General features: G+C 40.7%; 1 protein-coding gene across 4 annotated transcripts; it reads right to left on the minus strand.

Annotated features, from left to right (window-relative positions):
- Positions 1-704: 704 nt before the first annotated feature.
- SLC9A6 (solute carrier family 9 member A6) lies at positions 705-57,802 on the minus strand. Of its 4 annotated transcripts, XM_077888202.1 has the most exons (18): positions 57,723-57,802; positions 57,364-57,588; positions 47,918-48,117; positions 46,457-46,534; positions 46,090-46,166; positions 45,665-45,777; positions 43,026-43,131; positions 38,025-38,171; positions 35,662-35,762; positions 34,980-35,068; positions 31,531-31,644; positions 27,021-27,132; positions 25,956-26,109; positions 21,773-21,862; positions 20,555-20,585; positions 18,175-18,254; positions 10,132-10,237; positions 705-3,472 (listed from the first exon to the last, which is right to left on the minus strand). In XM_077888202.1, exons 2-18 carry the CDS (start codon positions 57,530-57,532, stop codon positions 3,200-3,202), a joined length of 2,040 nt encoding a protein of 679 aa, XP_077744328.1. In that variant the 5' UTR covers positions 57,533-57,588; positions 57,723-57,802; the 3' UTR covers positions 705-3,199. The 4 variants fall into 4 exon arrangements, with proteins under 4 accessions (XP_077744328.1, XP_077744326.1, XP_077744329.1 ...); XM_077888200.1 differs by lacking the exon at positions 57,723-57,802 and having other exon boundaries at positions 57,364-57,709; XM_077888203.1 differs by lacking the exons at positions 57,364-57,588; positions 57,723-57,802 and adding an exon at positions 56,307-56,328.
- Positions 57,803-65,006: the final 7,204 nt, after the last annotated feature.

Consider the following 65,006-nt stretch of genomic DNA (forward strand, 5'->3'; position numbering starts at 1 on the left):
CCACCAACCATGCCAGCCAGGCATCCCTACACTTCATCTCTTTACACTCCTGTGCTGAGTCAGGTTAACGAATGTACTTACTCAAATTGAACGTTGGGTTTTATTTGTGAATTAGAAAACATGGTTTGTTCCAGAAAGGAGATGTGTGTCCACCCACTACCTATGTCTCTCACTGGATCATAAACAAGCAAGCTGGCAACAAAACACAGTACTAATTTGGCTGGTGCCTTTGCTAGACAAAGCTGCTGTCAGCAAACCCTAACCTATGAAACTGCTCTTGTACGGAGAGACCTATCTTTAACTCAGAAAAAGGGCTATTTGCATGAGCCTGCTTTCAATCAAACTTGGGGATGGTCTTTCTACCTAACTGGACACAGAATCTACTCTCACCATATCATGGAACTAACATTTTCAAGACATTATCCACTACCAAGCTAACAGGCTACAAATCAGTGTGACAGAATTTGACTGCTTTGAGTGTCATTTCTTAAATGGTCCAATTGTGACCACAAGCAAATACGTCCAGTCTTACACAAAAGTCCCCCAGATTAGCAACCCCATACCTTATGTTCTGGTAGTTTTGTTTGTTCTTTTTTAAAATATCAGTCTTCCCTGCTTTCCCAGTAGGTGTATAGGTAGAAAAACAAATGAAGTCAGCACTCTTTACTACTCACTAGAATAAACTGTGACTCAAATACGGTGAGTGGTTATTTGCAAGGCTATAATTTTTTTAATGACAGATTTTTCCTAAAAGAAACCACTATAACATCTGTCCAAGTACTCCAGGGGAAAACAAAAAATACATATAGATTAAGTCTATTTCTTTAACAGCACATTGCCAAACACGGACAACGAGGATAAAATGCCAAGGAACCTTACAAAATAACTTTAAAAGATGCAGTGTTTGTCATTCAAACGTGTACGGTTCACAGAGAAAAGAACAGCAAGTCCAAGAGCAGCTCTACTTGTGCGTGATGGTAACTCAGACTGTCCTTCATTCAAGTTGACTCAGGTGTTGAAAACCAATGGGTATATGAGCACAGTTTGTTGTTTCTTCTTTGCTTAGAGATGTGCACACAGATTAGAGTAGAGGAGAATCTTCCAGATGCTGACATAAGCACAGCAGCCTTGGTTCTCCTTTGATAGAGTACGAAGGCAGATTTAGTTGACTCAAGCTGTATCGGTTTCCCTAAGAAAAAGTCTTATGCATGCTGAAAGAGACAAGTTACTGAATTTGTCATGCTAAGTATTTACAGCCATTTTCATAAAGTGAGCTCAGTAACCTGACAGAATAAAAAGGTAGTTGTTAATTTCTTGTATGACCTTTTACAACTTGAATAACTTCGTGGGTGAATGACGCTGAAGCTCAAAGCCCCTCAAACACACATTAACAAGAAATTAGAGACAGCAAGAAGAGGCACACGTCATATAAAATGCACACTTCACAGGGTTCCTGCATAGCAGGAAAGTCGCTACCACTACATAACAAATGGCTATGCCAACAGTTAGAGCTGCCACTCAAGGGTACAATAGTAGAATTCCCTTAAAATCTCAAGGAGTGTTTGCAACAGTACAAGTACCTTGGGGGAGAATAAGTACATACTTTGTTTGGAAAAACAGCTTTTGCTGGGAAACTTGAACATCATGTGAACAAATCAGTTTTTGAATTGGGTAAGATTTAAGGCATTGCTACTCGGACCTGAGTGGGGAAAGACCCACAAAAGTTCAAATCTGTTTTCCAAAACATTAACAGGTTGGGATCAGCATCAGAAAGTAGCCCCCTTCTAAGCATTCAATGCACCTGGAGGCATTTTCAGTGTTACAAAATAGAATCTACTGTCATTCTCTGACTAGGAAATGGGAAGTTGCTACGTATTCTTCCTTGAAAACTGTAAAAGAAAAAAAAAACCACACGCACACTCACCCACCCACCCGCCCAGACACACACATACACACACCCCTACACGGCAGCTTAAGTATTTCATATTAAAAAGTAACATGGAAATGAAGACAACTCCAGCCAGTACACATAAAAGAATGACTGCCCTTATGATAAGCTCTCTGTAGTGGTGCACTTCTCTACGGACTGACTTCGATGTAGTGTGGAACAATCATGGAGTCATAAATTAACTTTAAACATCAGCTACAGACTAACGAATGACAATTAGACACAGTAAATTCAAAAATTTTACATTTTGCTCCTGTTCAGCTGCTAAAGAGCAGCGATTTAAATTGATATAAAAACATCTGACCACAAAGCTTGCTATACAGATAAAGTATATAATCAAAAAGTAAGCAGCAACTGAGTTTCTTATTTAAACTTATCTGGTATTGACTATTTATACGTTTGGGAAGAGAGATCTCCGAAGCACTTCCCCCCTTTCTCTTTACTCAGCTCCTGTGCTCTGCCCCAGTCCCTGCTAGTGGAAACCATGTGCCCTGCACTATGTATACCTGTATTCTGGCTAACCTGGCTGGATGATGTGACTCCTTCTTCCTATGGTCTTGGTCTGGGAGAAAAGAACAAAGTCTTGGATGTCATTTGTACCCCTTCTTTTCTAAACACCAGTGTGCTATAGTCAATGAATCTGTTCCTTCACAGTGAGGGATGGGAAAAGAGCACCCCCCCCAACCACTTCACTCCCAACTCCAACGGGATATGATTTGATTGCCATCAACCTCTAATGCCACAACAGGCCACCAGAGGAAAAGGAAAGGCAAAGGTCATGACCAAGGCAGCAGCAATAAACACAAGTTTCCCAACAAAGGATATTCTTTCTCCCTGGGCTTCCCCAGAGATAGCACTCCCTCTTTCCTCTCCCTCCCCTCCCACAAAACAAAATTAATTCACGGCACAAGAACTTGGTACTCTAGTTAAGTATCAGGTAAGTGTAAAGAGTAAATCTGTCACTTCTTATACTTTAACTGAGACATAAAGCTAACAGAACACACAACATCACTGTGAAAATAACTTTTTTCTAAAACAGATCCAATCTACATAGTGCAGCCAATGAAATGTAAAAGAATAGTTTGTTCACAATCTGCCTTGTACAGATATTTATATTCTCTCAATGCCATATAAAGAGCATTTATATAGCTTAAACATTCAGAGACATGCACTGGGACTTTTTAGGTAGTACAAATTTCTTCACAATCACATGTGCAAATTTTACAAATCACTAAGGGAGTATTAGTAAGCTTAGGCTGGACTGTGTCTCGTATTATCTAACAAATTTAATGGGGGTTCGGAATCATCCATAGGAAGAACCAGGCGTGTTCCCCGAATGACCAGTTCATGGTCCCCAAATGCAAGCTCCCGATCCAAGGCATCTTCGGAACTGTTTCCCATAAACCTTCTAGGGGCACCAGATGCTCCTGATTCGGTGTTCACAGTAGAATCCCCATATGTCAAACTAATATCACCATCATTGAGAATAAGATCGGAGTCATCGTCTTTCAATTGCTCCTGGTTCTAAATGCAAATAAAATAAGTCTTAAGAATTGCTATGCGACTCAACAAACATTTTCAATAGAAGAATTTGCAAGGATTCCCTATTAAAAACCCTTTAGGGCTAGCCTGCTGCCCTCAGGATAAAGCCTATAGCCCTCACCTTAGCTTAAAGATATTGCGTGAGTCTGGCCCTCCCCTCCCCACCCCCAGCCCCCTGCACCTGCCTCACCCACTCCAGCCTCCACATTGTATGCCTGCCGTCTGAACTGCTGAAAGGTGCCCAAATCACTCATGCTTCCTCTTACCTCCTGTCTCCCCTGCCCTCCTTCCTGGGAGTAGAGCCTGTTTATCACTGAGGTCTTGGTTAAAGGAAGTCCCTTCCTGCTGGACGTCTTCTATGATCTAGCAAAGCTGGCTTCAGTGTGCCTCCTGTGTTCTCTCCCGGCATCCTGTGCTGACTCCTGGCCCTACAGTGCCCTTTATCCCTGTACCACAACTGCAGGTGCACTGGTCTGCTCTCACATCTCACACTACTAGCCTCTGAGCCCCTTTGCTGTAGTCCAAACACCTAACAGGTAGGGGCACACAGAAAGTATCCTCCAAATGTAAGTCTGATGGATTATTGAGTGGATTTATGTAAGTGAAGCTATTACTTCTATATGAACAATGCCTAGAGATATAATATCCCCCAAATATGCTGAACCCTCACCATATACTTGTGTTCCAGCTCAATAAGCTTTTGGTTCTAATGGAGACTTTGTGGCCAAAAGAGTAGAATTAAGTAAAGTTCTACAAAAGGGGGAAAAATCAAGCATATGTAATGCCAATTTGGTAAATAAAAGAATGTTATGCGTGCAGAGAAAAGTTTGGAAAGGTAATCAACAAAACGATGATCATTAATTCTGCATAATAAAATTGCTAGTGATTTATCTTATGTTTCCACACTGTTTGAAATTTTATTATAATAAGTACATATGACTTTTAAAAATCCAAAAGTCATTGTTTTCTAATATAAAGTGAAACAATCATTCTAAACACTCCTATGGATCTGGCAAAAAAAGCTTCTGTGACTAATACTCCTTCAGAGAAGTAGAGTTGATACAAACTTTGACATCCAGCTCTTCTAAGCTATGTTTGGAAATCTTAAATTTGTCTAAGATAGACTAAGGAGACTGATACAAATTTAAAACAGTTTTAATTTGTTATTGCTCGAAATTTGCCTAAATACTCAAAGCCATGTGAATTAAAAATGAAACAAACTCATTCCACCAACCAACCAGAATGCCCTCTTGCCTGGTGCAGTATAACGTGAAAGCTCACTAGGGTCTGTCCCCTTCCTGAGTAATACTCACAACAAAGCTCTGGGGTGCCTTTACCCATAAACATGGTTTGTAATGACAAAAAAAGGAAAAGAAACAACCTAAAGGTCTAGCTGCAGGAGACTGATTAAATCAATGCTGGTCCAGCCACACTATTCAGCCATGGATAAAGAGAAGGTAATGGTCTTCAGGTACTCATAGAAAGGTAGCCATGCTATGTCATCAAGTGAAAAAAAAAAACAAGTAGCAGGACAATGCAATTGTGATCTCATTTATATAAAACTGTAACTAAGCTATATAGACATGTATGTTTGTGCAGATAAAATATATCAGGAAGGACACACAATAAATCCTTCATAAAGACTACCTCTGGGGGGGATGTAGTTGGGAGAAGGAGCAAACTTTGATTTTTCACTTTGTTCCATACTGTTTGAATATCTGGCCACAAGTATGGTAACTTTTATAACTAAAAAAGTAGGTAATTAAATGAAAAATAACATTAAAAATTAAGTTTTATGGTTGTTATGGGTTAGATGATATCTCCCCAAAAGATGTTGAAATCCCAACCACCAGTACCTGTGAATGCAATCTTACATGGAAATAGGGTCTTTGCAGATGATCAGGTTAAGATGAAGTCATTAGCATGGGCCCTGATCCAATATGACTGTTGAGTGTCCTTTAAAAAAGGGAAATTTGCCCCCCACCCACACAATGTCATGTGAAGATAAAGACAAAAGCTGAGGAGAGGCCTGGAGCAGATTCTTCCTCATAGCTCTCAGCAGGAACCACCCCTGCCCACACTTTGACTTCAGACTTCGAGCCTCCAGAACTATGAGACAACACATCTCTGTTGAGCCATTCAGTCTGTGGCACTTCATTATGGCAGTCCTAGGAAATGAATACAACAATGTTGTATTTTGCTATATTCCACAGGACCCACAGTTATTGTGGAACTCCTGGCTTCTGGTGACAGTGAGTGGGTCTCTGGAATCCAAGAGCCAAGCCTCGCTGACTGAACTGACAAAGCTGGCTGCACTCTACACAGAGTCTCGTCTAACAGGGCACAGAGGAAACGGAAACTGCTGGAGAGGGGAGCCTGGGCAATGTGGCAGGGAGACAAGACAACATAGGTGCTCCCCTCACCCTGGTATGATCTGTCAGAAAGGTACATGGACTCAATGTACCACAAAGCTATAGGGCACCCTGCCCTGTGGGTGCCACCTCCATTAAGACTCCTTTTCCTGTCCATCCTCTGTGGGCTCTGCTCTAACATACCACAGAGGACGTTGTAGAAAACTACATGCTGCATGACTACACTGCTTTGCCACTGCCTTGCTGCTCTATTCAAGTGGTTGCATCAGACTAGTCCAGGTGGTGGGCTTTGTTCATGTGGGTACTATATTTGATGCCACAGATTATTTCTGAAGGGTTGGGTTGGAAGAAAAGTTTTTTTTTAAAAAAAGAACCTGAAAAATAAGAAGTTCATGTTTTAAAATAAAGGCTGGTTAGCCAGGAGTTGGTTCCTTGAAAAAATTCATAAGATAGATAAATCATTAGCCAGCCTTAAAAAAGAAGAGAGAAAAGACTCAAATTAATAAAATAATGAATGAGAAAGGAGAGAACACCACCAATACCAATGAAATGCAAACGATTTAAAAAACTTATTATGAGCAACTATACGCCAATAAATTAGGCAATATAGAAGAAACGGACCATTTCTGGAAAACCACAAACTACCAAACTGGAACAGGAAGAAATAGAAAACCTGAACAGGCCAATAACCAGGGAGGAAATTGAAGCAGTCATCAAAAACCTCCCAAGACACAGAAGTCCAGGGCCAGATGGCTTCCCAGGGGAATTCTATAAAACGTTTAAAGAAGAAACCATACCTATTATACTAAAGCTTTCGGAAAGATACAAAGAGATGCAATACTTCCAAACTCATTCTATGAGTCCAGCATCACCTTAATTCCAAAACCAGACAAAGACCCCACCAAAAAGGAGAATTATAGATCAATCTCCCTGATGAACACAGATGGAAAAATTCTCAACAATATACTAGTTAATAGGATCCAACAGTACATTAAGAAGATTAGTCAGGGGATCCCTGGGTGACTCAGCAGTTTAGCGCCTGCCTTTGGTCCAGGGCACAATCCTGGATTCCCGGGATAGAGTCCCACGTCAGGATCCCGGCATGGAGCCTGCTTCTCCTTCCTCCTGGTCTCTGCCTCTCTCTCTCTCTCTCTCTCTCTCTCTCTCATAAACAAACAAACAAACAAACAAATAAATAAATAAATCTTTAAAAAAATGATTCAAAAAAAGAAGATTATTCACCATGACCAAGTGGGATTTATCCCTGGGATGCAAGGCTGGTTCAACACTCGTAAAGCAATCAATGTGATTGATCATATCAACAAAAGAAAACACAAGAAGCATATGATCCTCTAATAGATGTAGAGAAAGCATTTGACAAAATACAGCATCCATTCCTGATCAAAACTCTTCAGAGTGTAGGGATAGAGGGAACATTCCTCAACGTCTTAAAAGCCATCTACAAAAAGCCCACAGCAAATATCATTCTCAATGGGGAAACACTGGGAGCCTTTCCCCTAAGATCAGGAACATGATAGGGATGCCCACTTTCATAACGCTATTCAACATAGAATTAGAAGTCCTAGCCTCAGCAATCAGGCAACAAAAAGAAATAAAAGGTATTCAAATTGGCAATGAAGAAGTCAAACTCTCCCTCTTCGCCGATGACATGATACTCTACATAGAAAACCCAAAAGATTCCACCCCATGATTGCTAGAACTCATACAGCAATTCGGCAGTGTGGCAGGATACAAAATCAATGCCCAGAAATTGGTTGCATTTCTATACACTAACAATGAGACTGAAGAAAGAGAAATTAAGGAGTCAATCCCATTTACAATTGCACCCAAAAGCATAAGATACCTAGGAATAAACTGAACCAAAGATGTAAAAACCTATATCCTAAAAACTACAGAACACTTCTGAAAGAAATTGAGGAAGACACAAAGAGATGGAAAAATATTCCATGCTCATGGATTGGAAGAATTAATATTGTGAAAATGTCAATGTTACCCAGGGCAATTTACACATTTAATGCAATCCCTATCAAAATACCATGGACTTTCTTCAGAGAGTTGGAACAAAATCATCTTAAGATTTGTGTGGAATCAGAAAAGACCCCAAATAGCCAGGGGAATATTAAAAAAGAAAACCATAGCTGGGGGCATCACAATGCCAGATTGCAGGTTGTACTACAAAGCTGTGGTCATCAAGACAGTGTGGTACTGGCACAAAAACAGACATATAGATCCATGGAACAGAATAGAGAATCCAGAAGTGGGCCCTCAACTCTATGGTCAACTAATATTCGACAAAGCAGGAAAGACCATCCACTGGAAAAAGGACAGTCTCTTCAATAAATGGTGCTGGGAAAATTGGACCTCCACGTGCAGAAGAATGAAACTAGACCATTCTCTTATTACACCATACACAAAGATAAACAACTCAAAATGGATGAAAGGTCTAAATGTGAGACAAGAGTCCATCAAAATCCTAGAGGAGAACAAAGGCAACACCCTTTTTGAACTTGGCCACAGCAACTTCTTGCAAGACACATCCATGAAGGCAAGAGAAACAAAAGCAAAAATGAATTATTGGGACTTCATCAAGATAACAAGCTTCTGCACAGCAAAATAAACAGTCAACAAAACTAAAAGACAACCTACACAATGGTAGAAGATATTTGCAAATGACGTATCAGATAAAGGGCTAGTATTCAAAATCTATAAAGAATGTATTCACCTTCACAGCAAAGAGACAAACAATCCAATCATGAAATGGGCAAAAGATAGCACAGAAATTTCACAGAGGAAGACATAGACATGGCCACAAGCACATAAGAGAATGCTCCACATCACTGGTCATCAGGGAAATACAAATCAAAACCACAATGAGATACCACCTCACACCAGTGAGAATGGGGAAAATTAACAAGGCAGGAAACAACAAATGTTGGAGAGGATGTGGAGAAAGGGGAACCTTCTTGCACTGTTGGTGGGAATGTGAACTGGTACAGCCACTCTGGAAAACTATGTGGAGGTTCCTCAAAGAGTTAAAAATAGATCTGCCCTATGACCCAGCAATTGCACTGCTGGGGATTTACCCCAAAGATACAGATGCAGTGAAATGCTGGGACACCTGCACCCCAGTGTTTCTAGCAGCAATGTCCACAATAGCCAAACTGTGGAGGGAGCCTCAGTGTCCATCGAAAGATGAATGGATAAAGAAGATGTGGTTTATGTATACAATGGAATATTACTCAGCCATTAGAAACAACAAATACCCACTATTTGCTTCGACGTGGATGGAACTGGAGGGTATTGTGCTGAGTGAAATAAGTCAATCGGAAAAGGACAAACATTATATGGTCTCATTCATTTGGGGAATATAAAAATTAGTGAAAGGGAATAAAGGGAAAGGACAGAAAATGAGTGAAAATATCAGTGAGGGTGACAAAACATGAGAGACACCTAACTCCGGTAAACGAACAAGGGGTAGTGGAAGGGGAGGTGGGCGGGGTGTTGGGGTGACTGGGTGACGGGCACCGAGGAGGGCACTTGACAGGATGAGCACTGGGTGTTACGCTAAATGTTGGCAAATGAACTCCAATAAAAAATTTTAAAAAATTAAAAATAAATAAAGTTGTACATTTGAAATAAAAAAAAAGGCTGGTTAGCATTTGTCATTTCTTTCTGTGTCGCAATGCTTGCCGAATCACCAATCACATGTTAATAGCTAAGGAAAAAAAATACTGTCTAGGTTCTAGCTAGACATGCTCATGCTGCCTAGCAATGTGGAACACTGGTAGATAAACTCTCCCGGATGTCCAAAAGTTGGCAGGTTTGAAGTAAAGGACCATCTGTTGCACTTTAGGGGTATAAAAAAATTGTTTTATTAATCCTTTCAACATGACTGTGACCACTCTAATTAGTAGATGAAAACATAACACATTCAGTACCAAGCTTTGGCCACATACTGCAAATAAACGAAAACCACTGTGAAAATAGAATTATTTACTGAAATCACTGACAGATGAGGTAATACCCTAGATCTGTTTTCAAATGATGTTTCAGAGACTGTGAATTGCATCTATAGATTTCTCTATGTATCTGTATGTACTTTCTGGCTGGGCAAAATAGGCTTATATTCCCTCTTATGGGTTTTATCACCTTAAAGGCAAGCAAAGCAAAAACAAACCAGTGATGCAGCCACAGAGCAGATAAATTTAACTTCATGAAGTACTTAGGTTTTCGATAAAACCAACTTACTTCATAAGCTTGGGGGCTGGTCAGGCATCTGGCGATGGGCCCACAGCAGGCAGGGAGTGTTGTAGTGAGAGGAGGTCCACTGTGCGTCAATAGAGGCTTCAGATAGCTGTGCTGGTTAAGGAATAGCCACATACCTGTCTTCGCAAACGCAAAAAAACAAGTCACATGATCACTACCACCACCCTCAAGGTGTACCCACCACTTCAAAGGACAGCAAAGGGCTTTCACATATGTTGCCTTATTTCATCACCACATTATGCCAGTGAGACAGGAAAGGGAGATTTTGTTATGATCTCTGTTTCATAGAAATGGAAACCAAGGTTCAGGGAAAGGAATGATCTGCTTAAAAGTCACACAATGAAGCAAGTGAAGGACCCACACACAAACCCAGATTGGTTGGATTCTAAGTCCTCTGCCATGTCCACTACATCATATTGCCTTTCTGATTTTACTAAAACCAAAGGGAAGACAGAATCACTCTCAATTTAGCACTGAAGGAGAGAATGGTAGAAAGTAAAGAGTGCTAAGAGTTAGAAAAAAGATGAAATTTTCCAGTTGCAGAATTTAGTAGCAAAAATGTTTTTAATCATTTATTGTGAATTCAGCTGGCCTCTTGAAGGAGTTGAAACTTTGTATCAAAGGAAATTTAATTCCAAAAAAGTTGAAAAAAATATGTATCATGAATTCCTCTATCATAGACCCTTATTTCCGTATTCATTTATTCACCAAAAAATAAAAAGTCATGATAATATATATGATACCAGGAAGAAAACAAGAGGGAATCAAGAAAAAGTAGAGACAATGGGAGAAAAACACATATAAATATTCTTCACTATTTATTTATTTATTTATTTATTTATTTATTTATCTATTTATGATAGTCACACACACACACACACACAGAGAGAGAGCGAGAGAGAGAGAGAGAGAGGCAGAGACATAGGCAGAGGGAGAAGCAGGCTCCATGCACCGGGAACCCGACATGGGACTCGATCCCGGGTCTCCAGGATCGCGCCCTGGGCCAAAGGCAGGCGCCAAACCGCTGCGCCACCCAGGGATCCCTATTCTTCACTTTCTAAAGTCACAACCTAAGGCTGTCCTCAATTAAAAATTAGGAATAGTCTTGGGACACCTAGGTGACTCAGTTGGTTAAGTGTCTGACTCTTGGTTTCAGCTCAGGTCATGATTTCAGGGTTGTGCGACTGAGTCCTAGGCTGGGTTCCACACTTGGTGCAGAGTCTGCCTGAGATTCTTCTCTGCTTCTCCCTCTGCTCCTCCCCCAACCTGTGTGTGCACAAGCTCTCTCTCTCTCTCAAATAGTCTTTTAAACATGAGAACTAGGGGATCCCTGGGTAGCTCAGCGGTTTAGCATCTGTCTTCGGCTCAGGGCATGATCCTGGAGTCCTAGGATCGAGTCCCACATCAGGCTCCCTGCCCACCTCCCCACCGTGTGTGTGTCTCTCTCATGAATAAATAAAATCTTAAAAATATATAAAAAATAAAAATAAAAAGGAGAACTAGTCCTATATCTATTAAAGAAGTAAAAATCCTTCTCAGACAAAATACTCCAGGCCCAAGTGACTTCACTGGTACAGTCTTCCCAGCACTTAAGGAAGAAAATATCAATTCTCCAGAAGATCAAAAAAGAGAAAAATTCTTCCCCACTCACTTCACTAAACCAGCATTATCTTGTTATAGATGCTTGACAAGGACACTACAACAATGACAAAAAAACCCACAAACCAGTATCACTCATGAAAACAGACACAAAAATCAGACACAAAAATGTCAGTAAACTAAATCCAGTGACACACACAAGGGATGTGTATCACAACCAAGTGGGTATTTGTTCCAGCCATGCAAGACTGGTTTAGTATTCAATGAAAATAAGCACAATGACAGATTAAAGGAGAACAAATTAAATACATGATCATCTCAACTGATGCAGAAAGAGCATCTAATAATATTCAATGCCTGTTCATGATAAAACTCTCGGCAGACTAGAAATAGAAGGGGATATCCTTTTTTTTAATAAAGATTTTATTTATGAGAGAGAGAGAGAGAGAGAGAAGGCAGAGACACAGGCAGAGGGAGAAGCAGGCGCCATGCAGGGAGCCCGACATGGGACTTGATCCCGGTCTCCAGGATCAGGCCCTGGGCTGAAGGCGGTGCTAAACCGCTGAGCCACCCGGGCTGCCCAGAAGGGGTATCCTTAACTTGACAAAGGCTATCTCAAAACGCAATAGCTAACATCATACTTAATGGTGATTTATTAAAAATTTTTCTCCCGAGGTCAAGAATAGGACAAAAATTTCCATTATCATCACTTATATTCAACACTGTACTGGAGAGGTCCGGCCAGTGTAATAAGACATAAAAAATGTAAAGTGTTACAAAAGAAAAAAGAACACATTATTTTTCATTTGATTTTATGAACAGTAAATAAGAAAGAATCTACAAAGTATTTTATAATAATAAGTAAACTTTAGATTGTTGGATACAAGGTCAATATATAAAAACCCCATTGTAGATCTATATATTAAGAGCAAACAAGTAGAAGATAAAATAAATACCTTTTGCAATAGCATCAAATACTTAGGGATAGTAAATATTATAAAGATGCGCAAGACTTGTCACTGGAAACTATAAAACATTAATGAGAGACATTAAAGAAGATCTAAATAAATGGAAGGATCTACTGTGTTCACAGACTAGAAGACTCAATATTTTTAAGATGTCAGTTCTCTCCAAATTCATCTGTTGATTTAATAGAAACCTGAGAGAATTGCCAGCAGGTCTTTTTGGTGAGTGGATGAGTGAGTCAGTGAGTGAGTGAGTGTATGGAAGTGGCAAGCTGTTTTTATAATTCAGATGAAAATGCAATGAACCTAAAATAAACAAGGCAATACTAAGGAATAATATACCTGTAGAATTTCCCATATTGGATAGCAAGATTTATTACAAAGTACAATCATTAACAGAATGTGGTATTGATGTGGGAAAAAAAAGTCAAAGGGAAAAGAAAGTCCAGAAACTGACTTCTACTCATATGGCCAAGTGATTTACAACAAAGGTTCCACTGCAATTTAGTGGGTTAAGGATAGCCTTTTCAATAAGTGGTGCTGGGTCAATTGCTTACTCATATGGGAAAAAAGTAGGTCTTGACCCATACCTCACACCATACACAAAAACTAATTTGTGGTGGGTCAAAGACTTAAATATGATAGCTAAGACAATCACATTTTTAGAAGAAAACACAGGACCTTGGGATATAAAAGATTTATCAAGACACAAAAGCACCAAAAGAAAAGTAAGCCTCATTAAAATGAAGAATTTCTGTTCCTCACAAGACAGGATCAAGAAAAAGAAAAGGTGAGCTACAGACTAGGAGAAGATATTCTTTTTAAAATTAATTAATTAATTAAAAAATTTTAAATTGGAGTTCAATTTGCCAACATATAGCATAACATCCAGTGCTCATCCTGCCAAGTGCACCCCTCAGTGCCCATCACCCAGTCATCCCAACCCCCCGCCCACCTCCCCTTCCACTACCCCTTGTTCATTTCCCAGAGTTAGGTGTCTCTCATGTTTTGTCACCCTCACTGATATTTTCACTCATTTTCTGTCCTTTCCCTTTATTCCCTTTCACTAATTTTTATATTCCCCAAATGAATGAGACCATATAATGTTTGTCCTTTTCCAATTGACTTATTTCACTCAGCATATCACCCTCCAGGTCCATCCACGTCGAAGCAAATGGTGGGTATTTGTCGTTTCTAATGGCTGAGTAATATTCCATTGTATACATAGACCACATAGAAGATATTCATAGTACATATAACCAACAGAGAACCCAATTCTGAAACATAAAAAGAACTACAAGTCAGTAAGAAAAAGATAAGACAATTCAATTAAATAATGGGCAAAAGAACTACTAAATAAACACACATCAAAAAAAAAAAAAAGAAGTCCAAATAGCCAATAAACATATGAAGGGATGCATGATCTCATTGGCCATGACAGAAATGCAAATTATACCACATGCGGTATCACTACACACCCATGGAAATGGCTAAAATTTAAAAGGTTAATTAAACATCAAGTTTCGGTGGAGATGTGGAACAAGTGGGACTCCCTTGAGTTGCTAGTGGGCATGTAAATTGGTTATGACCCTTGTGGAAAACTGGTTGACGATATCTATTAAAGCTGAACAATATACTTGCCTTAGATTTTTCTCCTAGGCACGTACCCAAGAGGAATGAGTGCTGATGGTCAGCAAGAGATGCATACAAGGATGTTTAACTTTGTTTGTAATATCTTTTGCCCATTTCATGATTGGATTGTTTGTTTCTTTGGTGTTGAGTTTAATAAGTTCTTTATAGATCTTGGAAACTAGCCCATTATCTGATACATCATTTGCAAATACATGAAGAGAAATCTCACAGAGGAAGACATAGACATTGGCAACATGCACATCAGAAAATGCTCTGCATCACTTGCCATCAGGGAAATACAAATCAAAACCACAATGAGATACCACCTCACACCAGTGAGAATGGGGAAAATTAACAAGGCAGGAAACCACAAATGTTGGAGAGGATGTGGAGAAAAGGGAACCCTCTTGCACTGTTGGTGGGAATGTGAAATGGTGCAGCCATTTCCAGCCACTCTGGAAAACTGTGTGGAGGTTCCTCAAAGAGTTAAAAATAGACCTGCCCTACGACCCAGCAATTGCACTGTTGGGGATTTACCCCAAAGATACAGATGCAATGAAACGCTGGGACACCTGCACCCCGATGTTTATAGCAGCAATGTCCACAATAGCCAAACTGTGGAAGGAGCCTCGGTGTCCATCGAAAGATGAATGGATAAAGAAGATGTGGTTTATGTATACAATGGAATATTACTCAGCCATTAGAAATGACAAATACCCACCATTTGCTTCAATGTGGATGGAACTGGAGGGTATTATGCTGAATGATGTAAGTCAATAGGAGAAGGACAAACATTATATGTTCTCATTCATTTGGGGAATATAAATAATAGTGAAAGGGAATAGAAGGGAAGGGAGAAGAAATGTGTGGGAAATATCAGAAAGGGAGACAGAATATAAAGACTCCTAACTCTGGGATCCCTGGGTGGCGCAGTGGTTTGGCGCCTGCCTTTGGCCCAGGGCGCGATCCGGGAGACCCGGGATCGAATCCCACATCGGGCTCCCGGTGCATGGAGCCCGCTTCTCCCTCTGCCTGTGTCTCTGCCTCTCTCTCTCTCTCTCTCTCTCTCTCTCCCGCTTCTCCCTCTGCCTGTGTCTCTGCCTCTCTCTCTCTCTCTCTCTCTCTGTGACTATCATAAATAAATAAAAATTAAAAAAAAAAAAGACTCCTAACTCTGGGAAACGAACTAGGGGTGGTGGAAGGGGAGGAGGGTGGGGGGTGGGGGTGAATGGGTGATGGGCACTGGTGGGGGGCACTTGACAGGATGAGCACTGGGTGTTATTCTGTATGTTGGTAAATTGAACACCAATAAAAAATAAATTTATTAAAAAAAAACAAACAAAACTTTGTTCGTAATAGCCAAAAGCTGGAAACAACCTAAATGTTCATCCACAGAGTGGTTGGGAAAAAAACCCAAAGAAATCTGTAGTATAATCACACTATGGAACGCCATACAGGAATGAAGAAGAAGGAATTACTGCTACAAGCAACAATATGGATAAATTACATGTTGCTAAGTGAAAAAAGCAAGAGATAAAATAATACATAATATATGATTCCATTTATATGAAGATCAAAGCCAGGTAAAACCAATCCATGTTGCTAGAAATCAGAATAAGCAGTTGCCCTTTATGGGGAAGGGGGTGGCAGGGAAGGCACTACTGACTGTAAGGGAACACAGGGAAGCTTCTGGGATGCTGGGAATGTTCTATGTATCTTCACATGAGTAGCAACCACATAGGTATATACACATAGGTCGCAAGCTTAAGATCTGGGTATATTATTTAAGTTATATCTCAATTATAACAATCTGACTACACAAAGGACTTGAAATCTAGAATGATGAATGATTAATTCTACTAGGGCACTAGGTATTAAAATTACTGGGTCTTGGGGTGCCTGGGTGGCTCAATCAGTTAAGCATCCCATCTTGCTTTCAGCTCAGGTCATGATCTCAAGGTCAAGAGACTGAGCCTCATGTCGGGTGTGGAGTCTGCTTAGAATTCTCTCTCCTCCTCTCCATTTGCCCCTCCCTGCCCCAGCTCTCAATCTCTCTCTCTTCTCTCTCTCTCACTAAAAAAAAAAACAAAAACAAAAAAACAAAAAAAAATTACTGAGTCTTAGTCTAGTAGTACTTAACAGTGTAGTACTGAGTCAAATCTTAGTGTTTACTTCTATAAGATTATACAGAAAAAATAAGCTATTATTCTACTCTTTCTCTGCATTAGGATTATTTATTTGTTTTGTACATACATTATGCAGAAAATGTACAAAACATTTTATGCAACAAACATTAGACAATTTTTGTTAAATCAGAGGGAAGAAAAAGCTCCAAGAGATACGGGAGTGGCTTATAACCCAAAATGCTGATAATGGAGCCAAAATTAATGACATAATCATTAAACAATTTTAAAGACGCAGGATCTCTCTCCCTATTGGGAGTCTTAATACCACACACATGCTTGCATTCTTATTTCCATATAGTAATTTAATCTTGAGTACTTGCAAAAAGTGACTATAAAAGTCTCGCAAAGGGAATATAGTAAATAGTAGCTTCTAATGATAAGTGCCATGTGCATTTTTCTTAAATATATAAGGCTTCCATCAGAAAGTAAATAGCAAGGGAAACATTTTTTACATGGTTGTCCCAAATTCTCTTTGGTAGAACATGAATCACTTTTTGATTCATTTACTAATAAGCCTCAGCCTGAAAGAACTACATGTTACCTTTTTCCAGTTCAATTTTCAGCTAAGAAGTTGATTTCAGGGTCCCTGAGTGGCTCAGTTAAGCATCTGCCTTTGGCTCAGGTCATGATCCCAAGATCCTGGGATCGAGTTCTGCATTGGGCTCTTTGCTCAGTGGGGAGTCTGCTTCTCCTTTTATCCTTCCCCTCTGCTCATGCTCTCTTTCTCTCTCTCATGTTCGCTCTCTCTCTCAAATAAGTTAAAAATCTTTTTTTTAAAGATTTATTTATTTGTTCATGAGAGAGACAGACTGAGAGAGAGAGAGGCAGAGACACAGGCAGAGGGAGAAGTAGGCTCCTCACAGGGAGCCCGATGTGGGACTCGATCTCTGATCCTGGGATCAGGACCTGAGCCGAAGGCAGGGACCCAACTGCTGAGCCACCCAGGTGTCCCTAGTAAAAATCTTTAAAAAAAAAAAAAGAAATTCATTTTAATAAATAGTAAGGGATAAAATGTTTTTTAAAAGGCATACCTTAAACAGGTCATAGAACATAACACGACCCAAAGTAGCATTATGAAGAAGACAGTTACAACAGGAGAAGAAAGAGATTTGGTGAACAATGAAACACTGGCACCCTGAGTAGAGAGGCAAATCTTCCAGCCTCCTGAAAGCTTAGGGAAAATAGGCCCATCACTGGCTACTGTGATCTCTAATATGACTCTATTTTCATCTCATCCTTGAGCTCTTCCCTAAGGCAGCCTTTCCTCTTTTACCCTAGCAAGTGCACTGACAAGGACCAGCAAGTATCTTTTGCAAGATTCACTAAATCAGGTAAAAGACAATGACTGCTCAATAAATAGGACAAAAAATGGAAGAAAAGTCTACCATAAGGGCTCCTGAGGCTCTTCACACAGCCACGTTTTGCATGAACTGGTCTCTGGTGGCTTCATGGGTTTTTCAGGGGAATTGGTTTGTGTGGATTGCTTTTAATAACCTTCTCCAGCCACCACACTGAAGGGGAAAGGGAAGACCCAAGGTAGGTTTTGTATTCCACTTCAGGAAGGGAAGAGTCAGAAGAGCTGTTCCATTAAGTTGAAACTGGCCATGTTCACACTACCATGTTTTCCCCTCAGTTAAGGATACTTATGGTCAAAGTTGTACCATATCCGGAAAAGCCAGGCACTCTCTGCTTTGGTGGTTCTTCTCTCATTTTCAGGAATACCCTGCAAACAGATAATAAAGAAATCAATACATATACCAAGACAAAAAAACAATTTAGAATCATTTCTTTGTAGACTTGGAAATAGGGCCTACTTCATACAAGATACTCTCTATCATGGGTAAGATTAGAAACTTAATAGCTTGTATATTGCAGCTTTGGAATACAAAACTGAAATGTTTTTCCAAACACCTCTATTACTCAGGCTGCCTGCTGATTTATGAGTCTATTGTCATTTAGAAAAATCAATGTGGAATAATTAATCCTTAAATCTGAAAGACTTATACCCACAATGTGAACTGCATCTTAAGTAGAAAACATCACATTGACATCCTATCCCTATCTTTGGGAGTTGATATGGGTTCCAAAAGTAACTGGCATTTGCAAAGATGCTACTATGTTCTTAAAACACTAGGAAAATGAAAGCTAGCAAAAAAAAAAAAATTCCATGGTAAGCCTGACTGGCTAGAACTGAAAACTAACATAGCAAGCAGGCCTCTTCTAAAATAGTTTCCAAAAACAAACTGGGTCCATATTTGTAATGTGGCACAGTCAGCAATGGGAGTTAGGTGATCTGGTTCACCTCAGCTCTGACATGAACTAGTTGGACAAGTCCCTTCCCCCCTCTGAGCCTGGATTTCTTTGTGTATGCAGTGCAAGGTGTAAAGAATCTCAAAGGCCCCTTCTAGTGTGGATGTTCCACGGTTCTATGCTTTCTGAGAACACAGAGTTTATATACTGGATTTTGGTTCTTTCCTATCCTTCCTAATCTTCAATATCAATTAATCAATCTTCCTCTCAAAAAAAAAATCAATCTTCCTCTCAACATGTATCAAAACATATACAATATAAGAATGTTTGAGAATGCTGTACGGGCCTAGGAGACCTGAAAAACACCTGTACTTCCTTCCTTTCACACTGGTAAACAAAGGTTTGTGTATCTGTGTTTTGAAGAGCAACTGATCTATAAATCTCACGATTCCCTCACCGCAAAACACTTATACACCTAAACCCCATATGCTCCATTACTTACTATCACATTCCTCTCTGCTTCCCAGGGGACACTTGAAATATTGCCTACACAATATAACAAAGCAAGACACCCATAGGGTTTGGAAAGCAAGGGAAAAACGGTATTTTTTTTCTGTATCTTACAGCTAGTACTCACCTACCTGGGTTTCTCCGTTCCCCTTTCTCCTCTGTGGTGACAGAGGTGACATAGCAGGCGGAGACTTATGTGGATCATGACCAAGCATTTGTCTGGTGAATTGTATGATACTTTATTCTTGTTTGGACACAAGGGTGGAGGCACTGAAGAACTACTACCTCTTAGAAACTAGCCCAGCATCTCGGCATCATGGGGATTTATCCAGTCTGGTTTGCACAAGTATTTCTAGCCCATGAAACTATACTTGTCCAGTTCTGACCCACAAAAGAGGCAAGTACTTACTGTATTACATATACACTCATCACTCAACAGCTAACAAAATTAGCATTTAGGAAATGAATCTGAGAAATGATTTTCTTTTTTGAACTACACCCTGAAGACAAATAGACCACAGCTTGTTTCAGACAAGAAAAAGAATATGTTTTGGAAGAGAGGCTTTCCATCTTTAAAAACATAATTTTTGTGATTTCCTATCTAATGTCTAGGATAGTGTCATGTATTCAGTGGTGCTCAGAAGCCATTAAAAAGCAGATGGAAAACAGCAGAAAAGGTGGCCAGTCTAGAGAAGTGACCTACCGGGCTCAGGTTCAGAGGAACAAATGAGAAAAGGGTACCTCGAATTAAGCAAGGGCAAGGTAGAGGCAGGGGGAAAGTACAAAAAAGTACATTCTCCTGAACAGCCAGGGAAGACTGGTTAAAGATTTCAAAGCTTCTAGGAGGTTCTCAAGGGCAGCTGCTGGTCATCCAATTTGAAAGTTACACAGGAAGAGCAGCTGGAGTGGGACTGACATCAGAGACAAGCCTTCATGCGCAAACCAGAGTGGAAAAAGGCTCCATGTGCCAGAGCAGTCGCTTGAAAACCCAGGAGTGCTTAAGGGACTGTTCCCCTCCACAGCCAAAGCTCAGGCTGGCCCACAGATAGGAGAGCCGTCACCCCTGATAACCACATGTTGTCTAAAATTTGGTTTTGTCTCTATGGAGCAGTGAGAAAAGCCAGTAATGATGTCAGTTAAAAGCTGGTACGAACAGGACAGGATCTAAAATAATAGTGGCATGAAGTCTACGGGAGGCCATTTTCTTTCTGAACAGCTGCACGTTTGATGGAAATGCTAGAGACAACACAAATGCATATTTACCAAATGTTCTTGGTCGGAATCAACACCAACCCTAAAGGAGAAACACAAAAGGCAAATGAGATCTTGAGGCCAAAATGAGGTCTATTCACATATGTGCCTATTTGGGCCGCTACTTTCCCTGATACACAAGCTCTGGAATGGTTAACATTTTCTTGCTTCTCTCTGGTTGCTGATGTCCATTTTGGCTCCTGTTACTTTCCTTAGCAACAGCCCGGATCCCGAGGCAGGCATGGTCTACTAACAATTCTCCTCCTGCAATCCCACTTATCAGTTTCAGAAAAATAACATTCTCTTCCCTAAATGGCAGGGCACTGGAAGCAGAGATGGGGAAAGCAACACTGCCCTAGTTGCTGAATAGGAACCAATGGGTAGTTCCAAAAGCAAGGCTGGCATAGTGCAGTTCCAGGAGAGAGCTACGTGTTTTCGGACCTCTCAGCTCTCATGGCAACATTCTGTTATGATGACTGAAGAGAGGGCCCATTTACAGTCCCCCCTACCGCCGCCCCGCCCCATAGGCTAATGGACAGATATTAGCCTGGGTTCTTCATAATTCTCTTTTATCTGCTTAAAATTCCTGCTTCCCGTATCCCAGGGAACAGCTTCATTATGAAGTTTTGACTCCACTCTCTCAACACCGGCACCCACTACTCTGTCTGTTCTTTCTCTAAACCATTTCTCACATCTTCTCTCATTTCCATTCCAACAGCTCAAGCTCAAGGCCTCGTTGTGACTCATGAGGTCTGTTGCAATTGGTAGTAAGGCTGTCCAGCTGCCAGGCTGTCCTCTGCAGTTAGCTGTCTAAAGCATAGAACTCACTGGGTCGTTCCCCCGGCAAAAGACTCTCAGAGTGGCTTACAACCCAGAGGGTCAGGTCTAAAGCCCTTTGGGTGGCACTGAAGGCTCTCTACAGCCTAGCGAGCCCTGCCACCCCAAGCTACGTTCCACTCTCATTCCTCTCATTCTCTTCTACATACCCTATATTAGACATATATTTATACCACCTACTCCTCTTCCCAAACTCGTCCTCTCCCAAGCCTCCATGCCTTTGCCCTCTATCTGAAATCCACTGTCCCCTATGTTTTCCTTATTCCTTTGGTGAGTTCCAAATAAACCATTCTATGACCCCTGCAGGTGGAACCATTCTTTCCTCTGGGCTTCAACAGCACTTTCTATATTCCTCTATTACAATACTTAACACAGTAGAGTGTAATTATTTACCTGTCAGTCTCCCCAAATAGACTGTGAGCTCCTTGAGGGTAAAGGCCATGTCTCAATTCATCTCTGTAGCCCCAGAGTCTAGCACAGTACCTGATACACAATAGGTGCTCAAATGTTTATCGATTAAGGTCACTACTACAGATAACACAGAAAAAATAGCAGTGTAAGAAGCTGTAGCAGTAGCATCCCAGAATGCGAATACACCATAGGGAGGAAACTGATGCAAGACCTCATCTGGAAGGCAAGTGAGTCATGGTCAAGTACTTGAAAACAGATGGCCACGACCAGATTCATAATTCAAAGAAAGGCTCGTCTTGTCCTTGTTAAATGGCCAGAAGCTGTTTAATACCTTCTCAGCCACATTAAACTCTAGGCATATTTGTGCATCTAAAGTGACATCTAGTGGTCTTGGAGATAGCACATTTGTAATACTAAGATGGAATGTTACTGGAAGCCAGTTCAGTGTAATAAACATTTATAGAGCATTTATTATCTGCCAGGCACTGTGCTAGGCACAGGGCATAGACACAAATGAGACACAGCGCCTGCCCTCAAGGAGCTCACAGACTAGTTGGGGGTATAGACATAACTAGAGCACTATCCCCAAGGGCTTTGCAATCGGAGAGGGCTGGGCTCCATGTCTGGCCTCAGCTCCTTTCTAGCTAGGTGAACTTAGGTTACATAGCCTGAAGAACCCTGATTTTATCACCTGGAAAACGGGGACAATATCCACCCATAAAGTTGATAAAAGGATTAAATGAGAAAATGTATCTAAAGATTTTAGAAGTGTCTGATGCCTCAGCTCACACTCCCTGAACAGTAGCCCTTCTGGCACTGCTATGATTACAAGGCTGGCTGAGATAAGTGCTCTAACAGGCATACCCATGTAAAGCAAAGGGAGGAGGGGGTCTGACAGAACAGGGCAAAGGGAGGAAGGGGCATCTGAGCTGTGCTGTTTCCTGGGAGTGAAGGGGAAGTCCCGGCAGAGGAAACAGTATGAGCAAAGGCTCAGAGACCAAGAAGTGCCAAGTCTATGTGGGAAATGACAGGGAGCCAAGTGTGACTGTCACAAACCATGTGAGAAGATGCAGGGAGAGCTGGCTAGCTGGCTCTAGCTCACTGAGGATCCTTTGTCCGCACAACAGCTGGAGCGATCCTTTCACACTGTCAAATAGATCATGTCACTCCTTTCCTTTAAAGTCCTACAAGATTTCCGATTGGATTTTAAAATTCAAACTCCTTACCATGTCCTTCAAGGCCAGATAGCAGGGTTCCCCAAACTACGGCCCACAGGCCATGTCCAGTATGCCTCCTGTTTTGTTGGAACACAGCCACGCCAACTGATTTACGTGTTGTCTATGGCTGCTTTCATGCGAGAGTTGAGTAGCTGAGACAGATACCATATGGCCTGCAAAGCCTAGAATATTTACTATCTGGCCCTTTACAGGACACATTTGCCAACCCCTGCCCCTATAGGATCTTGCCTACCTCATCTCCTACCTACCCTGCAATCACCATATTCCAGCTATGTGGGCTTTTTTCTGTTCACTAAACAGGCAAAGTATGCTCTTGCCTCAGACCCTTGCACTTCTTTCCTGTACTGCTTGGACCACTCTTCTTCCTGCTCACTGTTTAACTCACCATATCTTGTCATTCAGGTAGACTGGGCTCAAATGGAACCTCAAAGAGACCTTACCTGACCTCTGTGCATAAAATTCACTCTATCCCTGGTCACTATCACAGTATCGTGTTTGTTATCATAGCACTTAATATCACCTAAATTGTTTTCATCCATTTGTTTACTAGCTTACTGTCTTCTTCCAGTAAAATGTAGACTTCATGAGACCAGAGACCTTTCCTATTTTATTGCTACCACTGTATCCCTCCAAAGCAGGGTCTTTTAGCTTTTGCATTACTGATATTTTGGCCCAGACAATTCTTTGTTGCGGGGGTGCTATCCTGTGCCCTATAGGATGTCTAGAGGCATCCTTGGCCTCTGCTAACTAGATGCTGGGAGTAGCCTCCACTCTTTGATTGTGACAATCAAAAATGTCTCCAGACATTGCCAAATTGCACTCCTCCACTGAGAACCACTAAGAGCCTAAAACAGTGCCTGGCACATGGCTGGTGATCATTTGGCATTAATCAAACAAATAAATAAAAGGCACGTTGGAAGTGCTGTGCTTAAGAGCTTTACAAACATTAGCTCACTGAATCCTCACAACAACCCTGGAGGAGGCAGGTACTATCACACAGGTTACAAATGAGGAACATGAGGCATAAAAAGAGTCAAGAACTTGCCCAAGAACACAGAATTGGAGAATGAAGGAGCAAGAACTCAAAGTCAAACTTCAGTCTGTATGAATTTTAAACTTTAAGGACTTCTCAGCATCATCAAAATTGTCCTAGACAAATCTGGAGTGGGGAGGAGGAGAGAAAAGAAACTTAAAATCCAGCCTCTGCTCACAGAGGCCAAAAAACCCCCCAAACAACCACAACAAGAACTAACCTAAGGCAATGCGTATAATTGTCAAGCTATGCTCCAGGACAGGCAAGATGGGGCCAAAGGGCTTGCAAGTGTGCTGAGGTAGATTCAATTCTAGGTGGGGTTTTTAGTTTAGTTGGGGGGGATAGGCATGGGTATTTTGTGTGGAGGGCTGCCAAGAAAGAGAATGGAGTCCATGGAAACACTGAGACTCTACTGAAGACCATTATTTTTCATCCAATATCTTATATTTAATTTGTTCTCAGTAGAATAAGAATCTTCATTTACAAGCTCTTAAGGGAAGAAATGAGTTTAATCCTTCCAAAAGTTAACACCCTCCTTTCTTGAGGCAGCATAGTCTATGAGAAATGAGGTGAGACTGGAGGCTGCTCTGTCTGCTACTTAATTCTCTGTATGACCTTGAACAACTTAGAAACTTTTAAAGCCACTATTTCCTCATTTGTAAAATGGAGCTATTGTGATTAGATAAATATGTGACATGCACTTAGCACAATGCCCAGCATATAGTAGGTGCTCAACAAATGCCAGGTCCTCCCTGAAGTAATGATCAGAATTATAAGAACATTATTTTTGATTATACACAATAATAGCACAGAAATGTTAAGAAAGGAGTTTGAACAGTAAAAAGAAATAAAGACAATAACAACATACAAAGTGTGATTTAGGGCCAGCTGGTCTTTAGAATGTTTAAAAGAAAGTTATAATACAATGAAAAAATGGAGAACAAATTCTATAAAATGTGAAATACTGTTTTCTGTAATGAACTCTACACATTCTATAGGCTCAGGAGAAGGTCTATGAAGTTTCAGCCAAACACAGAACTAAAATCTACAAAAGCTTTAGCAACACAGGCTGCTGTATCCATGGAAACAATACAGAACTCTTGAGAGGCCGGAGCTTTCCAATTGAATACATTAACTAGTATGCATTTAACACTAAGTCCTCCAAATCTTGGGTTTGGATAATCAGGTTAGAAACAATGCTGATCATAAAGTTGAAAAAGAAGCATAATGTTTAGTACTGATTAGGGTTGGGATAAACTGGACTTTTTCATATGCTGTAGATGAGAAAAAACATTTTTGATCTGATTGGGTGATATGGATCAAAAGCCTTAATATATGCATTATCCTTTGACCAAGCAATGCCACTCCTAGGAATGGATCCTAAGGAAATAATCAAACAAGTGCACAATAGTGTGTGCTTTTATGAATGTTCACACTGTTAATGGTAACATTAATAGCAAAATTCTCAAATGGTAATGGTAACAGAAAAATCCTAGAAACAATGCAAAAATACAAAGATAGGGATTTGGTTAAATAAATTATGTATGCAGCCATGAATTTCTAATGCAAATATATTTCCTAGCATACATGTCCATGCTATATTACGTTTAAAAATTGCTTTACAAGAATACCTGCGGTGCTGTCCCTTTTTGTTAAAAATACATATAACACATAGCAAGAGATCTGGAAGGGCAACCCTCAAAGTGTAAACAATGGTTTTTAACTTTCTTTTGCACATTTCCCATTTTCTTTGTACTACAGGTTACATAATTTTTAAAAAGAAAAAATAAAACATTATACATTTGCCAAAGCTTAAACTTTTCTCATAATTGAAAGAAAAAAAACCCCTAAATTAGAGTTTAATATTAAAATGAGGTCCCCAGACATGACCTACCTTATATGCAAGCACGACAGCATGGCAGTGGTGCCACCACCAAATACCCACACAGTAAAAAACACAATCAGAAGTGTGGTGCTGAACATCATTTGCCGTGCGTAAGTGGCAGTATCTCGAATGGCCAAAGCAAATGCCATTGCGCCACGGAGGCCTGCAAGGGCATGAAAGAGGCATTTCTTCAATAACTCATTACCAATGCAAGCTTTGGAAATTCAGAAAAATAAGGCACAGTCTTAAGAACTTAGAAGCATCTGAACAAATATGGAATCTATATTAACATACAAAAGTATGTATAGGTACAGAGAATTAGAGGATACTGACATGTGCTGGCCTTTAGAAATATTTTAAAATTTATTTTTATATTTACATCCAGTAAAATCCACTTTTTTCACATTCAGTCCCGTGAGTTTTAACAATGCACAGGTGCATGTCCATTAGCACAACCAAAGCACAGAGCAGTGTCACCACCCCTAACTTCCCCCTCACCAAATCCTTGGTGCTATATCTTTTTAGCCCAACCTCTCTGTCACCCTGCCAAAGCCCAGGTAGCCATTGAGCTGTTCTCCACCACTGTGCTTTTATCTTTTTGAGGATATAATCCTTGGAGACTGGCTTCATTCACTCAGGGTGATGCCTCTGAGGTGCATCCATGTTGTTGTACATATCACTAGTTTGACATTTTAGTGCTAAGGAACACCCCATGGCCTCATAGATGTCCTATGATTTGCCTATTCATTCACCCACTGGGCTGTTTCCAGGTTTTGGCAATTATGACTATAACTGCCATAAAAACTCACATATAGATTTTTGTGTGAAAATGCAGGAATCTTTATCTTCTCCACTACATGTGACATATTTCTGAATCAGGAATTTGAAACCAGAAAAAAATTCTCACATAACGGAACAGGACACTATAAAAAGAATTTTCCATTGGAGGTTGCAACTTCAAGGTTTAAGGGAGTCTTATATTATTAGCATATCATTTCTGTTTAAAATCAAGCTAGCATATGTGTTGTGAGTGGTTTCTTGGAGTGGGCCAAGAGAGGGAAAATTACAACTTACCAGCAAACATCATCATGTGCTGAAAATTTGATCCAATCTTACTTCTTCTACCCAAATTAAGTAAGAGGGACAAGGGGTAAATATTAGCAGCTCTTCCCAAGAAAATAGCAATCTGAAATTAAAATGTTAAGGCCGATTTCTTTTTACTATTAATATTATCTAGGCTACACATTCAAGATGGTGAGAGACTATCTTCAGGAGCTTAGTCTCTGGGGTACCTGGGTAACTCAGTCAGTTAAGCATCTCTTGATTTTTGGCTCAGGGCATCTCAAGGTCATGAGATTGAGCCCTGTGCTTGTCCTTCCCCCCACCACCATGCATGCGCACTCTCTCTCAAATAAATAAATAAAATCTTAAAAAAAAAGAAATTCAGTCTCTAACAGTCTTTTGCTTCTGGTAACAGTGCTATCTGATGGAACTTTCTGTGATGACAACAATGTTCTATATCTGCACTAACATGGTGAGTGCCTGAAATGTGGCTAGAGTAGCAAGGAAATAAACTTTCAATTTTATTTCATTTAAATTAACTTAAATTTAAATAATTACACACAGTTAATTACTACCAAATTGGACAGTGCAGCTCTAACATATGCGAAATGCATTAGATGAATAGAAACACATTTAAAAGCTGATCTTCTTTGGTATAATGGTAAGATTATTAATATCATAGGTTAAGCCATCTTAATTTAAGTCTGTGTTGGTGGGAGGGAAAGTTATACAGACTAAACTTGCCCTTGCTTCCTCAGAACAAAGAAAAGGGCAGCTCTAATCTCTCCTACAACTGAAATTCCTACTTGCCCAGATGTGTTCCTCCAAGTCTATACTTCCACCCTGCTTCAAATGGAAGTCTTAATGGAAATTCAGATTGGCTTTAACTAGAAACCAGTCCTCGTGTCTTTTTGCCCAGCTTGCTGTGTGTAGAGATTCCTGCTTTGCAATTACAATGTTTATTTTGTTATAATACAGTCTCCGTCCCATTTTCTTTTTTTTTAATTTTTATTTATTTATGATAGTAACACAGAGAGAGAAAGAGAGAGAGAGAGGCAGAGACATAGGCAGAGGGAGAAGCAGGCTCCATGCATCGGGAGCCCGACGTGGGATTCGATCCCGGGTCTCCAGGATCGTGCCCTGGGCCAAAGGCAGGTGCCAAACCGCTGCGCCACCCAGGGATCCCTCTGTCCCATTTTCTAAAAGGGATATAAAGGAACATTTAAGATGAAAAAAAAAACCAAGGTTGGGGAAAGTGGGGGAGGAGAAAAAACAAACTAGTTGGAGTAAACAGTGTTGACCTAAGTAACACTGGAGGTGGACAGAGGCTGTAAGATTACCAGCACAAGGAACTGCACATAAGCATCATGTGCTTGTTAGTCAAGTTGTTTGCTATGGGAGTACTGGTTAACAATTCTGATACTCCTATATGTGCTGGAATGGAACAATTAAGGAAATAGGATGGTGGACGGTGGAAGCCAGGTTTCTCACTACCGGAATAGGAGTTCACAGATTATCAAGAGGATGATTCTGAGAATCTGCATTAAGTATGAGCTTGATCTAAAGATAATGTGTCAATACTGGTTCATTAATTGTGGCAAGTGTATCATGCTAATGTGAGATATTAATAACAGGCAAACTTGGGTGTGGGGTATATAAGAACTTCCTGTATTATCTTCACAATTTTCCTATAAATCTAAAACTACTTTAGATTGCAAAGGTTTTAATAACAATAATAACAATTAAATAAATAACAATTAAATAGCAATTCTCTAAAAAAATAAGAAAATAATAACAAAACACATGGGCCAATGTAGCAGTGACTGCTAGTTATATCCTCAATGTCTAGACTTCTCTTCCTCTCTAATCATAGACCCTCCTCACTTTTACCTCCAAATTTCATCTGCATACACAGTCACCTAAAGAATAGAATGCCCAGCTTCTCTTGTAAGTCCATGTAACCCAATGGATGTTAAGTGGAAGTGATGTGTGCCTATTTGGGGTCATGTCCTTAAAAGGAAATGGCAGACACAGGGGTGAGCCATGCTGGTCCCTAAGAATAACGGCAACTCCCTAAAGATGGGTGCAAAAAGGCTGCTTGGGTCCCTGATGACCCTGTGGAGCATAGCTGCCACAACAGTTCAGACTCTGACATGAGAAAGAAAGAAACTTCTGTCTTGTTTAAACCTTGGTTAGGGCAGCCCAGGTGGCTCAGCGGTTTAGCTCCACCTTCAGCCCAGAGCGTGATCCTGGAGTCCCAGGATCGAGTCCCACATGGGGCTCCCTGCATGGGGCCTGCCTCTCCTCCTGCTTGTGTCTCTGCCTCCCTCTCTCTCTCTCTCGAATAAATAAATAAAAATCTTTTTTAAAAAGTGAAAAAAATTAAAAAAATAAACAAACCTTGGTTAATTTGGGTCACTGGCACATAAAGTCAAACCTATATCTAACTAATACAGCCAGCAAGAGGACAACTCTCTCCTGGTAAAAGTCAATTTTCATGGTAGGCTTTTTCACTGAGGAACCTGAGTCCTCACAGACTCAGAAACCTATAGAGAATATTTAGCCTCATTTCTGGATAAGTATAGTAGATCGAGCCAGTTGACTGCTCAAAAGTTTCTCAAAGACTAGCAGGATATGAAGTGACTGATCTCATGGGAGTCTTCCAGCTAGGTTTCTTCTCTTAATAGGGTTTTCCTCTTTTTTTTTTTTTGCCTGAAGTTCATTCCCAGAAGATTAAATACAGAATGGCATTTCAGTAATACCTTGCTTTCTAATAGAGATCCTGCTTCAAGCTTTAATTTTAAAAATATTTCTGGTAATCTCTTTGGCTTCATTCTGAAGTAGTTTTAAAAAATAGTTCTTTTGGAAACCACTAATTTAAACATCTCCCTCTCTAAACACATTCTCTGCTTTCATGTTTCACGTTTATCTATTCCCCTTGGATGGCTCCTCACCTCTACCTCCCTGGGACCTCCCATCCAAAGAACCCTCAAGTCTTCCCTCAAACAACCAGTCCTCATTTCTTCACTTCCTTTCTCAGCCACATCTTAATAACACTCTTCCCTGTACCCTACACTCATTTGTCCCTCTCTGGGTTTTCACTGTACTCACTTGACTAAACCCCAAACCTCAAAGGACCCATCTCTCTCTTTCCTCGTGCTTCCAGCCAAGTACTCCTCGACAAAGTTGTACAACAGGGCAGACTTGATTCTACTGTTAGTACCTATTCCTCAAACTCTAATGAGTCCTTAATGCTGCTCGGCAATCCTACTGCATTTCTTCAGTCAACTCACTCACTTGCTCGTCCGCTCTCTATGTCTATTTCCAAGCCTTCTCCTCAAAACTCCTATCATCCATGGAAGCCAGCCGTCAATATGGTTCCCAATCCCTGCTTCCTAGTATCCATACCTTCGTGTAGTCCCTGCTCACACTGTACCAGGGTCCACCAGTGTGACCAATAGAATGTGGGCGGAAGGGATGATGGTCACTTTCAAGATTAGGTTATAAACAGCACTTCAGCTTCCATCTTGGTGCTCTTTCAGCTTACTCCCTCTGGGGGAAGCTATGTTGTGAGCTGCCCCATGGAGAGGTCCCCTGAAGCAAAACTTAGGCCTCTGATTAATGACCATGTGAGTGAACTTGGGGAGGATCTTGCAAGCCTCAGTCAAGTCCTGAAAGAGTATAGCCCCAGTCCACAGCGTGACGCATTCTCACGAGAGATCGCTGTGCCAGAACCCAACTAAACTGTTCTTGGATTCCTGACCTTCAGAAACTGTGTGAGGTAATACATGTTTGTTGTTTTAAGCTGCTACATTTTAGGGGACTTTGTTATACAATAAATAACTGATAGGCCACCTACTCCTCCCTCCCTCTCAGCAGATGCTCACCACCTACTTTACAGATAAAAATAGAAGCCATCAAACAGGAACTCCATCTTACAGGTGTTTACCTGCATCTTTACATTCCCTGTCCTCTCCTGGAACAATGGTGGGGCTGTTCCTCCTCCTTCTGGAGGCCAAACCCTCCCCACATGTTGGATTTCATTTTCTCCTGCCTTCTCCTAAGGCTGGCACTACTGAGTGCTCTCTTTCATGTACCCAGCTTCCCCATTTTGGCTGGTTTTTAAAGCCAGAGCCAGAGCCAGAGCAAAGCAGCCTCATTTAGCCTTTCACCATCTTGCAACTACTGCCCTGTGGTACAGACTGGCAAACTCTTTCCCAGGATCTACTCTCTCTCTGTCTTCCATTCAGTGACAGAGGATAAACAGTTTTATTCTCAGGGACTGGTGGAATGAGCAAAGACTTTTTTTCTGTCATTTCAACCTGTGTTATTTGTGTAATAAACGAAAATGAAAAGAGAACAGAATAAAAAATAGAACAGGAACAAGAGTTGGAATCCTTCTTTGTTTTACTGAGGAAAATTTTATATATTTAAATGTATTCTTATCACTCATCATCCAGAAAACATGTGCGAATCTCAACTGAAAAGAAGTTTTCAAAACAGAACACGTAATAAAGGATACAAATGCGCCTACTACAAATGTTGGGTTAAAGACATGGTTCTGGAAGGTGAACAGTGTCAGTCCCATGTAGGAGAAGATGAAATTCTCTGCCAAGAAATTGAGAAGCTCAAACAACTGAAACGAAATTTTAAAAGGTTAGTCCAGTAAATACATTAAGTTACGTAATCTGAAAACACAAACATCATGAAGATAAAGACGAAGACACCTCACATACATAAAGCTCATGTATATCCCTAAAATATGTGCTTCGGGAGGAAGCAAATACAGAGATGACATTTTCTAGTCCCTCAGAAAAAGCCAGAAATGTTCCCACACATCCCCCATCAGCTTCCTTTGTCAATCCCCATGTTCAGTCACCCTCCTCCTCCCCCTCCCCCTCCTCCTCCTCCTCCAAACCCTGTCAAGTTTTCTTTGGGGATGTTTCTTGCCCCTGTCACTGCCTTAGTCTATAGCTTTCATTACACCCCACCCGTAATAATGCAAAGGGTCCTGAACCGTATTCCTGTTGCCCCTGTTCTGTACCCTCACCCAGTGAGTCTCTCTTGACATGGCAGTTTGAAGACGCCACCCTCTTTTAGACTGGAAGATCCAGTTCAAATTCTTTTCTCTTGGCATCAAATGTTTCATGACAACTTTCATATCACCACCTTGTTGCTGATTTCACTTTTTACATGGGTCTCAGCCCTGGTTCAGGGAGTATGGGTTTACGCATGATAGCCCTGTGCTCTGTACCCCTGCTGCTGTCTGCCCACCCCTGCCCATTCATGCCACAGCTTGTCAAGTGTTCCTGACAGAGCAGGGATCTGAGCCTGGTGACTTGTCAAATGAATTCCAGGCCCTCTGTAATCCAGCGTCCCTCTGTCCATCCGAGTTATCTACCACTGCTCTTGAACACAAGCCCTCTGCCCCACTAAAACAGGGTGGTGGTTAAGTAACAACATGGGCCCAGGAGTCAAAATGCCTTGGCTTGAATCTTGCTTTTCCCACTTGCTGGCTGTGTGGCTTTGGGCAAGATAACCTTTCTAAACTGGGCTTGCCTCATTCTTGAAAAATGGGAATTAAAAATGGAAATAAGTAAGCATGTACTTAATTTAAATGACTTAATATACTATTATCATTAGTTACTTATTTGTTTAATGATAATGGCTTAACTTTATCCATTTTTTTACTATGTGTCTGATACTATGCTAAGGACTTTACAAGCATTATTTCATTTTAATCTCACAACTCTATGAGGTAGGTACTATTGTTACCCTCATTTTAAAGATGACAAAACTGAAGTACAGAGAAGTTATGGAACTTGCCCCTAGTCACACAGCCAGCAAGTAGTGGAACCAGGATTTGGAACAACACAGACTCTCTGCTTTAATCCATAAAATCAAGAGCTGGCAAATTTTTCCTATGAAGGACCAGAGAGAGAGAGAGAGAGAGTAAACATTTTGAGGCTGTGTGGGCCACATAGGGCCCATCACAATCATTCAATTCTACCAATGTAGCACAAAAGCAGCCACAGACTACATGTTAAAAAATAGGGGTGGCAGTGTGCCAGTAAAACTACTAACGGACACTGAAATTTGTATGTCATATAATTTTCGTGTGTCACAAAATCTTTTGTTTCCAACCATTTAGAAATGTAAAAATCATCCTCAGCTCACAGACTTTACAGGGAGGTTTGGCCATCATTTGCCCACCCCTGCACCAGACTTTGCGGCCTTCCTTTCGCTAACATTAGCCACCTTTTTGTTTCTGTCTTTGCCAGTATTGTTTCCTTTCTGATTTTTTTCTTACGCTTTTTCTGTTTTTCTGAATCCTTCCTGTCTTTCTAGGTTAACCATTTCTTCTATGATAGTTTTCTAGCCTCCTCAAGCCTCAGACCATTTCCCTTGTGACTTCTTGTATGACATATCATGTGAAACACACAATATAGAAGTTCTATTAATCTGGGTTTTTAAAAAGATTTTATTTATTTATTCATGAGTGACAGAGAGAGAGAGGCAGAGACACAGGCAGAGGGAGAAGCAGGCTCCATGCAGGGAGCCTGATGCGGGACTCAATCCTGGGATTCCAGGATCATGCCCTGGGCCAAAGGCAGGCACTAAACTGCTGAGCCACCCAGGGATCCCCTGGGGTTTTTTTTTTTTTAATGTTATACAGCTTCGTATTACCAACAAGACTGGAAACTCCTACCTTGTTTTCCTCAAATTCTCCACTCCATTGCCTAGAAAAATACTGAACACCCCAGCTGATTTTCCTCCCTACGCTTACTGCAGTGAATTAATTCATAAAAGAGATCTGTAGCCCAGTGTATATGCTTGGTGGAAGAAAAATCTAATCTCTTTTGAGAAGTTAGGAAAAAAACACAGGCCATATACTAAACTTGTAGCTCCAGAATAAAGAAAAAAAGAATAAGGACATTTGCTCCTGCTTTATCAGGAGCCCTTTCCAGGGTACCTGGGTGGCTCAGTGGTTAATTGGCTCAGGTCATGATCTCCGGGGTACTGGGATTGAGTCCTGCATCAGGCTCCCCATGCGGAGCCTGCTTCTCCCTCTGCCTGTGTCTCTGCCTCTCATGAATAAATAAATAAATACTTTTAAAAAGGAGCCCTTTCCAGGCTAATCTCACTGTGTAGTCATCTGGCAAAACTGAAAGCATCTAATTATAATCAAGTATGCATTTGTTTCTATTGTAGACATTACATATTGTTCATTCATGGTCCCAAATGCCTCATAAGACTAGGAAATGCTAGGACACCTGGATGGCTCAGTGGTTGAGCATCTGCCTTCAGCTCAGGGCGTGATCCTGGGGTCCAGGGACTAAGTCCCTGCATCAGGGTCCCTGCATGGAGCCTGCTTCTCCCTTTGCCTATATCTCTGCCTCTCTCGGTGTCTCTAATGAATAAATAAATAAAATCTTAAACAAAGACTAGGAAATGCTATGCCTATTTCCTTTATGGTTCTCTCCAGGTACTCTGCACACCTGATCATTCAGTACCATATGAAACCTAACCACTGGTGTAGCTGACATTCCTGGAAACAGAGCAGCTGCAAAGGGCCTGAAAGAGGTCGATCTTCTCTGTATCAGCTGGCAGTAGATCCAGTCAGATCAGAAATTATTCTTGTTTCTATCATTGAGCAGTACTGCTAGTCAGACCTGAGTGAACTTCCAAAACATTCCTCTTAAAAGCAATTTGATTAGGGAAACAAGGAAAGGAAGCCAATTGATTCCTGGAGCCACAGTAATAATGCCCCCTAGCTATTCTGCTGAACTATCTCTACCTTAAAGCTGCTACTCTTCAACCCACCAATCCCATCTATCTCTGGAGTCAAAGGAAGAGGAGCTGAAAGGAGTAGACATTGTTTGGAACCAACTAATGATTTTTCAGTTAAAAAACCTTTGGTTTTGCTGTAAGGAGGAAAAGTTTATTCACAAACTATAAAGTTTCTCTTACCTGTTTAGTTCTATGCTGGGATTCTGTGGACAAATTATTGTATGTATAATGGGCCTGTGTGATACCGCAAAACAACACTGCAACCACACCTATAAAGACAACAAGTTCCAAGTTCACATCAAAGGAGACTTCTTGACTTTCATATTGAGGCTTTTTTTTGGTATATTTTTTATTGGAGTTCAATTTGCCAACATATAGCATAACACCCAGTGCTCATCCCGTCAAGTGCTCCCCTCAGTGCTTGTCACCCAGTCACCCCATCCCCCTGCCCACCTTCCCTTTCCATTTCCCCTTGTTCGTTTCCCAGTTAGGTGTCTCTCATGTTCTGTCACCCTCACTGATATTTCCCACTCATTTTCTCTCCTTTCCCCTTTATTCCCTTTCACTATTTTTTATATTCCCCAAATGGATGAGACCATACAGTGTTTGTCCTTCTCCGATTCATATTGAGGCTTTTATTTTACAGAAGATCATGTGCTTAGCACTGAAATTTCCAGTTGTGACTTACTTTGTTAAGAGGAATCACTTCTATTAAAAATATTTTTATATTCTAAAGGGACAGCATAAATCCCAACCCTAGTAAGTATGTTCAGATGCTAGAGGATGTGCCCATGTGTAGAAAAAATGACTGGCAAAGTCATTACCCATGAAGGCTTATAGTCAAAAAGAGAAAGGACCCTACCTGTGAAACCCCATGCTTCAGCCAAGAGGAAGGTACTCCAGGACATCAAGAAGAACAAGCCTGTCTCCAACAGCTGGAACTCCCGTAATTTGGTGAACTTTGTCACGTAAGACTGTCAAGGTCCGTAATGAGACCTCGTAAAACAGAAGTAAGACTACAAAAAATAATAGTTGAGGCAAGGCAACCATGAAAGGCCAAGAAGAGTTCTCCAATCTAACACAGGTCACAGAATAAGGAGGTGCTGACGTGAAGGACCTCTTAAAATGAGCATTGGACTGAGGAGACAGCAGTCTTTGCTTCTATGAGGGAGTCACAGTTTTGTCAATCCAATTGTTTTATGGGCATCGCACGCCTTGCCAGAAACCAGATTATAAAGGACAGAGACATGAGCAACAGATCAGATATACAACAGGCCATGTCTATTAACCTGCAATCCAAAGCAAGACAGCTTCCATAATTACAGCAATTTACACTTACTAAGAATATGGCATTTCCATGAGATTTCATGTTTATTTAATCCCCTAGCACCTCCGTGATGTAGAGTATTCCGTGATGAAGAAAGCATGGCATGTCGCTCACTTACCCTAATCTAAAAAGTATTTGTTAGTCAACCAGAGGAGGGCCCGTGTAGACCTGTGACAAATCTCAGATGAACTCTCTCCCTATCCTCAAGGAGATTATAATGGGACAGCAGTACGATTTGTCCTGGTTTATCTTTCAGAACTTTTTTTACTGTCTATCTGTGCCTCAGTTCACCTGTAAAAAGCCAAAAGACAAGTCTCTTCCAGCACAAAGCTGAATTAGAGCAAACTTACAAATCCTTGAAAAAGGTATTTGTTTTTTAAATTTTCTTTAAAGATCGTAATTTTTAGTAATCTCTACACCCAATGTGGGGCTCAAACTCACAACCCTGCGGTTAAGAGTCACTTGCTCTATTAACTGAATCCGTCAGGTGCCCCCAAAAGTATTTGTTTTATATGAAAATCTCTTAAAAGTTTTAGAGCTAGAAGCGCTTTAGAGATCATCTAGTCCCACTCATATTCCTGCTGTCCCCGTCTGCCACCTTCCTAGACTGAGGGCCCACAGGTCAAGTGTTGGTTCTTCTATACCAGAAGCTCCAATAAGGCAGAGGCCATGTCTGTCTTGTCCATCTTTGATGCCCAGAGCATAGCATCTGGCATGCAGGAGGCAAGCATTTCAGGAAGCATTTTCTGAATGAGCACAAGAATGACTTTTCTAATAGCAAACTAGTAGCAGTGCCAAGGACTCGAGAACCGAAGGTTAAAACTTGTAAGAGCTGAGATGAATTCCCATCTGTCCAAACCCAGGAAGCCTATTTTGTTCAACTGACATCATTGTTGTACAATTCCTATTTGTCCTATTCAACAAAGAGCAAATGAACAGCAGTGCAGAATATCTAGGGGCTCACTGAAATGTATTTACCTTTATGTCAATTTAGTCTACAACCTTAAAATTCACTCCCAGAGGGTCACTGTGTCTAATTAGACTTTTTTAGTGAAAGTTGGAGAGCATGGAGCCTAATGCAAAACAATGAAATTCCTTTATTTATTTATTGGTAAAGGTGATTACCTAATGTTTTCAAACCAAGTCTTTGGTCATAAGGTTAAGAATTATAGGGATACCTGGGTGGCTCAGAGGTTGAGCGTCTGCCTTTGGCTCAGGGCGTGATCCTGGAGTCCTGGGATCAAGTCCCACATCAGGCTCCCTGCATGGAGCCTGCTTCTCCTTCTGCCTGTGTCTCTGCCTCTCTGCCTCTCTCTCTCTGTCTCTCTCATGAATAAATAAATAAATTCATTAAAAAAAGGTTAAGAACTATAACACAATGGAGGTGCCTGGGTAGCTCAGTCGGTTAAGCATATGACTCTTGGTTTCTTTTTTTTAAGATTTGTTTATTTATTCATGAGACACACACAGAGAGAGAGAGAGAAAGAGAGAGAGGGGCAGAGACACAGGCAGAGGGATAAACAGGCTCCATGCAGGGAGTCCAAATGTGGGACTTGATCCTGGGTCTCCAGCATCATGCCCTGGGCTGAAGGCGGCGCTAAACCGCTGGGCAAACGGCGCTGCCCTGACTTGTGGTTTCAGCTCAGGTCATGATCTCACGGATCATGGAATGGAGCCCCACATCAGGCTCTGTACTCAGTGGGGAGTCTGCTTGTGAAGACTTTTGTCCTCTGGCACCATCCCCTCCACTCTCACTCTGTTTTTCTCTCTCTTTAAAATAAATAAATGAATCTTAAAAAAGAAATAATTTTAACACAATGGAAATTATGGAACTAGGAGAGACCATGGAATACAGTATTCAACCACTTTTTAGGTTAACAAGGAAAGATTAATAAAAGGATATTAAAGCTGTCACCACACCAGTAGCGGCACCCATTGCAAAAGATCCACTGAAGATGCCAAGGAAAATCCCGATAGACTTGAACATGGCTGTGACATCGAAGGTGTGGCTGTTGTCTCCAGCTGGCTGGTATGCCACTATTGAGCTACAAAAGAGAGATTATTTTACTTCTAGAAGCAATTTTTACTTTAAAAGTTATCTTCAAAAATAATAAATAAATACCTTCTCTAATGTAGTATCAAAAACAATAAATACCTTCTCTAATGTAGCTTAAAAGATAAAATCAGGGTGGGGGGAGAGGTCAGGGGGAGGGGAAAGAGGACAAAAACTTTTGATCTGAATTGCCAAAATAAGGACAGAAGGTTACCAAAACACCCTGTGGTGGATCTAGCTAGCAAGAAAATCCCTCTTTTACTTAAATGATAGTTTCAAGAGAGAGAATGTTTTAAGGTCCTCTATATGAAGTTGTATAGGAGTATCTTTCTCCAGCATAAAGATACTGTGCAGAATTATTCTTTTATGACTCTGTTCAGGACTTACTAGCACTGAGTGCCTACAAGCCCCAACATACTAATGTGAATGAACTAATGAAAAATTCTACTTGTTTTCAGCAGAGGCATAAGAATATAAAGAATACTGTTCAATACTCAACCTGGTCACATTTTGTTTTTCCTATGGGAAAAAAAGATGACTGAAGTACCCTTTCAACTTTTAGAATACCAGAATGGGCCCAATGCCTAACATCTATTCACTCATTGAAATGGACTTTTATAGGGAAAAGGGCTTGAAAGTCCATCCAAGGAATTAGAATCCACTTAGCTTACCCAGCTGGACCTCTACCTCAAACTTTGGAAAGAAAGTCACTCTGAGAGGCCAAGAAACGCAATTACAGAAGACACTCTCCATCTTGAACTTACAAGTCCAAACCTGGTCTAGAAATACTTCTTTTTGAAACGGTCACCCTGGGAAATAGAAATGGCTGAGAAAATCACTGTTGCCAGCAGGTGTCTGGCGAGAGTGCCTACCATTACTAAATCAGTTCTCATTGCAGCTAATTGACATATTAGTGTTTTAATAAAAAATCTGGCTGGACTCAAAGACATCATACAAGTCATGTCAAAGAAAAGAAGGAGAAAAAACACATTCCTAGGAATATAATTAATTCTCCCTGTGGTTACCATGATGTATTTTAAAGTTCAAGGCTGAAAAGTAGGCTTGCTATACAAGGCTGAAAAGTGGGCTTGGTGGAAAATGTCCACCAAGTCTTTTTCATACCTTCACAATTAAAAAAATATTTTAATAAATATGAAATGGCCTCTAATGTCATGCTATCTCATCTATACATAAAGGGTCCCACCACCATAAATGATATCTGACCACATTAAAACAGGAAAATAAAGCAGCTGCTGGGAGAACAGAAAGAATCTTGCTGCTACAACCTTCGTTTCTCTCTGCTGACAATTTTCAAAATGCTGGCTTGGGAGTGCCTGGGTGGCTCAGTCCATTGGGCATTGGACTCTTGATTTCAGCTCAAGTCATGATCTCTGGGTTGTGAGATCGAGCCTCATGTTGGGCTCTGTGTTGTGTGGAGAGTCTACTTGGGATTCTTGCTCTCCCTCTGTCCCTCTTCTCCTCCCCGGCCCCCTCTCTCTCACTCAAAAAAAATGCTGCCTGGAACAAAATGTCTATGCCATGCCTCCTGAGACTGTTTTCCCTGAATTAATTCATATAAATTCAAGATTCACAGCAATCATTATTTTATTTTTTAATCATGAAAACGTACAAGAGCACATGAAAGCATGGTGGGCTGAGAACAGGTGAGAGGCTTGTTTTCATCTTCTTTTTCTTTTTTTTAAGATTTCATTTATTTATTTGAGAGACAGTGAGAGAGCAGGAGGAGAGAGGGGGAGAAGGAGAAGTAGATTCCTCACTGAGCAAGGAAGCCCAATGCAGGGCTCGATCCCAGGACCCGGAGAGCATGACCTGAGCTGAAGGCAGACACTGAACCAACTGAGCCACCCAGGTGCCCCTTGTTTCCTTCTTTGCCAAACACTGGCCTCTGGATTGAAATTTTAACTCATTTTTCCCAAAACTTCAATATTTTATCTTCAGGCAGCAACATTTTATAAATACTTTTTTTTAAAATCATAAAGGTAATACAATGTGTACAACTCAGAGGGAAAAATCACCCCATCCTTCTACTGCCCTAACAGGGCTGTCTTATTTGCCTTCTGTATTTCTTTCCCCTCTTCTTGTTACATGTATGTTATTTCATGTTTAGTTATGACTGTAGGGAACATATAGTTTTGAATTCTGCTTCTTCATCTGATAATTGAAAATAAATTACTAGTCTCTCTATGGTTTTTAAGACTTCAAAAGTGGTCCAAATGGATGTAAGCATTTGTTTAACCATTTCCCACTGTTAGACATGTAAAAGGTGCTTCTAATTATTTTTGCTACTAAAAATAAAAATGTGGAAGAGCATATTTGCACTTTTTTACAAATATTGGACTGTTTCCCTATGCTACATTGCTAGAAGCTGGGTATTATCATACGTATAGCTCTTTTTACATGTAGTGCAACTGGTTTCAAGTAGATGTTTATTACATTTTTAGAGGGAAATAGGACTGTACTTTTCAATTTTTTTTACTGATAATATGCATTAGCCTAGAAATTCTACTTCTAAAAAGCATCCTACAGAAAAGCTCACAAGGGTTCACAGAGACTTACACATAAATATGTTCACTGCAGTGCCAATCACAATAATACATTATTAGAAAACACCAAACGTTAATCAGTAAGGGATATGAGAGGTAAACTTGTGCTGTATCCATACAATGGAATAATAGAAGTATTAACACAGTAAAATGTCCAAGTGAGAAAAGCAAATTACAGAAGAGTATGTTTAGTACTATGCCTTTTTTTGCTTAAAAATTATTACTATAGGGGTGGGGGATATAGGATAAGTGTGTGATGGGCATTAAGGAGGGCACTTGATGGAATGAGCACTGGGTGTTATATGCAACTGATGAATCACTCAACTCTACTTCTGAAACTAATAATACACTCTAAATTTAAATAAAATTAAAAATAAAATAAAAATTATTAATATATTTAGATCTATGTTAATATCCTAAAGGAAAAGCCTAGATGAAAACCTTAACAGTGGTTATCTGAGGACTGAAATTTCAGAAATTTTCTACTAAGTCAAACACTTTGATGTTTTTGTTACAAACATGTATTAATTTTGTTGTCATAAATAATGACAAAGAGGTGCTATATAAAAGTGTAGGTGATACCAATTGCAATATGAAGAACATTCTAGTGACTTTGATTAAAACATCAGGATGGGGATCCCTGGGTGGCGCAGCGGTTTGGCGCCTGCCTTTGGCCCAGGGCACGATCCTGGAGACCCGGGATCGAATCCCACGTCAGGCTCCCAGTGCATGGAGCCTGCTTCTCCCTCTGCCTATGTCTCTGCCTCTCTCTCTCTCTCTCTGTGTGTGTGTGTGTGACTATCATAAATAAAAATTAAAAAAAAAATAAAAAAAATAAAACATCAGGATGTCTCAGTCCTGGCACTATTGGTATTTGGGGCCAGATAATTATGTGTTGGGTGGTGGGTGCTGCCCTGTATACTGAAGGATATTGAGCAGCATTGCTGGCCTTCACCTACTAGATGGTATGAAGTAAAGGCAACTGTCTACGGGGCTAGATATTTGCTTAGCAGGAGTGGGTTGGCAGGATTGAGTTCCTCAGAGGTTCAGACTCATTCTTTCACCTGCAAACACCTTCTAATAACATGTATAGTAACTTCTATAGGTAGATTAAAGTATTGCTCATTTTAATAATTGTGTTTTCAAAGTATATATTATTTAAAACTTCTAAAAATTAACAGACATTTCTGCAGTGCTTATGTTAAATATGAGAAATACAGATTAAACTACAATGAGATATTGCTCAATCATCAAACGGGCAAAAATACAAGTCTGACAAATATTCTGTTGGGGAAGCTATGAGGAAACAGGCACTCCCATAATTCAGTGGTTAATGTGCAAAATGGCATAATCTCTTTGACAGGTAATGTAGCAATGTCTAACAGAATTACAAATGTATTTACCCTTTAACATAGTAATCTTACTACTGGAAAATTATCCTACTAATATACCTATGCATGTATAAAACAGGTGAGTTCAAGGTTAATCACTGCACCATTGTTCGGGATAGCAGAGGACTGAAAACTCTTTTATGCTTCTAGTAATATGAGACTGATTAAACCAACTATAAGTTCATAGTAAATCACATAGGATACCCTGTAGCTGCAAACAAAGAATGAGAAAATTCTCTGCTTCCATATGATAAGATTTCCAGCATATAGTTATGTGAGAGAAAGCTAGGCATAGAATATGTTTAGCATGCTACTTTTAAAATAAGAAGTAAGAGGCAAATAAGTATATTTATTCATATGTGTGCCTGTATTTGGATAAAGAAGTACAAGGATACACAAGAAACTAATCAAAATGGTTACATATAAGGGGCTGGAGGGACAGGTGGATGAGAACAGGAATAAGAATGTGGCTTTTCTAGGTTACCGCTATACATTTTTGATTCTTGAACCATGTAAATACATTATCTGTTCCAAAAATATAATTTAATTTAAAAAGAAAATGTTCATGTTGTAATGTTAAAACAGAATAAAAAAGTATATACACACCACAATCACAACTGTGTAAAAACAGCATGTATAGAAAATAAAAATAAAAGGCAGTACCCTCAAATTTTTATAGTAATTGTCTTTAGGTGTGAGAAGGATATACCATTTTTTTCTTCCTCACATTTTCCATGTTGTCTGTAAGTAGATATTTCTTTAAGAGGAAAAAAAAATACCTCAGTCTTTCAAACATCTGCATTTGTAATGCACTTCATTCAATAAGTGACTTTTGGTTCCTAGTACCCTAACATTCAAAATATAGAAGATAACAAGAAAACAAACACTTACGAAGACAGCACTATGGCAACAGCATCGTTGAGGACACTCTCCCCAAAGAGAAGTGCATAGAGTTCAACATCTACTTGAAGCTCGTGGAATATGGCAAGTACAGTCACTAGCAAGTAGAAAGAGTCAGAGGAGTATTTAGACATTACAAAAATAACATAGTCTCCTTCATAGATGATTATGACGGTTACTAAGAAATGCACCTTTCCCTTTTAGGATCTGATCCCAATAAACATTCTTTTACCATATTAAAGATTCAGTATGTTCCTTGTCCATACTTCTGTTTTCCCTGATTGTGTACCCGCAATATTTCCTTTATCTTATAAACAGCTGAAATTAACCCTGGAGGACTCAGCTGACCTACATGTTTCATGCAAGATGCTAACAATCTTGTCTTGTACATTTCTTCTCCATAAGGAATATATGCAGAATTTCTTACAGACCAGGTGATTATTAATCTTTGATGAAGAAGGGTATTACTAAAAGCATTTTTTGCTGCAAATTTCATCTTCTCCTTGGAGCTTTACAACTCATTTCTATTTGACTTGCAAATTTCAAGCACACTGGTTTAGTTTAGCAAAGACAGTAGGAAATCAAAGCACAAGTTTGGTTTTTGGTTGAGATAAAATTTATGATCAGAATTACAGCTGCTATATTTAACTTAATGAGAAGCCAACAATTAGGCTATTACAGCCTGAGAAGATTAAAAACAAAACAAAACAACCCTTCTTCTAGGCAACAATTCTATGAGAAATTCTTAGAAAATCAGATGAGATTGAAGTTGCATTATAACCTTAATTGCTGAGTCATATATAGCTCACCACTAAATAAATCCAAGCAGACATGAGAGATTATTATAACCAGGAATGGGAGAGCCCCTTCAAATGCCAACCAACAAAACAGGAAACTTGCATTTTAAAAGATGTAGTTTTTACTGCAAAGCATTTCATCTGGAAAATACTGATACAAAAACTTACCAAGAGGAGAAAAGGAGGACAGAAGTAGTACTGAAGAATTTTGCAAAGAGAACCTATGGCTCACTCTTTTAACAAATAAACAATTGCAGAATAACAAATGATTATAGGAGCAAATAAATGTCTATATAACTCAGAAGAAATGTAACTGTCCAACTTAATATGAGTAAAACAGTTTATCTTGAGCCATTCAGGCAATTCTTCTACCAACACAAAGCCAGAAGTTTGAAGTAATGTAGCCAATCCAACTGACAAGATTTCTCAAAGACATTGAAAAGTCGAGGACCTTGCTTCTAAGCAAAAGGACACAGAAAACGGAGACCACTGGCTCCTTGCAAAAACCATCTTATCTTCATACAGATAATGGGAGCAACTCTAAACAGTAAAGGGGGCAGCCTTGGTGGTCTTGAAGGGAACAATTTGATTTTGTTTTTAAAATGCTAAACTATGCAAACGCCTCTCTAAAATGCCCTCTGAGCTTTATAAAATCATCTCATATAGAGAACAAATTTTCCTACTTCCTATATATAATGCCCTATGTTATCAGAGTTAAAACAGGAATTCAGAGATAACGTTAGGATCCTACCTTTTATTGTGCTGAATGACAATTAAAGAGGATGATTAACTTACAAGGCCAAAAGGTAGAACAAACCTTTGCCAAGGTCCTAAAGTCCAGGGAAAAAACCTTGCATCCTTAGTTCAAAAACTCCAGTCTCCAGTCCCATCGCTAGGTCTTCAGCCTGCATCCTCTCTAAGTTCCTACCATAAGCATAGCTGTGAGACTCATCAATATCACAGTAGGAAAACTACAGCCTAACTATATAGAATGACATTCATTCTCCAGCTGTGCTCATATCAGAACTACATCAGGGGTGCCTGGCGGGGCTCAGTCAAGTAAGCGTCCGACTCTTGGTTTTGGCTCAGGTCAGGGTCTCAGGGTTGTGAGCTCGAGCCCTGCATGGAGCTCTGCACTCAGCACGGAGTCTGCTTGAGATTCTCTCCCTATACCCCTCCCACTGCTTGCTCGCACACACTCTCTCCCTCTAAAATAAGTAAATAAATAAATCCTTTAAAAAACCCTATTTCAAAAAAAAAAAACCCTATTTCATAACCATAAAGGCGATTTTATATAAAAACAACTAATGCATAGTAAGGCCTACCAGTGACACCAAATCCCACAAACAGTAGCAGAACTGTCTTCTAACAATCATTTAAAAACTGTTTTTCCTGCTCTCACATGCGGATAGCTGAATACGAACAGAGGATATTTAGGGAACTGGCTTTCCCGAAGCATGAAATAAGTGTGTACCATTATTACCCATTTTAACTAATCTAGTTCATATTCTCCAAATCCCCAGTTACTAAAGATAGACACCAACCTGAATTTCTGAAGAAAAGGCCGTAAAGCCCTCATCTCAACAGCATCAAACTGAGGGCCAGTAATGAGCAAATATAATAAATAAAATAAAATGAAATGAAATAAAATAAAATAAAATCAGTGTGTTTAAGCCGAAAGGATCCATGAATTTTGTTTTTTCCTCTACAAATGGAAGTATCATATTGTGGGAATTTATGAATCTACACCTAAAGGAAGGATTACACATGTGTGCTTTTGCTAGCAAAACATGGTACGTTAAGTCCTGAAGTTCCACTCTCACATGCACATACCTGGGTCAGTTGCTGATACAATGGCACCAAATAGCAGACAGTCTGTAAAGTAAAAATCTCCTGCAAGCTGTCCGGTTACTTTCATCAGTGTAACACAGCCGTACATTATTGACCTGGTCAATAGACACATTTCTACTTTAGAAAAAACAGCAACTGTTAAAGAAGTTAGAATATAGTAGGAAGAAAAAGATGTGTCTGCTGTAGTATTCTGTGACTAATCTCAAATTTAACTCATGTCATTTAAGTATGGTAATGCCTTGACCTTTAAGGAAAAGTCACACAACTTATTATCTAAGTGAATGCATTTTACTGAAAAAGGTCTGCAAACACACTCAGGAATACAGTACTGCAGAAATTAAATATGCATTGTTTTTAAAAAAGCATAATTAGAAGGATAAAAAGTGTTTTCACCTTCAAGTACTTACCCAATTACAAAACAAGAAATTGCTGTTCCAAGAAAAGCATATGCTAGGATAGACCCAAGGTTTCGAAAGAAATGTCTCTAACAAAAAAAAAAGAAAGAAAGAAAAGAAAAAAGTTACAGTGTGTTAGAATACTTACCGATTATTTGAAAAAGAAAAGGCTTTCTATTCTAGAGTGCTTTGCTAATATTAAATGTATTATTTATTAAAGGAAATAAGAGAATTTTTTGTACAGGCATAAATTTCAGCGAGGAGAGGAGAAAGGAGGGAAAGCTGGAAAAAAAAACTGCCTGTTTCTGAAGTGTCAGACAATGACAAAGTCCATGGAGTTTCAAGTTGTTCAAAGTATATGAAATACACAAGCACTTACTCTTTTCAGACTATATCCTGCATAAAATATGATAGGAGGAAGTAATATGTTGAAAAATACTTCCGGATCAAAGGTAACCTGTTAAAATAAAGAGTTCTTTTAGATGAAATCCCTTAGAAGAGTTCGTATTATCAAATTATCAAAAATAAAAAAGATTGTTAAACTGGGGAAAAGGCAAGTACATTATTGTGGTCACTGAAAAGTATTTCATACAGGATAGCTGTTGTTATATTTCTCAACCAAATGACAAGGAGACAGTATTGGAGCAATCAGTTAAGTCATATCTGTGGAAAGGGTGATAAAATACTATGACATTAAAAATCTTAAAAATAGGAAAAAGCATGAACATATCTTTGCTTTAAATAAAAGAGACCCTAAGCTGGTAACAAAATTTGGAGCTATGGCATGATTGCTGGCAAGAAGAAACTGACTTCTTGTATAGGTCATGCTTCTAAAGGTATATGGCAGCATATTATGGTATGACTAAGATTTCTAGTCCTGACAGCCTATTTGTTTTCATTCTAGTCCCTATAATAACATAGGTGCCCTTTCCTGTTCATGAGGTTGCAACAGGATCTGACATGAACACAAAGCAGCTACACACATATCCATGCTAAAATTTTCGTTTACTAGGACTTTTAAGGAACTGGAATTTTCCACAGGTAGAAAGAACTCTTGCAAAGTCAAGTAAGCTCGGATGAAATTGTAAAAAGCATTAAAGATGGTCTGAACCACAACCAAGTATCTATGAAAGCCAAGTCCTGCCCATGCAGAAGACAGAAGTGGAGGCACATAGCCATGGGTGGGCGGAAGAGAAGAGACACGAGCAAAGAGGCCCCGAGAAGCTTCGGCGGGGGGACTATGGCAGGGGACAGCAGAAAGCAGTGCCAGGAATGTCTGAGTGCCAAGAAAACTGCAGTATAGCCTCCCACATGGAGCTCGATACACAGCATGGTACAGTGACTGATACTCAGAATGAAGCCCCTGACGTTGTGCCAGATTATGAATCAAGAAAGACTGAATTCTCCTCCAGACACAATGCAGTCAAAACAAGAAAAAAATAATAATATCCTAAGAAATATTAATGGAATATTTTAGGTATTATCAAATAAACTCAATGTGCTGAAGGACCATAAAACTCTAAGGACCATCTGCAAATTGAAAGAAATGCTTATAAATTCTGCTTAAGTCAATACTGATCACCATTTATTACAATCATAAATATCACTGAATGAAACAAAAAGGATTAGAGTACTTAGCCTCAATCAGAAAATGAAATGGACAGATGTCCATTCATTTCCTTAGCATTATATTACACTTGTTAATTGAGATTTTTCTCCATTTTAAAAGAATGATTTTAAACATCATTAAAATTAATTATTAATTCTTCTCCTGAATTGCTTTGCTGCTAGTTATACACTTAAAAAAAAATCCAAATGTTCCCTTTAACAAAGAACTTACCTTTCTAAGCATTTCATTATCTTGAACGTTATTGAGTTCGTGTGAACTAATCTCTCCTTTAAGCGTATATTCATAAAATTTTCCACTAACATTTACCAATAAGGTAGTTGGGCTTGACTGTACTTCACAGCTCAGGGTCACATTATTTACATCACTCGGAACGTGAATGCCATATCGAAGCACAAGGCCCACCAAAAGACCTGGAAATAATAAAAGAACCATATAAGCTCTTCTTTTGGACAAAGGCTACTTCTGTACCACACACATCCCTTTGGACTGATAACAGAAGAACTCTTAGCATAGTCCTCTGTGGTTCAGAACAAATTTCTAGACTGAATGCAGTTACATTTAAAAGTATTACTATATTTGCAAATCTAAGAGTTTAATATTCATATAATCCAGTGGGACAAGAGGGGAAAACATTCCCTAGGGTACAGCAAATGCAGCATCACTGCATTTCTAGATCAAGATATAAGTAAGTGATTAGGAATGTAACAAAATAAAAAATAACTTCAAATTATCTGTACATAAAATAAGGTATCCCAACATGACAGTGTAATCATGTTAGAAATGTGTTTACCACCTCCACCTCCATCCATCAGTTCATAAAACTTAAACACACAACACTTCTCAAGTTATTCCTCCAGCACCTGGCTGGCCAAATAATACACATTTAACAAATTGGAGCATCAATAATATTTGTAGATCAACTGAGTTCTTCTATCACTAAAAGGTCAGATTTTTATTTAAAAACATGTGTTTCAAAATCAAAACATGGAATAGAAGTCCTCCATCCAGCACTATGACATCAATATATTGCAAGAATTGTACTTGGATTTTTTTAAAGATTTTATTTATTTATTCATGAGAGAGAGAGAGAGAGAGAGAGAGAGGCACAGAGACACAGGCAGAAGGAGAAGCAGGCTCCACGCAGGGAGCCTGATGTGGGACTTGATCTGGGAACTCCAGGATCGCGCTCTGAGCCAAAGGCAGACACCCAAATGCTTAGCCACCCGGGTGTCCCAAGAATTGTACTTGGATCATCATATTGATATTCAAATGTACACAATGTTCTAGGTACTAAAACCTACATTGATCTGTTTAATAATGGCTTTATTGAGATGTAACTCACATATCACAAAATTTACCCTTTTAAACCATACAGTTCAGTGGCTTTTACTATATTCACAAAGTCGTATATTGATCATCACAATCTAATTCCAAAACATTTTCATTGCTCCAAAAAGACACCCCATACCTATTAGCAGTCATTTTCCACCTTACCCCCCAACTCCCAGCCCCTGGAAACCACTACTATCCTTACTTTCTATATAGATTTGCCAACTCTGGACATTTCATAGAAACAGAATCCTAGGGATGCCTGGGTGGCTCAGTGGTTGAGCATCTGCCTTTGGCTCAGGGTGTTGATCCCAGGGTCCTGGGATCAAGTCTCGCATCAGGCTCCCTGCAGGGAATTTGATTCTCTGTGTATGTCTCTGTCTCTTTCTCTGTATTTCTTATGAATAAATAAATTAAAAATCTAAAAAAAAGAAACAGAATCCAATATGTGAATTTTCATGTCTGGCGTTTTTCATTCAGCATCATGTTTTTAAGGTTTATCCATGTTGTAGCATGTATTAGAACTTCATTCCTTTTCGTAGCTAAATAATATTCCATGGTATGGATCTATCTCAACTGCAAATTGAACTCAAACTTCTGGAACTTTCCTTTACTCCAAGAGGTACAGCATGCCACTATCAGCTACACTTTACCTCCCTGTTTCCTTTCACACTAACTCGTCAGCCACTCCTTTAATGCATGTGGCTAGAGTACCACGCTGAATAGGCCCCCAGGGTTCTGAGATGAAAACAAGGTCCCTCCTTCATGTAGCTCTCAGTCTAGTTAGTGAAAACAGACTGAAAAAACAGTGACAGTATGATATATATGGAGACAAGGTGTTATAAAAATGGAAAAGAGGTACCTGGTGCCTAACCAAGCCAGAAGGAAGTGGGACAACAGGGAAGTCTTTCCAGAGGTGTCACATAAGCAAGGAAACAAAGTAAAAGAAATGGTTTTCCAGGTAGGAGGTACAGTAGTACACATCCAGTCATAGAAGAGTGAGAGAACACAGCCCATTCAGGGAATTGCACGTAATTTGGGATGGCTGGGTTACAAAGTGATGGAGTTGAGGTGTGCAAGATTGGCAGGAGCACTGTCATAAAAGACCTTGCGAGTTGGGGAAGGGAAGTTAGACTTTATCTCAAAAGCAAAAGGAAGCCATGGAAGGGTTATAAATAAACAGGGGCTTGACATAAGATTTCTATTTTAGAAAGACAAGTTGCTCTAGACCATAAAGGTTCGAAGAGTCCAGACAGAAGGCCACTGCAGTCTTTCAGGCACTGAGGGCTTTGGGCCTCATCCCAGAGAGCAGAGAAAGGCATGGAGAGATTTTTGGAAGCTATTAGTTTTTAGAAGAACTCAGTGACTGAGTATACCAGGAGGAAGGGAGATGGGGAGAAAGACTAAGGGAAGCCAAGGTGACTTGGCAATTGGGTGGGTAAGCTGGCCTAAGCAGCCAGATATGTAGCAGGGCCATTTGGGGAGAAAGGGAACAGGTTCATGGTGGAAATCTTACAGTTCTGTTTCGGACCTGTTGAGTGTGAAGTACTTGTGACACAGGCACAGTTGAGTGTATGGGATCTGAACCTCAAGGAAGTGTGGTGGGGTCTCAAGTGGAGATAGCTGAAGTCAGGTACCTCTGAGGTAACCTGCAGAGCAAATAAAATGCGAAGAGGACTATGGATATATGCCCAGAGTTTTACCCCAACATTTAATAGCCAACATAAAGGAGCTGGTGGGGAGGAGGAGCTGATGAAGGAATCAAAGGAGGACAAGTAGCAGGAGTAGGAAGAGAAGAGGAAGAAGTGATGAAAACTAGCCAATTCTGTGGTCAAGGATGACAGGTGTTAAGAAGTGTCCGTTAGGTTTGGGAACGAGGAGCTCATGGGTGACGTTGGTAAGGGCAGTTCCAGTGGAGCAGAGGGAGCAGAAGCCAGTCCAGAGTGAGAAATGATAAAATGCGAGGAGGGGAAAGGAGCTGGGAAGTGGGGAAGGCACAGAGATGGGGGATTCTTTGAGGCAACTTGCAGTCACACGATTTTTAAAGTGAGTGGCAATCAATAACTGCTAAACAGTAGGATGACCTCAACTTTTAAAAAAGTTTTTAACAGGGACATCAGCATGGCTCAGTGGTTTAGTCTCTGCCTTTGGCCCAGGGCGTGATCCTGGAGTCCCAGGATCGAGTCCCACATCAGGCTTCCTGCATGGAGCCTGCTTCTCCCTCTGCCTGTGTCTCTGCCTCTCTCTCTTTATGTCTTTCATTAATGAATAAATAAACTCTTTAAAAAAGTTTTTAACAAAGTTCCAGGTTGAAAATAAATGGAAGAGAAAATATTTGCAAATCATCTATCTGATAAGGGGCTAACATGCAAAACACATAAAGAACTCACATAAGTCAATAGGAAAAAAAATCTGATTAAAAAATGGCCAGAAGATCTGGATATTTTTCCACAGAAGACATAGAGATGGCCACCAGGTATATGAAAAGATGCTCAACATCATTAAGCATCAGGGAAGTACAAATTAAAACCATGATGAAATCACCTTACACCTTTCAGAATGGCAAGATCAAAAAGACAAGAAGTAACAAGTGCTGGCAAGGCTGTGGAGAACAGGGAACCCTCGTGCACTGTTGGTGGGAATGAAAACTGGTGCAGCCACTGTGGAAAACAGTACAGAGGTTAATTAAAAAATTAAAACTAGGGATGCCTGGGTGGCTCAGTGGTTGAGCATCTGCCTGCCTCTCAGGTTGTGATCCCAGGATCCTGGGATCCAGTTCCATATCAGGCTCCCTGCAGGGAGCCTACTTATCCCTCTGCCTAATGTCTCTGCCTCTCTCTCTGTGTTTCTCATGAATAAATAAATAAAATCTTTAAAAAATTTAAAAACAGAACTACCATATGATCTAGCAATTCCACTTTTGGGTATTTATCTGAAGTAAACAAAAACACTAACTCAAAAAGATCTATGTACCTGCATGTTCATTGCAAAATCATCTACAATAGCCAAGACATGGAAACAACCTAAGTGTCCATCGATGGACAAAAAAGATAAAGGAAATGTGCTGTATATGCATGATGGAATATTATCCAGCCATAAAAAAGAATGAAATCTTGTCATTTGCAACAATATGGCTAGACCCTGAAGGCATTATGCCAAGTGAAAACAAGTCATACAGAGAAAGACAGATACCATATGATCCCTCTCATATGTGGAATCTAAAACAAAACAAAAGACCAAGTTCATAGATACAGACTGGTGATTGCCAGAGGTGGGGGGTGGGAGGTGGAAGAAATGAGTCAAAATGTATTCATTTATTTAAAAATTTTAAAAATGAAAAATATATTATGAAAATATCTAATCTCTTAATAAAATAAAAAAGTTATGGTTGGGTATCAGCTGAGTTTGATAAACATTACCTGGGTGAGAAAAGGCTATAGATCCATAGTCCTCCTGCTTATATGATAAATAAAGAGCTCTTTTCTCTGCTATCCCATAAGATCTCCTAATTAAGAGGCTCAGTAAAAGTTGCCCCCCTTATATTTATGTGCAAAAATCATAGCTAAGCTACTGTAAGTAATAATAACAGCAGCACAAATTCTTTCCATGTCCTAACACAGTCTTATTGTGTAAGGAATGGTATCTACCAGTTCTACAGCACTCCAACTCAATGCTGAAATATTGGATCCTGGGATCCAGCAAGACAGCTAAAAAAAAAAAAAAAGCAAGGTCTTTGCCATCCTCTGGTTAGTTTTACATGTGTTCATTCAACTTTTTGTCTCCTAGCACATTCTCTACAGCAGTTCCTCCAGCCTTTATCTTCCTTCTCAAATCCTCAATCTCACTGCCTACTTTTCAGAGAAGCCGCAGGCCATCTGATGTAAGCTGCCTCAATTCCAAGCCTCCCTGTGTCAACATTAGCTCATTTGTCTTTAGCCCCCATTCTGGGGAAAGATCAACCTCTTTTCCAAGGGGATTCTTTCCAATCAGTCCCCATCCTAATTCTTTCTGCATATATTATCTGCTCCTCATAATCTTATGCAGTAGATATTACTATAAATCTCTCAGTCATTGTTTCCTTATCTCTAAAATGGGGATAACTGTCTTGGCCAACAGTATTTGGCATTAGGTGATAAAACCAGCATTGAAGTCTGGTTTTTCTATTTCCAAAGCCTCTCTAATCTTTTCCTTCTCCTTCTCCTTCTTCTTTAAGTAGTAGGCTCCATGTTGGTGTGGAGCTCAATGTGGGGCTTGAACTCACGACTCTGAGATCTAGACCTGAGCTGAAATCAAGAAGTAGACGCTTAACCGACCCCAGGCTTGAACTCACGACTCTGAGATCTAGACCTGAGCTGAAATCAAGAAGCAGATGCTTAACCGACCCCAGGAGGCATAAGCCTCTCTAATTTTCTAATCATCTCCTTACTCTCATGTCACAATGAACTGCTCCAGTGGTTAAGGCTTCTACTCCCTCACAGCCTTCCCTCACAATCCACCTCCAAAACCCCTACAACATAAGTATTATCTCTCTACATATATGATCTTACAAAATTTAGTATAGTATGATGTAGGAGAAAAAGCACAACTTTGAAAGTCAGATGGATGTATGAATTCCAGCTCCATCAAGTTCTAGTCTGTGACTTTAGGATGGATAACCTCTCCTTGAACCTCAGTTTCCTTATGTGTAGTGATGATAACACTAACCAGTTTATCTTTATAATTAAGTTTTACCTCTTCAATATAAGGCAATAAAGTTAGGGGCTAAGAGAATGGGATTTCTGAGCCAGACTGACTGGGTCTGAATCCTGGCTCAATACTTACAAATTATGGGACTTCAGGAAGGTCATTTAACTTCTCTCTGCCCCAATTTCCTTGTCTACAAAATGGGAAAAATAATAGTATCCATCTTACAGTGTTGTTAAGAGGTTTAAATGAATATATTAGAATGGTCAATAAACATTACCTATTAAGGCACAAGATTGTAAGTGCTTTGTGGTTTGGGATGATGACTCATATCTGTATTTCCCATCATATCTCATACATCAAAGACACTTAATATTTACTGATGAATCATGTCAGTTAAGTGTAGGACTCTAGTTGCTGTAAGTTTCAGGCAAAATATTTCTTCCCAGTCCCTCGCTTTCTATACCATCTGTAAGCACACTACAGTGAGTGATCACTTTTCAGACTTAATTAACTGCCCTGACAATTTTTACTCACTTTTAAGCTTCTTAAGCAAGCCAGCCCAAAGAACAGAACACTACGGTGCTTTCACATTGTGTTTGTAACTGGAGCAATTAGGCTATATTACAATCTAGAAACTGACCACAATTTAATCTTTTATTTTTTTACTCTTGATTCTCAAAAAGATAAAGGAGAGGCTTATTTTAAATAGCATTTTTCCAGGAGTTAGGTAGCTAAACCAACATCACAGGCATAAAATCATCAGTGAACTGAATCTTGGAGGGCTGGATATTCCCAAAATACGGAGCCTTTTCATCCAGAAGTCAAGCTGAAAAATAAAGGTCTTATAATATATTAAGCATAACAGCTATGATGGTATAAGACTCAAATAAAAGGTAAATGGCAGACAGTAATTAGTATTAGAAAATATCGATTTCCATGGCACTTAAAATACTTTGATCCAATCCCATCTATTCACAAACTAGACTTGGGAATTCATAGCCCCCATTGCCATATTGAGAAAATGAAACAGGCTAAAGAATGCCAAGTCGTGGCAAATCAAGCCCAGATCTGACTCCCAGATAACTCTTCCCCTTTACAGTCCACAAGAAATACCCTTGTTAAAAAAAAAAAAAAAAAAAAGAAATACCCTTGTTTTTCCTTCACAAAACACTAACACTAAGGTACTCCATTACCTTTTACTGACTCAAAAACATCAGGAAATGCAGTCAATAATCCCACGTTTGTATTTAACTCAAGAATTAGAGGAAGTTAATGATATCAACTACTGAGGAGCAAATATTTTCAGGGCACTTCTAAGTCCTTATTTGATATTAAAAATAAATACTATATTTGCCTCTTATCAGACTAAGCAATTAAAAGAACTGTTTTGAGCCTTACCTGAGAAAATGTGGTTATAAAAGCAATAATAATAGTATTACAGCTATTGTTTATTGAACACTTACTTAGGGGTCAGGTACTAAGCTAAAAACATTTCTTCCTCACAAAATCCTTCTATCATTTTCCCCAATTTATAGATGACACTGTAAAAGGGTAAGAGATTTGCCTAAGATTACACAGAACTACTGGCACAATGGGACAGGAATCCAGGTCGGACTCTAAAGCAGGGGTTGGAAAACCACAGCGATGGTTTGTTTCTGTATAGCCCAAGAGCTAAGAACATTTTTTAAGTGTTTTAGGCTTGTAAAAGGAAAAAACAAAAAGAATAAAATGCAAGAGAGAATATAGAGACCTATTGTGACCCACAAAGCCAAGAGTATTTACTCTCTGGCCCTTTACAGAAAAAATTTGCAGACCTCTGGCCTAAAGCCCTGCACCTTTAACCAAACATCATACTCTCTCCATATGAAGGAAAGAGGCTTCTGTGATGGGCTCCTTATTTTAACATCATAATACTGATTTGACATTTAATTGAATTTAAGACACCATTGTTTTCTTTATATGACCTGTCTACCCAGGAAAGCTAAGTTCTTTGAAAGTGGGGATCTTTTTTTTTTTGTATTTTCTGTGCTTAATAGATAGTTGGCTGACTAGCAAATGTTTGAAGATAGTAAATATAAATCATACATTGTTTTACAGAGAAATAATATAGAGGTGTAACTTAAAGGGTGCTGCAAGTAAAATGCCAAAAATATGAAATATGAAAACCACCTAACATGTTTAAAAACTAAGAATCCTAAGAAACAGAGATATTTGTACACAAGCTTAGAATCGTATTACCTTACAGATGAAACATAACCTTGAGTTCATGCATTTTCCTGATGCACACAACTACCTTGTTTTGCCACCCTTGAGATGAACATATGCATATTCCAGAAGTCTGTATTTACTGGAACGGGCTGGGGAGGGAGGTCCTGGAGAAATATCTTTTTTTGTGTGCCCAAACTGCTTCTACCTATTTGCAAGTCTGAGAAGTAAAGCTCAACAAGCTCATCAGTTTTAAGCCCATTCCATATGAAGATAATCTTCATTCAGAGACTGCACGGAAAGGATTGTTTGTGCACCCTCATCTCTTCAGCCATCTATACCCTCACAGTCACGTTAAGACAGCAATACGCATCTTTACCTCTCATGAGGCCTCCCAGCAGGCCAAAATGCCTGAGTCCATGGTTTGATTTGCACTTCTCGCCTTATGACCAAAATATAAAAATACATAAGAAACCTCAAAAAGAAAGCACTCTAAAATGCAAGAAATGAAGCCATTTACTCAACGATCACATCAATAACGTTATGCCACCAGCAAGTCACCCATACTGCATATGCGTGGTGTTCCTAATCACTATTTGGCTGAACTGTCCTGATCATCGTACAACACACTGCTGGGAGATCTTTTAACTCTTTCCTGTCCTCACCCCTCGGTATGCCTGGATTAGGAGGGTAGACCATACGTATCCTAATCAGATATGCTGAGCATAGTACAATAAATCAGGACGTCATTAAGAACACCCTAAGCCTTTCTTGTAGCTTTTTTTTTTTTTTTTTTTTTTTTTTTTTTTGCATTCGAGTTTCACTTGGGCTACATGGCAGTATGGTTTTCATTCTCAACCTCAAAAGGACAGGGCGTAGCAAGAGCTGGGTGATGGGAAAAGGTGGACTCTGCCTCCTAAAGAACACCAGATCCTGAGCAGTAGCGATATTACTGCAGTTTCAATGGACCTTAAACAAACTGACACCCCAGAGAAATAGATCGCTGTGTTGTCTTCCCCTCCCCCAGTCCCCAGCCCAATTCGAGACACCGCACCCACTCCCTTCCCATCCTCAATCTCGGGTCTTGAGCTTGGTAGGCAGAGGCGGGGTGGGGTGGGGTGGGGGGGATGCGTGGAAGAAAAAGGGGGTGGGGTCGGAGGAAAAAAAGGTGTGGACAAGCAAAGGAAAGGGTGTTCGAAAGCAAAGAAAACGGGGGGCGAGGCTGAGGAGGAAATGGGGTGAGGCAGAGAAAGGAGGACATAGCAGAAAAAAGGGGGACAAGGCAGAAAACGGGGGTGGGGGTGGGCGAGGCAAAAATGAAAGGAATCAGAAGGGGAGTCGAACACAGGCCGAGCCGGACCAAGAGAGGAGGCGAAGCAGCCGGCGGGCAAAGAAAGGGGGAGCGCCAGAGGGCGGACATGGGTTGAGGCACTTGCCATAAATCATAGCCAGGCCGGTTTCGTGCAGGAAGCGGGCCCGGCGGTGCTTGAAGAGCCAGATGGTGAGAATGGTGAGGGTGAGGAGCAGGATGAAGATGAGCAGGTTGGCGCTGTCCTGCCGGTGGCTCTCCTCCGCTTGCTTCTCGGACACTATCTCCTCGTCCATGGCTCTTGCCGCGCCGCTAGCGCCGTCCGAAGCCCCGGCCCAGCCAAAGACGCCCACTGCGAGGAGCAACCAGAGCGGCCGCATGAGCCGGCGGGCCCCGGGGCCGCAGCCACCGCCACCGCGGCTGAGGGGCGCCCGCTGCCAGCCGCGCCGAGCCATGACTCCCCCCGCCCCCCGCCCCGCTTCTCACCCGCAGCCGCCCGCGGTCGGACCACTCCCCGAGGGCTCACGGGAAAGGGGCGGGGCCCCAGGGTAGCCGTCGGAGCGCGCGTCGCCGCCGCCGCCGCCGCCGCCGCCGCCGCCGCCGCCGCGCTGCTCTTAAAGGGGACGCGTCACACATTTCCCCCACCACCCCCAACCCGGCTCGCTCAGCCCCATTCCTTTGCCCTTCCGGCCTCCACCGCACCAGCTCCCCCTTAGTCCCGGACACGGACGCTCAGGTGCTGCCAGGGAACGAAAGGCTGTCGAATCTAGCCCATGACCTTCTGGAAAAGAAACCTCATCTCGGGGTAATCAAGAAGAGGCGGATCAAGCTAGGTCTACTTTGGTCCTATTCTTAGAGCTCTCAGGGGAATCAAGCTTTCATAAACCATCACAATATTGTCCCCCAGTGTCTCTTAACTGGATAAGAAGTTGTCCCCTTGGGAGATGCCTAAAACTCCATCTCTGTCATTTAAATCGGATTCTCGGGCAGCCCCGGTGGCTCAGCGGTTTAGTGCCTGCCTTCGGCCCAGGGCGTGATCCTGGAGTCCCGGGCTAGTCCCACGTCAGGCTCCCTGCATGGAGCCTGCTTCTCCCTCTGCCTGTGTCTCTGCCTCTGTGTGTGTGTGTGTCTGCCATGAATAAATAAACAAAATATTAAAAAAAATAAATCGGATTCCCCTTGTTCTGTTCTCACTGGGGAAAAAAACACCACTGTAGTAGTTCATAAAAGAACTGACTCAAAGGCAAGGAATATGGATGTGTCTGTATGCTCAGGTGCGAATCCCCTCTCACATCAGAAACCTGTACAGAGGCACTCGTCCATCTCGCAGAGAAGATTCAATCCGTGTGCTCAAATTTACCCGAGCTCCAAACACTCTTCTCCATTCCCAAAGAAGAAACCTTTTGAGGTGTGGTGCTTTTCTACCCGCCCCCCCCCCCCCCCCCCCCGCTCCCTTTTCCTGCTGTTTTAACGCAGATTTCCTTGGCTGGGAAGTCACCTTTGACACCGTTTCTCATCTCTCTTCCTCCAAGAGCATTTTCTCTACTCTCAGCCTCTCTACATGGCACACCAGAAGATCCACAGTTCTTGCCTCTTCAAGAACAGTGGCTTCCTGTTGTCTCCATATTTAACAATGTTAGACTACTAACAATGTAGTCTGTGTGGGCTTTTTGCTTTCTCAGGACTTTCATTTATACCTCTACACTACAAATGCACTACAAATCCCAAACCCTGACCTGTCACTCTACCTTCGGTCCTCTACCCACTAGTGGGATACTAATCACATCTTGCTGTGGGACCTACTAAGCTCAACAACTACAAGTGCTTTAAAATAAGCTCATTTCCCCCCTTACAAACATGAATTCTTTCTCAAATTTTGCATATCACCAGTGGTGCTATCAGTCCAATTCCTATCATTCTGCCTGGAAGTCCTGATTCTCCAACGTTTTCATCTTGTGGCCATATAACCCCCTTGCTAAGACAAATAACATCCAGGCAACTCCAAGCTACTCCATTCTGGATTCACTCCCACTAACCAGATCTTTAAGTTCTGTGAGGATAGTGAGCTTTTTTTTTCTTTTTTTTTTTAAAAAAAAAAAAAACCCAGAACCGGTGTTCAACTCCAAATTCTGTCCCTGTCGCATCGGGAACTATCCCAGGGACTGTGAGCCCATTTTCTCTGGATAGTATCTGGGTCTGTCTGTACCTTTCCAAGAAATGTCATGGCTGCCTGTCCCCTAGACTCTGGGTCCAGCCTAACTACACTGCCCTGTGCATACAGGGCTGGCCTATAAGGAACCCAGGTGAGGATCCTTCCCAGTCTCCCGCTGGCCCCTCCCCAGACCTATCTTGGTTACCCCAGAAGACCTAGAAAATTAATTTACCTGTTTTTTCAGGCCTAACCACCTAATCTGAGGCTGTTTTGCCTCAGCACAAAATCATTTCTCAGTCTCTTAGTGTTAGGAACTTGAAAAAAAAAAAAAAACCAACAACCCCAAAGTCAGAAATTGCTTGCTTGACCACAATAAGCAAATATCTTCAAGTGCCAGACTCTACCTATTTACAGGCCCCAGCAACCTAGTGTGCTCCCTCGCCCAGTCATGCCTTTATATCACAGTTCCAGGAGGAATCTTGAGTAACAGTAACTCTATCAAGTGAGCCAATCCCCATGAGTTTTGGCTCCACTGAGAATGTACCCCTCTCTCAACCCTACCCAGTTGCTGCACTGATGTTCCTTCTGCCTCCTCCTTTAACTGGTACTTGAGTCTCACTCAGAACATCATGTGCTCTGAAGCTGTTTCAGCCAGTGCAATTTATTTCCTCACCACCCCATTGTCCTATACATGCACACATATATACTGGCAACTCATGCCCTGTATCATGTGTCCTGAAGGGATTGCCACTCAGCTCACTTCATTGTTGTTCCAAGCTCATCACTCCTCCAGCCTTCATTTTAAGCTCTAACACTCTCCATTCCTTGTCACCTAACGACTTCCTGGAGGAAGGATGTGGGCACCCAGGTTATAGCTCCCCCACCCACCATCACAACCCCAGCCCTGCCTTCATCCTGGCTGATTCGATGCCATACTGATAAGTCACCTGAAATTTGAGCCTTGTCTCCTCTTTCACAGTGAAAATCAAGATCCTCTAGAAAACAGTCCTTACCTTCCTTACCTTGCCATCTCTTTAAGTGTCCTGTTAGTGTCCATCCTTTCTTCCTCCCCTCGAGTCTCAGTGAAAGAGGTGTTTCCTCCTCCCTTATGAAACATACACTGCAACCTGTACTCTACATTCCATCACCTCCTTCCTGCCTCTTCCAGGATCGACTCCAATCATCATCTCCTTCCACCATCTTCTAATGGCTCCTTTATCCACTAGCTTTCTTTTTATCAAAGGCTAGTTGACACACAGTGTTACATTATCAGTTTTAGGTGTACCACATAGTGATTTCACAAATCTCTACATTATGCGATGCTCATTGCTGAGTGTAGGACAGTGTAGCTGCCCTCTGTCACCATGCAACGCTATTACAATACCACTGACTATATTCCCTATGCTGTACCTTTCATCTCCATGACTTATTTATTACAAAACTGGCCCACTATCTCTTCCTGTTCTCCAAAACCACTTCCTTATGAGAAACAGGCCTTTGTCTACACCTTCCTCCACTACCACATTAGTTTTCTCTCCCCCTCAGAGATGAGCTTCTCAAAAGGGTTGGCTACACTCTCTACACTCTCATCTGCTAGTCCAGAGATTCACAATGTACACCCAATGGAATCCAGTCTGCCACCTGTTTTGGTAGGCATGCTTTATACATTTTTTTAATGGCTGAAAAAAATCAGAAGATTTTGTGACACATGAAAATGATGTGAAACTCACATTTCTGCCTCCATTAGTAAAGGTTTATTGGACACGGATGTGCCTATTTGTTTACCTATGGTCTGTGGCGACTTTTGCACTATAAGGCAGAGTTTAGTAGTTGCAAAGAGACTGTAGAGTCTGCAAATAGCCTAAACTATTTACTGTCTGGTCCTTTACAGGAAAGGTTTGCTGACTTCTACCTTGGTCTCCACCAATCGTCTTTCCATACTTCTACTAGAGGGATCTATCTGAAGCACAAATATGATTATAGACAGTGCAGCCCTGCTCCAAACCATCCAGTGACCACATTGTCTTCAGTTCTGGCTCCTTAGCCTGGCACATGATGCTCCACAAGCCACAACCTCCTGATCGCTTCTTCACCTCCTAGGTGACCCTTCTCCCCTAAATGTATTTTGTTTAATCTGTTCTGAACTCTGCAGTTTCCTGAATGCTTCATGTCATTTCATATCTGTACGTGCCCTTCTGTGTGCTCCCTCTGCTTGAATGTGCTTCAACCCTTTCCTCACTTAACCTCTTCTCCTCTGACAAAACTCAGTATAAAGGTCACTCCGTTTTCCAGGAGGCCCTCAGGCTGACTTTGGGGCCCCATGTATGCACTCCCACAACCCCCCGGGGCAACTCTCTCTCTTAGCCTTCCTGAAGTATTATCAGGCTTGATTTGCAGGCTTGTTATTCCACAAGTCATTGGTATCCTGAGCAGGAACCAGGAATTTGTTATTTCTTTATTGACAGCATCTAGCATAAGGTCTAACCAAAATAGGTATTCCCTAAAACATACCTGAGCATCAGTGAATGTCTCTCAAATTTCACTGAGGACCATGGAAATCTCCATGTTTGCAGATGACACTAAATTCTCTTAGGGACATTGACTCAGTTCAAGGATTAAATTGAAAGAGGACTTTATAGTCCTGGGTATACAGTCAGTGCTCAATAAATATGTGATCACTGAAAAGTGTAGATAAGTTTAGCTCAGTGGTTAGCACAGTCCTTGGCTCACTGGATGTGCTCAATAAACATGGAATTGATTAAAATTGATTAATTCCTGTATTTAGAGAAAGGTCTGAAAGTGAAGCTGAGTCCAAACAGTGGGAGGCCTTTATGTGGCACACATTTTTAACTCATTAATTTCCCTGGTCAAAATTTCCCCAATGTTAATTTGGCAACAGAAAAGGGAATGAAGGGCACCTGGATGTCTCAGTGGTTGAGCTTCTGCCTTTGGCTCAGGGCATGATCCTGGGGTCCTGGGATAGAGTCCTGCATTAGGCTCCCCACACAAGGAGCCTGCGTCTCCCTCTGCCTGTGTCTCTGCCTCTCTCTGTGTCTCTCATGAATAAATAAAATCTTTTAAGAAAAAGGGGGGGATGAATGAAATGCAGAGAGATGGACAGGAGGGGAGGCCAGTTAAGAAGTCAGAAAATGAAAAAAAAAGGATGGTTTAGAAAAGTGGTCTTGCTAAAAAGACAGGAGACCTTAACTTACCAGATGCAGTAGAAATGGAAAAGTGACAAGGGAGGATGGGTGCAGGAGCTGATGCAGAGGTAGGATTGACCCATCATGGCAACTGATTGGGTGAGTAGAATGCTTGAGGAAGACCAATTGGAAGACTGTTCCACGGGATGCCTGGGTGGCTCAGCGGTTGAGGGTCTGCCTCTGGCTCAGGATGTGGTGCTGGAGTTCCAAGCCCGGCATTGGGCTCCTGCATGGAGCCTGCTTCTCCTCCCTCTGCCTGTGTCTCTGCCTCTTTCTGTGTCTCTCATAAATAAATAAATAAATAAATAAATAAATAAATAAATAAACAAACTTTTTTTTTTTTTAAAGGAAGACTGCTCCAAAGTTTTGAAGCTGCATAACTGAAAAACGTGGGGCTACTAAGAGCATTAAAATGGTAACCAGGGGGTACAGCTCGGCTCTGGGCAGACTGGATTTAAGGGAGTGGTGGGATATCCAAGTGGAGGGTCTGTAATTCATGAGTGAAGTCAGGACCAGTGAAAGATGTGTGAGCTGTGTGCACAAGATTGAAGATACGGGAGTTCATGGGTTCTCCAAAGAATAGAGGGTAGAAAGAGACTCAGTTTTAGGGCAGTGGTATAGAGAATGTCTATATTCAAGAAGTGGGAGGGAGCACCTGGGTGGCTCAGTTGGTTACGCGTTGGACTCTTGATCTCAGCTCAGGTCTTGATCTCAGGGTCATGGGTTTAGGCCCTGCCTTGGGCTTCATGCTGGGTGTGGAGCCACTTTAAAAAAATAAGAAGTGGGAGAAAGAATGGGTCACAAATATCAGCTGAGGGGAGTGCCTGGGTGGCTCAGTCAGTTAAATGTCCCACACTTGATTTTGGCTCAGGTTATGATCTTAGGGTCATGAGACTGAGCCCTATGTTGGGCTCCTCACTCAACCCAGAGTCTGCTTGGGATTCTCTCTCCCTCTCCCTCTGCCCCCTCCCTGTGTGTGTGTGCTTGTGCACTCTCACTCTCTCTACAAAGACAAACAACAACAAAAAAAACCCCCAAATATCAGTTAGGGCCCAGTATAGCCCTCGAGTTTCACATTTATTTCCTGAATATACCAGCTCAGTGTGCTAAAAAAGCAAATAACACTTTTGGTGTCATTTTCAGTGTCAAGGCTACTTGAAGTAAATAATCATATTAACCTCAGACGAGTAACCCAGTATACTTTGTGCAGATATAGTAATGAAACACCAAAAGAGATATTAGTAAATCTAGAAATGGTCCAGAGAAGAGCAATTAAAATAACCAAAGGGGAGAAGCAATTGATGTTTTATGAGATTAAAGGGATAAAGAACCCCTTTAATCTGGAAAAATAGCTATAAGAATCTACAGTAGCAGCAGTAGTAATAATAATGGCTAACATTTATTGAATAGTCACCATATGAAATTATTCCACACCCAACATGGGGCTCGAACTCACAACCCAGAGATCAAGAGTCGCACACTCTGCTGACTGACTAAACCAGCCAGATGCCTCCTGTGTGGGATTATTCTAAACAACTAATATGTAATCATTTCATTCAATCCTAACAACAATCTTACCAAGTAAGTACTATTATTATCCCCACTTTACAGATGAGGAAATTGAGGCACAGTGAAGTTAAGTAACTTGCCCAGTCTTCCAGAGAGTAAAGGAGAAGCCAGCATTCAAACCTGATCTGATTCTGGAGCATATGCTTTTATCCACAGTAGTATTAGTCTTTCAGTAAACAAGTCTTAAGATATGAATCAAGCGACCACAGTCTTGTTTACTGAGATTCAAAACTTGAGATGCCAGGCACAACTTGAGATGCATTTAAGAGGTATACATTGTTCCACTGTTTGAACTTACACTGAACATACACCATTTTTGTAAAGAAATAAAAAAGAGGTGATGCAACTTCGATATAAATGTTGAAAATACCCATTTACCCAGTAGGTAGTGAAATTCTAGAATTCATTACCCAGGGAGGTTGGAATAAGTATAAATGGTTTGAAGAATGGTTTAGTACCTATAATCGATATATTCCTCTTATAGATAACTGTAATGGCAACATATTCCTAGGGAAAGTGGATTTTTGAACTAGGTAGGAAAGGAGAGTGTGCTGGAAAGAGGGAGAATCTGCATGAGAAATGGAGGAACATCTGAGTGGTGTATGAAGTCACTCACCTAGTTGGGTGGCATGTAACCAACTTAATTAACTTGAAGACAATTTGGGATTGCAGTGCTTTCTCTATTCGACAGACCCTCCTGGGAAGATATGATGAGTTTTCATAAATAGCATCTGGGTAGGAAACACTTTAGAGATCCTTATCCCTGCTCTTAACCAACCCACATCATGTATCCTCTGTGCATATTGGAAATGGCTGTTTCTCTAGGGAAACTAAAGGCACTTCTGG

Source organism: Canis aureus, chromosome X (genome assembly GCF_053574225.1).
Source record: "Canis aureus isolate CA01 chromosome X, VMU_Caureus_v.1.0, whole genome shotgun sequence".
In the NCBI taxonomy this organism is placed as follows: domain Eukaryota; kingdom Metazoa; phylum Chordata; class Mammalia; order Carnivora; family Canidae; genus Canis; species Canis aureus.

Excerpts from the sequence above, each read along its gene's own strand:
- SLC9A6 (XM_077888200.1), bottom strand. The coding sequence starts at position 57,691 with ATGGCTCGGCGCGGCTGGCAGCGGGCGCCCCTCAGCCGCGGTGGCGGT. Across the intron at positions 38,172-43,025 it reads GTTGCCATAGTGCTGTCTTC|CTCAATAGTGGCATACCAGC; the intron begins GTAAGTGTTTGT and ends TCTCTTTTGTAG. Across the intron at positions 31,645-34,979 it reads CCCAGCATAGAACTAAACAG|TTGTTTGAGCTTCTCAATTT; the intron begins GTAAGAGAAACT and ends ATTTCGTTTCAG.